At 38.4% G+C, this 72089-nt stretch overlaps 1 long non-coding RNA gene across 1 annotated transcript; it reads right to left on the reverse strand.

The window, feature by feature from the left end:
- Positions 1–5052: 5052 nt before the first annotated feature.
- On the reverse strand, positions 5053–44647 carry LOC133093736 (uncharacterized). The gene is made up of 3 exons (XR_009701303.1): positions 44562–44647; positions 43496–43539; positions 5053–5148 (listed from the first exon to the last, which is right to left on the reverse strand). It is a non-coding gene; the product is annotated as an uncharacterized LOC133093736 (long non-coding RNA).
- Positions 44648–72089: the final 27442 nt, after the last annotated feature.

The following is a 72089-nucleotide window of genomic DNA, read 5'->3' on the forward strand; positions in this document are numbered from 1 at the left end:
TGGGGCTCCTGGGCACAAAAGCCTTTCTGTGTCCCCCATTTCTTTGATTAGAGGAAATAGACTTCATCCAGCCTCCATGACCTTCCCTGAGCTCCAACCGGCAGGTTCAAACAGTTGTTAATAAGGGAAGGAAGAAACATTCAAAAGAAACAATAGTGCAGCCTTGGGGCAGGGTCCTAGTTCCCCCTCAAGGGATACATGTAACAATATCTTTGAGCTGTTTTGCAGGTACTGAAACCCCCACTAGGTGGAAGAAGTTAACAATATGCTGCCCACAAAAGCATAGACCCCAGACTGGTTAGAACCAGAAGGTTGATGATGCTGACTCCCAATTACCTCACCACCAGCCAATCAGAAGAATGTCCACGAGCTGACCACACCCTCTTTGAACCATTCCTATAAAACTCCTCACTACCCCCTCCAGGTTGGGACACACAGTTTTGAGGGCATTAGCCCACTCTGGCCCCCTGTGCCTGGCAAAGCAATGAAGCTATTCTTTTCTCCTTCACCAAAAACCCTGTCTCTGAGATTTAGGGATTTCGGTGTTAGGGTACAGAGGCTGGATTCGGCTTCAGGAGTACATGAGTTCACTGTAAAACAAAATCAACATTAATGCAGATGTTTGTGTGAAAATCTCTTTTGTCACCCCTCCAACAGCAATACTGAACTCTAATTCCCTATGCTAAGGAAACCTTTGTAGGTTCAGTGTGTACTGATCTACAATATGCATACAACTCACGCCTACACACCTACACACATTTTACTTTTTTAAACTTTAAATCCATATATGACCATTGAATTGAAATTTCAACATGGATACGTAATTTTTTTTCTAAATCTCCATACAGTGTTCTTTTTAATATGTTACCTGGGAGGCAGTGGTAGTGGTGGTTGCTGTTACTATTGCTGTTTTTAAATTAAGAATGAATAAAAGGCTGACTTGCTTCTTAGTAACCTTCATCCTTAGAACCCTGGTCTTGGGCAGCAAGTAATGGACTCTCATTGGGTAACTGAAAGGGATTTCTGTGTTTGCCCTGTGAACATTTACCCTAGGGATTCTCAGAGACTGGACTCGGTTTTCGTAGCTAAAGAGAACCAAATACGACATGTGATTTGTTCAGTGTCACTCGTCAGTGTTCTTCAAACAGTTCTAATGTTTACATATTCCACTTTGGAAGTCCCAGCCATGCTCCCAACACCTATAATCCCCGAGCTCTCATCATCTCATTTTTTTTGGCCTCTCTTTACAAATTGCATCTCGATGAGAAACCAGAAAAAATTCCTTAAAGCACCTCAGAGGTTGTAGTCTGCACACCCCAGATGCAGAGTTAGCAGAGAGTTGGGCGAATGAGAACGGTGGCATGTATCCAGAACTCACCACATTTACCAAGCACCATTCAGATGATGGCAGAGCGCATGAAACCCCATGGAAGAGCATTTATTGCTGAGGAATCTTCAAAGATATCAACAAAGGCAGTCTTCACTACCAGGGGTCTGGATATGGAGGATTGGCCAAAGCAAGGTGCCAAAGACACTTGAATTGGCTCTCCAAATAGACTTGAGTAAAAGCACACCAAAAGCTCCTTTTTCCTGACTCATGATGAAGAACAGACTAGCCATGCTGTTCTCTGAAGGCAAATGGAACTGGAAATGTCCTCAGATCTTTCTAAACCCCAATTTCTTCAACCAATAAAATGAGAGCAACGAAACTGCCTACTGGTAAAGTCAACGTGCAAATGAAATCATACACATAAAATGTTTACTACAGAGTCTTCAAAATGATGCTTATAACTAGACATTACTGTTGGCATTATCATCTTGATTTTTCTGGAATTCGGGTCTGAAACTTATATTACAATGAGCCCAAATGTCTGGATATAAGGAATAAGATTTTTTCTCCCTGACACCGTTATTTTATCATTCTCTGCTATATGCCCAGCGCCTGAAACAGCAAATGCCAAATGAACAAATGAATGATCAGATGAATATGTTTTAGCACTATTACATTTTTACATTAACTTCTTTCCCATCTACTTTGTGGAATCCTGTATCCTTTATTATGAAACTATGATTTGTTCTCCATTTCTTCACAGCCTGTACCAGAACACTCTAGTCTTCACATACAGTTATAGCTTTTACATCATTTGAAATTTTAAGTGGGCTATTTTCCCTCTACTGCCAATAAGTGTGTTCCTACTCAATCCATTTATCCTCTCTACCATGAGCACAAAGATGACTGGGAAGATCACTAATAATCGCAGGCAAACTGATCTTCCTCAGATTCTCTAAAATTACTAAATGCACTGTGCTTTTCTCCCACGTAAAAGATTGTGAGGTGACAGAACCAGCACATTAAATTTGGAAAGGCGGCTCAGTCACACAGGTGTAGCCAATCGAGTCCACAGTGCAACTTTCCCATAAGCCTACCCTATAATCAATCACATATTTGCTTAAGATCCAAATCACTGCAGAGAGTTGTCTGTTAATCTGAATGGATCATGATCCTTACTTCTATCCATCCAACAGTTTAATGGGGGAAATAAAAGAAATATCCTTTTTAAAATAGACATACCAAGACATTTTCCTACAGTTCTCTTGAATTTCAAACTCTTTTTTAAAAATGTTATTGGAGTATAGTTGATTTACAATGTTGCATTAGTTTCAAGTGTATGGCAAAGTGATTCAGTTATACATATACATGTATTCATTCTTTTTCAGATTCTTTTCTCTTTTGCATCACATGAATTAGAATAAAATTGAATAAGATTGCAATTCAAGGGCACAGCATTCTGAATTCTCCCTTCTCAATCATCTCTCTGTTCTAAACAATTCAAAAGAAAACTGGATATTAATCCAATGTCACAAAGCATTTTCACGTGTGCAACTGAAAATAAGTCATTGCTCCAAATTTATCTTAATCTCTCACATCCTCCTAATTATTTCTGTTAAGAAACTACTATTTATATTTGAGAATATTTGTTCCTGCCAGCATCTTGATAAAACACAAACAACAAAAATATAAGAAAAGCAAGCAGAGGTAGAGTTGAAACCTAGTCTGAGAAACGATGCTTTTCATATTTAGCAGGAGAATGGAGTTGAAAGCAGTTAACAGAGAATAGAATGGGATGGCTGACTCTTCCTGAGATGCGAATTTAGAGTGTGTCTGTCTCATTACTTTTGAAGTGAGGTGATCATCAGACATTCTCCTATGGCATTGAAGCATGTTTCTAGGTCAAAAACAAAAACTAATTTAATTCCACCTAGCTAGGATTTTTCAAACTACTCCTCTGGCAGGTAGATAATAATAGAAAATGAGTCAATGAGCATCAATGCCCTTTGTAATAGCCGCTAAATATTTTTAAACCACTCTCTAATTGCTAATTGTGCCACAGAAACAGAGGCTTACTACGCAACCATGAAAATGCACCTCTCAGCTCTCTTGCTCCAAGGAGCACAATTGGCAATGGCTCAGGCGGCTGCATCTAACATCCTCACTGTGTGTGTGAGGGCTACACTTGCCACGACTGCTCCCAGCCGAGGACTGAACTCCTGTAAGATGCAGCTGTCCGCTGATGGGAGGACTTCTGCTGGAGGACTCCCTGCCAGCCTTGCTGAAACGGTCTTAAGACAGGATGCCATCTAAGACCTTGCTTCTTCCTTCCTCCCGTCCTCCCTTCCTTCCTTCCCTCTCACCATCAGAAGGGCAGAGAGTTCTCCCTCTCTTCCATCTCTCTCCCCATGTTACCTTACTAGCATTTCTCCCAATAAATCTAACCCTCCTTTGGTGCCCGCTGCTCAGACAACTCTGACCTACACCTGTACTTCACACAAAAGAAAACTGGGGCAGATCTATTTTTCATAAACAATCCCATTCTAAAGTCACTGGATAAATATATAAAACAAGCAAGAGAATCTCTCTCTATTTTTTCATTTATAATTATTACCTGATTTATGTTTCGTCAATTCTGATTTCTGTTTATTAGCTTTTATTCAAGTTCGATACCACTGTACTAGTCTCCCTGATCCCTCACAGACACATTGCCCCTATTACACTCAAAAAAAAAAAAAAAAAAAAGCACGTTCCTTTGATTTTTAAATTCCAATGAAAGAACAAGTTTCTCAGGTGGGTTTGAAGAAACCAGTGCAGAGGTGGCTATGACTGCTCTCAAAAGGAAGTTTTGTTGTTTTTCTTTCTTTTTTGGGGGGTGGGGGCGGGTGGGATGGGGCAGCAGTTTGTGGCAGAGAGTGCTAGCTAACCACCAACCCCCTTCCCTCTTCTGCTGGACACATAGCCACCAGAGTACAAGTCTCAGCCTCCTCTGTGTGGCTGGGTGTGGCCGGGTGACTGAGGTCTAGCCGGTGACATGTGAGTAGAAATGAAGGACACTGTTTCCAACCCTGGCCCATTAAACCTTTCCTGTGTGATTCTCCATGCTCTTTACTTTCTCATATAGCACTGCCTATGAGCACAGCAAACCTGGAAACCACATGCTGAAGACAAAAAAGTGACAAGACAGAAGGAGCCTGAACCTCCGAATTACCAATAGAACAAGAGCTGCTTGGACCAGGAACCCCTGGACTGCTATGTAAACAAGAAATTAACTTTATCGTGTTAAGCCTTTAAGATCTGGTGCTGTGCTCCCTACAACACCAAGCATTACTTTAACGATGGTATAGTTGGATACCATGATTCTACCTAACAGGAGTCATCAGAATGATGGCCCCTGCAAGGCAGTGATGACAGGCAGGGTGTGACAAATGGCTGGGAAGATGGCCACTGATGGTTCTTCCCCCACTCCTTGAATCTAAAGGGCCCTCTGACCTGTTTTGACCAACAGAATACAATGGGGACCAACCATGAGCCAGTTCCAAGTCTAACCTTTAAGAGCACAGACAGCTTTCACTTTCAGCATGGACCCAGTGACCATGCTGCAACGAAGTCCAAGCTGTCCTGCTGGGGGCAGAACTCACCTGGAGAGGCCGTGGAGGATGAGATTCCAGGGAGGAAGGGCCACATGGACAAGACTTAAGGCACCACAGCCAGCTGCCAGCTCCAAGTCTCCAGCCCTTGGTGAGGCAGCCATGTCTTCTTTCCAACCCAGCCCATGAGCCAGCGGAACGCAGCCATGCGGGTGACCCCAGCTGATACTGTGTGGAGCGGAATGGTCCAGTCAACTCACAGAACCATGAAAAATAATAAACTATTGCTGTTTTAAGCCAATAGGTATTTTTTTAGGGGGTGGGAGTTGTAGTTACACTAGAAAAGATAAACGATGCATTCAAATTTTAAATAGAGTTTAGAGTAGGAGACAGCTTGAGATGTGATATTTTCTATATTGTGTTTTCAGCTTTGAAATTCAAAAATAGAAATAATTATATCCTTTCACCCTTTTAAAATATGACTGTATTCTCCTGTGAATTAAATGACAAATAGACATCTTTACCTAGTAAAAAATATACCCTGATTTCGACACAAACAAAAGTAGCAATACACGGAACATTCTTGTTATTTTAAAATAAAATAATATATTTACATCAAAAAAGGTCGAATTATACAGGAGAGTGAAAAGTGAAAATTCCCCTTCCTGCTTCTCTCATGACTCCAATGTCACTTCCTCTTCCAGAGGCAACTACTGAGGACATTTCAATTTAGCATGTTTTATTCTTCCAGGTTTTTTCTATGCAATGTCTACGTGTTTGTGCATTGTGTAGTTTTCTGTATTTGAATATTATTAGATCAGACTGGATGTGTTAGTTTGCCTCCCACAGAATTCATTTTTGAGAGAACAAATATGCTATAACAGACTCTATCAAGGGACTTACTTTTTCCACATGTGCTTTTCTTTTTTGTTAAGTTCACATTTAGAAGCTTTCTCTTCTAGGACCAAGAATCTGCCACCAACTGCTTCTCTCCTTTGGTGAAAGCATACTACATCACAACAAGAGTTTCTGAAATATGGACTATCTTTCCCACAGAACAGTTTTTGATCTCTTTGATTTTCAGGCATTTTCATTGTCTGAATACTTATTTTTCATGTTTCCATTTTAACTATTTCCCAATAGTCTTCAATTAAGAAAAAATAATGGTGGAGGATAAGGCTGTGATGTTCAGTCATCAACAACTACTGGTAACAAGGATTGTGAGGGCAGGATAAACCTTTACTGGCTCAAAATCGTAACACTTGTCTCAAGCTCAGATAAAGGAGAATTAGATCGAAAGACATGAAAATAGAGAGAGGCTTTTCTCCTTAGACATCCCCGCACTCAGTGTTCTTGAATAATGTAAGATTCTCAGATTCTTGAGTCAACATTGGAAAAACTAATAACTCCACAGAGAGATTTCTTGGGTCAAAACTGCTAGGTTTCTTGAGTATCAGGCATCTTTAGAAATGGATAGTTTGGGTTCTTTAATCCTAGAAGACAATGCATTTCCTTCTTCTTTGCAGATGAATGCAATGTCTAAAGGCATTTCCAGGACACACAAGAGAAGGTTATTCTCTTTTCAAACAATAACTCCAATTAGACTCCTTTATTGGATATATCCCCTTGGATATATCCCCTTGAGGTATGTGACAGTGTCAAGAAGGCACTAGACAATAATAATAGCTGTGGATTGTGTCTTCTAAAGATAGCCTAGATAATATCTCCCAACCCACGTATTCCTCTTACAAAGCAACTCCATCCATTAAAAAAAAATGAAATCTACATTCCCACCCCTTGAAACCAGCTGGGCTTTTATGACAGGTTCAACGAGTAGAGTACAGTGGAAGTGATCTTGCATGACTTCTGAGGCTATGTCATAAAAGATAATTTAGTTTCCACCTTGCTGTTGAACACTCACACATTGAGCCCTGAGCCTCTCTGCATCCAAGCTAACTGCGGTGAAGCAGCCATGCTGTGAGGAAGCCCAAATAGCCTACATGTGAGAATGGATGGGAAAGTGCAGAGAACTCTTCAAGAGAGATGTACAGGCAGCCCTCAGCTACTCCAGGCCCCCATCATTTCAGCTATAGCCCCTCAAACCAAAACCAATCAGACAAGCCCTTCCCAAGTTGCTGACCTACAGAGAATATGAGAGAGAGTAAAATGGTGGGTTTGTTCTATGTCACTAAGTTTTGCACAACAGTAGACAACTAGAATAATAGCTGATATATATTGAGCCATAATTGTGTGCCAGGCAGTGCTTTAAAAAAAATTACATGTATTAATTCATTTAATCCTTTCGAAAACCCTGTGAGATAAGTATAATTATTCTGTTTCAAGACAAAAAACTGGAGCAAAGAGTGTTTTTGTAACTTCCTTAAAGTCACCGTAGTAGGTGGAAAACACAGGGTTTAACCCTGAGAGTCTAGCTCCTGAGCTAACACTTCTATTTTATTATTTTATTATATTATAGATATATAGTATACGTAATAACTATAATTGAACATAAGCATCAATCACTGTCGATGAAATATATACATCAACCACAGTTACATTATTGGATAGAACAAAAATATTCAAAACTTTTTAAGATCACACACAAAACTTCAGAGAAATATCTGTTTGAAGCTGTTCATCCAGACTCTCTGGAAAGCAAGACTTTTATCAAAGCATTTCCTGAAAACTTGTTTTCATTTTGTTCTGTTTTATCATCATGTACTTGGCCTTTCACTGAGGGTCATTCTAAGAAATAGTGATATGAAAATTGTTTCTACCTAATCAGTAAGAAGCAATATCATAGACAGACACCATTGCATGAGTAAAGACCTGTTAGAATTTCATGTAAGGTACAAGATATTTAAACATGGAAATATTGTTGTGCCTTGTTGAGGCACTTTTCTGCAATGAACTTAATTATCTGGTTTCTCTTACTTTAGGATTTAAATTATTAACTTAAATAACCAGGTGGGATCCAAAAGTATCAAAATATAAGAATACCTGAAGGGTCTTTATCTTGGGAATTTATATAAGAAAAAAGCTTTGAGAAGTATTTATTTCATATTGAGGACAATAGAGAGTTTAACATACTGATTATTTATAACAAATTCTAAAGAATATGCAGCAGTATCCAAATCTTCACTTCCTCATTACCTTGGAGTTGGTGGTAAACCTTAACTCCTATGGCTAGAAGAATGACCTCAGAAGTGGTCCCATCTGTATCTTCTTTGGTGGGGCTTTGTTCTCCAACCGGCCTACATCTACCTTTTGTGGAGCCCCAGGCAAGGGTACAAGTGGGAGCCTGCGTACCATATGTCTAAATATTTAAAAGTTATAATCTATGCTGCACCCACCGACTGGCCTGCATTCCCACCCAAGGGTCTTAAAGCCACACATGAGACATCACCATGGGGACCCAAGGGCTAAGGGAGTTGCACTGAGCATGAGAAGCTGGGCAGAGTAGGGTGGATATTTGCCTGCTGATTACACTTGCTCACCAACTTAAGGAAATTCTCTGTTGTTAGGCAATATATGTTGGGTTTACACATGTCTGCAAGTTCTTTGGTATTTCTCCTGTCTTACTCCATCCAGGCTGCTGTAACAGAATACCATATAAACAACAGAAATGTTCACAGTTCTGAAGGCTGGGAAGTCTAAGATCAAGGCACCAGCAGATTTAGTGTCTAGTGAGAGCCGGCTCCTGGGTCACAGATGGTGTCTTTTCACTGTGTCCTCACATGGCAGAGAGGCCAGAGAGCACTCTGGGGTCTCCTTTGTAAGAGCACTCCACCCTCCTGACCTAATTACCCCCCCCCCAAAGTCCCCATTCCAAATACCACTGCATTGGGAGTTAGGATCTTAACATATGAATTTTGGGGAAGACACAAAATTTCAGTCCAGAATACCTCCCATCCATAGGTGGAATCTAATTGCTCTCCTCTTGAATATGGTCCAATCACAGTGACTCGGATCTAATACAAAAAAAGTCATACAAGTGATTCTGTGTGAGTTTCAAAGCTAGCTGAAGAGGAAAGGTGATAGAACCTCCTTCCAGGTAGGGACATTTTCTCTCTCTCTCTCTATCTTTCTGTGTGTGTACGTGTGTGTGTGTGTGTCCCTACGGACTCTGCGGAGTCATAGTCTGAGATGTCATGCGTAGGCATTGCGGGTGACAGCCCCAGCTGAGGCGCCAGCCAGTGGCCTGCACCAACCACCAGATATTTGCATGAATGACCCTTCAGATGACTGCAGCCCAACTGATGCTGAGGGCAGTAGAAACAAGCTATGTCCACCAAGCTAACTCTGTCCAAATTGCAGAATGAAGAGCAAAACTGCTGCTGTTGTTTTAAGCCACTAAGTTTTAGGGTGGTTATACAGCCAAAGATAACCAGAACACAGTGTTAAATACTAGTTTTTCCAGTGGACACATTATAATGTTAAATATCCTGGATTTCTATGTCAGAAGATCTAAGAACTTGAATGGAAGCACCATCACTTCTTACTATGCAGATAATAAGTCATGTACTATAGATTAGCCTCCGTTTCCACGTGTATATGATAGGGTAATAACCCATATCCTCAGAGACATCAAGAGTTTCCACAGGAAAATGTATATGGAAGCATATGATACAGGGCACTTCACTTTTTAAGAAGAAACTGGCAGGCTTTCATTTTGGAATGCACTGCAGACTCCAGAAAAAAAAATGGTACAAATGAACTTATTTACAAAACAGAAATAGAGTCACAGATGTAGAAAACAAACTTATGGTTCCCAGTGGGGAAAGGGTTGGGGGGAAGGGTAAATGGGGAGATTGGGATTGACATATACACACTACTCTATATAAAATAGATAACTGATAAGGACCTACCGTATAGCACAGGGACCTCTACTCAATACTCTGTAATGACCTATATGGGAAAAGAATCTAAAAAAGACTGGATATATGTATACGTATAATTGAATCACTTTGCTGGACAGCAGAAACTAACACGACATTGTAAACCAACTATACTCCAAAAAAGTTTTTAAAAAAAGAACAATGCTATGTGTTCCACTGGTAGCTTACGGACGGATTCATCTCCTGGATTTGCTTTCTCACTGAACTGAGGTTCTGGGAAGGCAAAATGCTCCCCACTCATACCCCTTACAGCTCAACTCTGTCATCTGCTCCAGCTACACCATTAGAAGGCTCTGCAGCCTAAAGAATGACTCAAAAACAGATTCTGACTTAAAAAGTTGACTTTTCTAGGGGCTAAATTTCAGTGATACTGTCTTTTCTTTTTTAATTTTCTTTTAATGTTCTCTAAATGGCATCAGAAGATGAATTTCAAAGAGGTAAAATGTATTTAAGATTTCATTTACCAAACAAACGCAGTAAAAGATGATATCAAACATCTGCGGTTTTTCAATCACACAGCTAGCAAATAAGCACAAAACGGTTTTCGTGAAGCGCATAATTTGGCATCCTTGCCATCAAAGGCAATTTTAAACACATAATTCAGATGCCCATTGACAGCAGCACTTTCTTGTTGGGTATTAATCTGCCAGGATGAATCTGGAAAAACAGCAATGTCTCTCAATTAGAAGCATAAACTTTAAAAATGAGAAATAAAATCATGGTGGCGTGAACAGGACACAGGTGGGTAATTGACAAGCTTGCATAATGTGGAAAAAATCATAGGTTAGAGGAAAAGTCATAACAATAATATAAAGCTTTGAGTTTGCACAGCCACTTCCCCCAAAGAGATCAAAGCCCTTTACATATATTATCTCCTTAATCCCCCTGTTACCTGCTGCAGAGGCAGGGTTAGGGCAGATACCCTTTGGTGTGATTCCGTCGCCATGGGCATCCTATGTGGCAGCCTTTTGTGAACCCTATTACTTCCGTTCTCTTTTCTGTAATAAAGTGTGAGATCAGCTTTCTAGTCACAGCTGGAGATATAACGCAGCATCAGTTCTTCAACAAATTTGTCCCTTTCCCCAACTTGTCACACTACACAGATAACTACGTAAAATATTTCCAGCTACAGGTACATTAATGGGCTGTAACTGTGTCTCTGAAAGGGAGTTCAAAGACATCAAAAACATCTGTAACGACTAATTAAAGACTTGCTTAACTACGTGAGATTATTTCAGAAAGCAGGTTGGCTGTGGGACTCATGTGTTGCCCAACACCCCAGACATTTCAGACATTGGATTTTTTTTAGCCAGGCTCCTCCGACCTCCTACCAGAAAGATTATATACACGTTATAGAGCATGTATGCGTAGATCCATGAAAAATATTGAAAATAAAACACTATTTTGATATCATGCATACTAATGTCTCTGAAAGTCAGATTATCAAAATCTTATTTCACATCTCTTTATTCATTGTATTTCAGGAAAAGATAAGCCTCTATGAAATATAACTATGTTTCGAATGTTATTCATTCACAGGATGTCAATCAAAGTTATCAAACTACAGCTCAACTTCCTTGAGGGAGAAAAAATTACGCTGGTTCAGAACCCTGTTTCTATGATCTACGAACCTTTATATATGCTAATAATTTTACTATATTAGAAGATTCTATTGGGTAAATGTTTCTTTGATAATCCATCCCAGGATTATATCTGCCACCTCAAATTCTCTTTGAAAATAAAATGTCAAAACTATGTGGCACTGAAATTTTAAATCAGTGACTCCACTTCCAAAATATAATTAGTTAGGAAGAAGCACAACCAGTTTTTTTAATTGCCTTGGAAATATGCACCTTGATTCTGGGATATATAGCTAAAGGAGAAGAGTCACAGGCAAACTTTCAGTTTGTGTCTGCATGGAGCTACTGCCTTGAATTTTTGTATAGAATAAAATACAAAAATTTTGGTACCCCCCTGAGCTATAACAACACCCAGATCTTCAGAAGAAATGTCATTTTCAGATTTTTTTTTTTTTTTGGCCACACGACATGGCTTGAGGGATCTTATTTCCCCGACCAGGGATTGAACCCGGGCCCACAGCAGTGAAAGTGCCAAGTCCTAATCACTGGACCACCAGGGAATTCCCCAGAAATGTCATTTTTCACAAGTGGATCCCTTACAAGAAAGTTGCAGAGGCACTTAGGGACTGAGTACTAAATTTAAGTACTCACTGATTTGAGTGATTTAAGCACTATGTGCAGGTTTTGCATTTACACTGAAATGCAACTTTTTTTATGAAAGGCTGAGTTAAGGCTGCCACATCCGGCTGCCAGTTTCTGCAACTAGTTATAGACACACTTGCTACTCTAAGTGTGGTCCTGGGCGTCATCTTGGGATCACTGGAAATGCAGAATCTTAGGCCCCACTGAACTAAGGCCCCAACCTACTGAGTCCGAATCTGCATTTTAACATGATCCAAAGAAGACTGTTATGCACATAAAACTTGGGAAGCACTGAGTTAAAATACTCTCAGAAAACTAAAACACAGAATTAAAGAGGCTGTCTCAACAGAACTAAAGGTGGCATATTTGGTCCAATGCATCTTTCATCCATCAGATCACCAACACCATCCCATGTACCCTCTCCTCCATTTTCAAAATATGCCTTGGTCTGTTAGACAAATGTAAAAAAAAAAAACAAACAAAAAAACAGCCACAAGGTCCACTGTTGGTTTCCTTCTGGATTTTCAGCAATGATATTTTCTGCCTCAATAACTGAGAAGGAAGATTTTATGTCATACCAAGGGGGAAAGGAAAGCAAGAGAAGAGTTTTGGGTTCCCAAGAGGAATCTACAGTTTTGCCTTGCTTCAGACACTGTCTAGTTTTTGCTCTTCTTGATTTTAATTAATTGGCTTACCATCCTCCGGTGTGACATACAAGTGTCATCAATGGAAATGAAATGTGTTTGAACTTTTTCTGCTTCTATAATGTTTTATTGGCCTCATGTCATTTTACTATGAAAATGTCACTGAACTCTTCTAAATCTTAAGTTCTAAGCAGAAGCTATAAATAAAGTGTCATTTTTCTGAATGTGAATGGATTTGTAGAGAAATTCGACAGAATACTCCTATTGACACTGAAACATGAAGTTAATAACAAAGTGGAAAGTTCCACTAGAATAAGAAGAGTCCTCAAAAATACCCAAAACTACCTATGCAGAATTGTGCCTTCTAAAACCTCAGATCACAGGATGTAATTTTAAATGTTGAGCTTTCCCATCAAAGGTCTTTTAGAATCATACTATATTTCCAGGGAATGTTTAGTATTAACAATCAACATTTTGAAATATTTGGAATCTGTCTCCCAGGTCACATAGGTTATGATGAACTCACAAAAGGCCACAATTAGCCCTATTTTTCTCATGGTTGCCAGATATCATAAGCAGTTTTCAGGGTAGCAATTTCCAGAATTCCATAGGTCCTTTACTTCAGCCTAAGAAAGTCCAATATAATCTCTATAATTTTGCTCTGGTCATATACTGCAGCTTAACTAACTCACTCCAAAATTCAACATAATTTTTTAAAAAACCCACCAATTTTACTATGCTCACAGATTCTGTGAGTCTTAGGAATCCAGACAGGGTGTAGCAGGGATGGCATGTCTCTTGTCTATGATGTTTGGGGCCTCAGCCATGAAGACTCGCATGGCTGGGGGTGACTCATGGATGGGGGATGGGATCCCAGAGCCTGGACCAGGACTTCTGATGGAGACTATGAACCAGCATCTCTATAACAGCCTCTGCATGTGGCTTGGACTTCCACACAGTATGGTGGCTTCAGGGTAGTAAGATTTCTTACCCTGGTAAGGTCACAGCCTCCAGAGCAAGTGTCCCAGAGAACAAGGCAGAAGCTGCATGGACTTTATGACTTGGCTTCAGAAGTTACATCGTGTCTCTTCTACCATACTCTACTGGTTGAAGCTATCACAAACCGGCTCAAATTCAAGGGAAGGGGACAGAGACCTTAATCTCAATGAAAATATTGTCAAAGAATGTGAGGCAATATTTTAAAACTGCCACATAGCCATTAAGTTTATAAATTTTATTTATTTATTTATTTATTTATTTAGGCTGCCTTGGGTCTTCTTTGCTGCGCACGGGCTTCCTCTAGTTGCTGCAAGCGGGGGCTACTCTTTGTTGCGGTGCACGGGCTTCTCATTGTGATGGCTTCTCCTGTTGTGGAGCATGGGCTCTAGGCACACGGGCTTCAATGGTTATGGCACGTGGGCTCAGTAGATGTGGCTCGTGGGTTCTAGAGCGCAGGCTCGGTCGTTGTGGTGCACGGGCTTCGTTGCTCCGTGGCATGTGGGATCTTCCCAGATCAGGGCTCAAACCCATGTCCCCTGCATTGGCAGGGGGATTCTTAACCACTGCGCCACCAGGGAAGCCCAGCCATTAAGTTTAAGAGCAATATTTCCATTTAACAAATGGTCCCAAAGTTTTATTAAAAAGTTAAAGAAAAAAATACCAAACAATTGGTCAAATCCAACCCTGCTATTTTGCAGGTGAAGAAAGAGGTCTTGATTGAAGGACAATCGTACGCAACATATTTCTTTTCCTCTTGTCATTTGAACTAGGTTGTATGCGTTTCTCTCAAATTTAATCTCAATATTCTTAGCACTCTATGGAAGAGGACTTTCCTTGTTAATGATGAGAATAATTCATCCTATGTCCCACTTGGAAGCTCTACGAAAGGTACAAAGACATACCGTCTTTAACAGAATATTTATCTACCAAAGTCACTGTGTACTCCCCAAAAGGCAAATCTTCTGAATCAAATAGTTTATCTATGTCCATTTAAAACGTTCTTTGCCCACACATAGTAAGATAGATTCTCTCCACACCCTGCATCCATTAGTGTCCCCAGTCACTCTTACACAGTGAAACAGCTGAAATGTATTCAACCAGGTAGAGACAGGATGGAAACGACGGCGGTCGGCAAAATCACATAGGAAGTCAGTGACATTTCTCAAGGTCAAAGTGAGTAGTAAAGACGTTTCCTCTATAAGGAGATAGGGATTGCACTGCTGGAAAGAACCATAATAAACATTACAGGGGAAAGTTGTAAATCATTCCAAGACTGAGAGAATACAGTAAGAAGAGCTAAAATAAGAAGTTGAAGCATTAACTGAGACAATCCGGGGGGAGATTGAGGGAAGAGGGCTGGCTGTTCCTGCTACTTCCCCAGTCCTGGGAGCACACAGAGCTGAGTGGGGGGGGGGCAGCAGTAAGGGCTCCCGGGGTGAGACGCACCAAAGGGGGGTTCTTGGGGCTGGCTGCACCAGCCAGGGGGCTTGTGAAATAGTGCGTTACTTATTTATCACAATTGTAGAAGTTGGAACTGCTAGTACTTGTGCATTTGAATTTCTAACACTAGGAAAAGATGTTGTCCTTGAATTTGGGGATGATGCAGCAAGAGGGTGGTATCAGAATTCCACATGGGACTTCCCTAGTGGCACAGTGGTAAAGAATCCACCTGTCAATGCAGGGGACGTGGGTTTGATCCCTGGTGCGGGAAGACCCCACATGCCGCGGAGCAACTAAGCCCGTGCGCCATAACTACTGAGGCTGTGCACCTAGAGCCCATGTTCCACAACAAGAGAAGCCACCGAATGAGAAGCTGGTGCACCGCAACGAAGAGTAGCCCTCACGCAGCGATGAAGACCCAAAGCAGCCAAAAATAAATTAAAAAAAAAAAGAATTCCGTAAGAAGATGGACTAAGAAATGCTGTTTCTCAGATGAAGATGAAAAAGAAATCTGCTTAGGAGTAGGAGGAGTTCATGTAATTCTTAGCATGGCAGTTAAATGTACACACATACACACACATGTTCAAAATCTCCATTCTCACTGCAGTGTTCCAAGTACCTGTTTCAATCTAACATAAAACAAAAGTTTTCATTATTCTCTTATAAATGGCACATGCCTTTCATAGTGTGCGTGTGTGTGTGTGTGTGCGTGTAAGATAGGTAATAAGTTATTTAATTATTTTTAAACGAATGCCTTAGAAAACGTCTTTTTAAAATTAAACTATTCCATCAGTTGTTAAAAAAAAATACCGGTATTTCACGGTCAGTTATTTCTGATTAGGCTTCAGCCCCCACCATCAGAAGCCATGATGGGCAGAATAAGAATCTTTCAGGAGACATTTATTCCATGAGAAAATTTTCCAATTAAAAAATAAAGAAACTTTGATGAAACTAGAATTGAAGTGAGGTAGTTAATGATCCATAATTAAACTAGTTGCCATAGAAATCAATGCAAAAAAAAAAAACAGATTTAAAAACTTTTAATTTTCTTCCAAAAGCTCAAATAACATGGAATCAGAGTCCATAAAGCCTGAATTCATTATGGAGCCATTGACCAAGTTCATTAATGACAAACCAAGTATTTTTTCACAGAAAAGAAAAATCACACATTAGTTCCATAGCTTTGCTTCATGTACTAGAATAATCAACAATGAGTAAAGGAAATGAATTAGGTACCAAGGGTATAAGCACAGGGCACCCATCTGCCCCACAGCAACACCTGTTCATGCCAGGTCAGCTTGTTGAGTGGTGAAAAATAGAGCAGGAGGAATGTCTTGATGATAAACAATTTGGTCAAATGGATTAAATCAACCACTTATTTAAAATCCCAAGTGAACTGACTTTAAAAAAGAAATACTTTTGAGGGGCAATATACTGAAATAGTCTCTTCAAGTTATGCACTTCCTAGCCATCATATTTTTAATAACTATCTTGTCAGATTTTCTAACAAGATTAATCATTTTATCTTGGTCCGAATCTTCCCTCCTGCTTTGTCATACACAGGGTGCCCATTGCAGTAAGAGCCACTGGGGTCAAAGAAATGAACTAGATCCCAAGGGGTAGAAGAGGCCACAGAACCTGCCTGATGGCTCAGAGGAAGACTAGACTATTAAGTCCATGAGGCTGGAGAGTAAATTGTTTCTTCTTTTGTTTGTGTTTGTTGTTTTCACCGATTTGTGAAGGGAAAGCTGGAAGTAAAGCCTTAGTAGTCAAATTCTAGGACTGGCCTCCATTCGCTGTTGGTGATTCTTTTTCAGTCATGTGGATACTCCAGTTTCCCCAGCAGTCGACTAAACTGGATGCTTGTCATGGTCCATCGGAGGGTACTAGGAAGGCAGGTTAGTAGCAGATAACTGGCTCCTCTGAGTCTTCCAATCCACAGCTACTCAGGCTCAACCTCTGACCCCAAGTTCCTAATGACTTCCAACTCACTCAGGACTTCAAGACAAATACCCTTCTTACTTCAAACTCACTTCCAGAACCTTGACTCTTTCAGTCCCTCTGGCCATCAGCATTGTCATCACTTCTTTTCCATTCATAGCCAGTATTGGTCTCAAGGTGAATCACCTGAACCGATCTCTCATCAGCATCCTTTGTTCTCCTGTCCCAGTACCTTCTGAGAACCTGACCAGGTGAAGTCCAACACCTGCGTAATGTTAAATCCCTCCGACTCCAATGAAGGCAGGGGTGAACTAGATATTCACAGTAATGTGTCAAATAGCACCTTGCTAAATTCCCATTCCACAACCTCCCCTGGGACATGAGAACCATCAAATAGTCCTGAATGGTAGAGTAACTCCAAATCCTCACTCCAAAAGGCAATGATAAAATTGGACGAAATTGTCAAAAACAAAAATTTCAGGACTCTGAAAATAGAACAAAGGCACAAGATAAATTGAGGTGTGTCTACACAAGAAAAGCTTGTGTGGTAGTAGTAGTAGTTTTTTCAATGTGTGTGTTGAAGCAATTCAGGTAAGAATTTCACCGTGGTGTTTTATCCCAGCGTTGCTATGATTCCAATGTGGCCACCCACCCCAGCTCTGTATTTGTGCCCAGCTATGTTCTAGGCTGGTGTAAGCCATGAAAACCAGCACCTTCTCAGCCAGGAAGGCTAAGGGCTAACTTGATATTCATCAGAATATGGAAAAATCCCCACACACATTGTCAGAAACAGTAGCTATTTTAGTGACAAACAAGAAAGACCAATATCAGCTAGCCTGAGGTTGTGGCAATCAGACTAGGCATAAATTTATCAGGAAGTGAGACAGCCAGAGTAGGCCTTGATAGGTCTCCACATAGCCCTGGTGGTTCCAAAGGCAGTGTGCATGTACAAGGCTGCACACGTTCTTAGGAGAGACTGGAAAAGGCAGCTATCTGTTTGTCCCTGGATGAATGTGAGGACTTGTGCTAGCAGAAGGTAAAAGCCAGGAACAACAAGTAAACTGTCTGAAGTTTACATGTGTCTCCCAACTTACACACAGATCCATGAACAAGGGCAGAAACTTAATAGCTCAAAGTAGATGAGAACACTTTTAATTATTCAGTTACCCCTAAACAATTCTGACATGGGAGCAACCCCTATGAAGTCAGGCTTGAAAATAAAAGTAATAAGGAAAAAGAAACACTTTACAGAGACATCAAAGGTCACAAACAGTGGGGGAAGATAGACTCCACAGAATTAGCCCAAACAAATCATTAACAATAAACAGAAACAATATCAGAGAAGAATCAAACTCACATTTGCTATGATATATATTACCTAAAATGTCCAGTTTTCAAATAAAAACTTAAAGTATATGCAAAAAACCACAAAAGTGTTTCCCCTTCACAAGGAAAAAAGCAGTCAAAAGAAATGGTCTACTAGGGGACCTAGATGTCGCATTAGCACAAAAAGACACCAAAGCGGATATCACAAACAGGTTCAAGGAACAAAAAAAAAAATCACTTCTATAAATTAAAGGGAAATATGATAAAGTGGCTCATCAAATAGAGACTACCAATAAAGAAATAAATACTGTTTTTAAAAAAGGAAATTCTGGAGTTGTAACGTATAATAACAATAACTGGCATTTCCAGTGTCCATTCCAACATGTGAAGAGATTGTAAGTTGTAACTCCCATCCTCATAACAAGAAGAAAGCTAAGAAACTAAAAATCAACAACTCTCCTTAGATTTATCAGAGAATTGAGGTCACAGGGCAAACTACTGCCCTGAAAACTGGAGAAACAGAACAAAGAGAATAACAGCTTACCAGGAGCAGAAGCTGCTAGAACCAGAAGCTGGCAGGAACACTAAAAACTGTAAATGACACATTTCTAGAGGTTGAGTGTTGACTAGCTTTAGAGTTAAAACTCCTGAGGGCTCAGTCTTCAGGGAGCCTCTGTACATCCATAAGTTTTACCTCCAAAAACCTCACCAGATTCCCACTTGTGAAAACTGGGGGGAAAATGTCCATGTACTTTGGGGAAGATAAGAGAAAAAAATAACCATGTTAAGATACAACCAGCGGGTTCTGTTCTCCAAAACGAAGTCCTGCCCTCAAGGAAAACTAATTCACTAGAACTTTATCTCCAGAAGAGCAATGAGCCAACTCTAATCCCCACAGCCTTCCTGTCTCACACAGAGATCTAGGGGAAAAAAAAAATGAAAAAAATAAAAAACTTCTTCTGAAGGTCACAGTGCAGGAATTCTGGCCCTTTTTATAAATGGAGATTTAATCATGAGAGTACAGAATGCTTCCCCTCCCTAATACCTTACTACTACATCAATAGGGATGCAGTATAATAACAGTAAATTATAACCGAGTGAGCTGCAAGACATAGACTCTATGTAAGAAGGAGTTTCTAGGGAAACCCGAAGATAACAGGGGAGACAAAAACAAGGATACCAGAGTAAATTGAAGCATCTTACACTATAGCTACAGCAAACATTAAACACAGCCTAACTCCTAGCCAGATAAATACAAAACATCACACTAAAGACCTATTTACCTCAGTTTCTAATACATTATGTCCGGATTTCAATAAAAAATTACAAGGCATACTAAAAGGCAAGGAAAGATCAGCCTGAAGACACAAAGCAAGCATCAGAAACTAACTCAGCTAGGGCAGAGAAATTTTAATTATCAGACCAAGAATTTAAAATAACTACAATTAATATGGTAAGGACTGTAATGGAAAAATTGGACAGCGTGCAAGAAAAGATGCGTAATGTAGGCAGAAAGATAAAAGTTCTAAGAAAGAATCAAGAGAAAATACTAGAAAATGAAAACACTGTCAGAGAAATGAAGAATGTCTTTGATGGACTCATCAAAGGTTGAATGTGAATGGAACATGGCTGAGGAAAGAAATCAGTGAGTTTGAAAATAGGTCAGTAGAAGTTTCCAAAATTGAAGTTCAAAAAGGAAAGAAAACAAAACAAACAAACCAAACCATTATGAAACAAGATATCCAAGAACAGTGGGACAATTAGAAAAGCTGTACTAAATGTGTAATGGGAATACCAGAGGAGAAGAAAGACAGAAACAAGCAGAAGAAATATTTGAATGATGACTGGGAACTTTCCAAAGTTAATGACAGACATCAAACCAAGATGATCAAACACAGATCCAAGAAACTCAAAGAATACCCAGCAAGATAAATACAGGAGGGGGGGAAAAAAACCCAAACACTACGCCTAGACATATCATATCAAAATGCAGAAAACCTAAAAGAAAATCTTGAAAGAAGCAAAAGCCAAAAGGAAAAGAACACCTTATCAATAGAGGAAAAGGATAAGAATTATACTGAACATCTCTTCAGAAACTATGTTAGCAAAGAGAGTGGACTGAAGTATTTAACATGTTGGAAGAAATAAAATCACAAACCTACAATTCTGTATCCAGCCAAATTATCATTCAAAAGAGGAGGTGAATTAAAGACTTCCTCAGACAAACAAAAACTGAGGGAATTTATCTTCAGTAGAACTGCATCACAAAAAAAGTTAAAGGAAGTTCTTCAGAGGAAATAAACATCATATAAATAGGAAACTCAGATCTCCATAAAGAAAGAAGAACATTAGAGAAGAAATAAATGAATTAAATATTTTATTTTCTTTACTCTTAATTGATCTAACAGATAAGTGTTCAAAATAATAGCAACAATTAATTGGGTGGTTAAAACTAGTTAATTGGGTGGTTATGAACTAGTGAAATGAATGATTGCAATGTTGTAAAAAATAGAAGGGAGAAATTGGGAATACTTTGTTATAAGATACAGACTACCCACAGAGTTGTATGGGTTATTTGAAAGTGGACTTTAGATTAGTTGTAAATGTATATTTTAAACCCTAGAGTGACTATTAAACTTTTTTTTAAAAGAAGTGGAATTGGTATGCTAAGCAATTGACATTTCTCCTGAGAAGACATACAGATGACCAACAAACAAATGAAAAGATGCTCAACATCAGTAATTATTAGAGAAATGCAAATCAAAACTACAATGAGATATCACCTCACACTGGTCAGAATGATCATCATCAAAATGTCTACAAATAATAAATGCTGGAGAGGGTGTGGAGAAAAGGGAACCCTCCTGCGCTGTTGGTGGGAATGTAAATTAATACAGCCACTATGGAGAACAGTATGGAAGTTCCTTAAAAAACTAAAAATAGAATTACCATATTACCCAACAATCCCACTCCTGGGCATATACCTGGAGAAAACCATAATTCAAAAAGATACATGCACCCCAATATTCATTGCAGCACTATTTACAATAGCCAGGACATGGAAGCAACCTAAATGTCCATCAACAGAGGAATGGATAAAAAAGATGTGGTACATATATACAATGGAATATTACTCAGCCATAAAAAAGAATGTGCCATTTCCAGAGATGTGGATGGACCTAGAGACTGTCATACAGAATGAAGTAAGTCAGAAAGAAAAAAACAAATATCATATATTAACACATATATGTGGAATCTAGAAAAATGGTATAGATGAACTTATTTGCAAAACAGAAATAGAGACACAGGTGTAGAGACAAACATATGGATACCCACAGGGAAAGGTGGGGTGGGATGAATTGGGAGATTGGGATTGACATATATACACTACTATGTATAAAATAGATAACTAATGAGAACAGACTGTATAGCACAGGGAACTATACTCAATGCTCTGTGGTGACCTAAATGGGAAGGAAATCCAAGGAAGAGGGGATATATGTATATGTATAGCTGATTGACCTTGCTGTACAGCAGAAACTAACAGGACACTGTAAAGCAACTATACTCCTCTAAAAACAATATTACAAAACAAACACAAAGATACAAAGAATAAATTATTGGTTGCCAAAAGAGAGAGAAGTAGGGATGGGGGGAAAGTAATGAAATAAGAGAAAGGGATTAAAAAGTACAAACTACCAGTTATAAAATAAATAATTCATAGGGATGTGATGTATACTGTCAATATTTTATAATAACTTTGCATGGTGTGTAACCTCTAAAAATATTGAATCCAATGTCACACACCTGAAACTAATATAATATTGTAAGTCAACTGTATTTCAATGAATAAAAAAATAGAGAAGAAGAAATGCAATTGCATAAAATGTTCAATTAAAACCAGAGAAGGCAAGATAAAGAAAGGTGGATAAGAAAGAAACAAAGAATAAGTGGAATAAACAGAATTTTAACAGGAAACAGTTACAAATAAATGCACCAATTTAAAGACAGAGATTGACAGAGTAAATTTAGAGCAGAAAAAAAAACCCCACAAATGTACACTGTCTACAAAAAATCCACTTTAAATATAAAGACAAGATAGATTAAAAGTAAAGAAATGGAAAAAGATATATCATACTAACACTGATCAAAAGAACACCTGCGTAACAATATTGTTTCAGAAAAAGCAGACTTCAAGAAAAGGAAAATTATAAGTGATAAAGAGTCAATTCTGTATGATAAAGAATGATAAAGTCAATTCTCCAAGAAGACATAGTAATCCTTAATGTTTATGTGCTTAACAACAGAGCGTAAAATATGTGAAACAAAATCAGATAGAACTACAAGGAGAAAGGATTAAGTCCACTATTACTTTTGAGACTTCCCACATATCTCAATCAACAATTGACAGAACCAGCAGACAGAAAGTCAGTAAAAATATAGTTGAACAGAACAGCACCATCAATCAACTTGACTTAATTGACATTTACAGAATACTTCATCCAACAACAGCAGAATGCATATACTTCTCAAGCTCACATGGGACATTCATCAAGACAGACCACATTCCAGACCATAAAACACAGTTAAAATTTTTTAAAAGAGAAATCATAAAAAATATGCTCTCAACCCACAAAGGAATTGAACTAGAAATCAGTAACAGAAAGATAACTGGAAAATCTCAAAATATTTAGAGACTAAACAACATACTTCTAACTAAGTCAAAGTAGAAGACTCAATTTTTAAAATACAGTTTGAACTAAATGAAAATATAGATACAACTTATCCAAATGTGTGAGGCACTGCAAAAGCAGGCCTAGAGGGAAATTATAATATTGAATGCATATATTAGATAAGAAGAAAGATATAAAATCAATAATCTAAGCTGCCACCATGTAGAGGAATAATAGTGACATAAACTTAAACCAAATAGGTGAAAAGAAATAATAAAAAGAAGCACAGAAATTAATGGAATTGAAAACCAGAAAACAAAAGAGAAAATTAATGATACCAAAAACTTATTCTTTGAAAAGATGAATGAAATTGATAGTGTCAGTCAGGCAAACCAAGAAATAAAGAAAAAAGACACAAATCACTAATATCAGAAACGAAAGACAGACCATCATTTCTGACCCCACAGACATTAAAAGGGTAATAAAAGAATATTCTGAACAACTCTATGCTCAGAAATGTGATGACTTAGACAAAATAAACCAATTTCTTAAAAGACACAACCTACTGAAACCCACAAAAGTAGATATAGATAATCTGAGGAGGCCTATATCTACTAAAGAAATTGAATCAATAATTAATAACCTTCCAAAAAAAGAACACACCAGGCCCACATCATTTCTCAGGTCAATTCTATCAAATTTAAAGAAGAAACTATGCCAATTCTCCACATTTTCTTCCCCAAAATAGAAACAGCGTGAATACTTCCTAACTCATTCTATGAGGTCGTCATTACCCTAAAAGCAAAATCAGATAAAGACATGACAAGAAAGAGAAATTATACCAATGTCTCTCATGAAACAGATGTAAAAATTCTCAAAAAAATATTAGCAAATCAAATTCAACAATGTATAAAAATAATTAAACACCACAACTAGGTGAGATTTATCCCAGGTATGCAAGGCTGATTCAACATTTGAAAATTAATTAATGTAATTCATTGTGTCAACAGGTTGAAGATGAAAAATTACATGATCATATCAATAGATGCAGAAAAAGCATTTAACAAAATCCAATACCCATTCATGATAACAACTCTCAGTAAACTAGGAATAAAAGGGAATTTCCTCAATTTGATAAAGAATACCTACAAAAACCTACAGCTAACATTATACTTAATGGTGAAAGTGAAGAAAATAAATGCTTTTCTCCTAAGATCAGGGATAAGGCAAAGATGTTCCTTCCCACTACTATCTTTCAACATCATATTGTAAGTCCTAGCTAATGCAATAAGATAAAGAAATAAAATATATGGAGATTGGGAAGAAAGACATAAAGTTTTCTCTGTTCCTGGATGACATGATCATCTATGTATAATATCTGAAAGAAGAGGCAAACTCCTGGAATTAATAAGTGATTATAGCAAGTTTTCAGGATACAAGGTTAATATACGAAATTCATTGACTTTTTGTATACCAGCAAAAAACAAGTTGAATTTTAAAAAGACCATACCATTTACATTATCACCCCCAAGAATGAAATACTTAGGTATAAATTTAACAAAATATGTACAAGATCTGTATGAGGAAAACTATAAAACTCTGATGAATGAAATCAAAGAACTAAAAAAATGAAGAGATAATTCATGCTCATGGGTAGGAAGACTCAGTATTGTCAAGATGTCAGTTCTTCCCAACTTGATCTATAGATTCAATACAACACCAATCAAAATTCCAGCAAGTTATTTTGTGGATATTGACAAACTGATTCTAAAGTTTATATGGAGAGGCAAAAGACCCAGAATAGCCAAGAAAATGTTGAAAACATCGGAGAATGAACACTACGCAACTTCAAGACCTACTGTAAAGCTGCAGTAATCAAGGCAGTGTTGTATTGAAAAAAGAATAGACAAAATGATGGATCAGAACAGAGAGCTCAGAAATAGACTCACATAAATAAAGTCAGCTGATCTTCGACAAAGGAGCAAAGGCAATCCAAAGGCAATACAATAGAGAATAGATAGTCTTTTCAACAAATGATGCTGGAACAACTTGATACCACATGCAAAAAAAAATATGAATCTAGGCACAGATTTACAACTTCCACAAAAAAATAACTCAAATGAATGATAGACTTAAATGTAAAATGCAAAACTATAAAATTTCTAGAGAACACAGGAGAAAATCTAGGTGACTTTGGGTTTGACAATGGCTTTTTAGATACAACACCAAAGCATAATCTGTGAAAGAAAATATTAATAAGTTAGATTTCATTAATATTAAAAACTCCTGCTCTGTGAAAAGTACTGTTAAAATAATGAAAAGACAAGTCACAGACTGGGAAAAAATATTTTCAAAATACATGTCTTGTAAGGACTTGTATCCAAAATATAAAGAACTCTTAAAACTCAACCCTTTATTCTGTTAAGATGGTGTATTTTATTTGAATATACATTTCTCCAAAAATGATGTATGAATGGCTCACAAACAGATGAAAAATGCTCATCATTAGTTATTAGGGAAATACAAATTAAAACTACAGTAAGTTATCATTTACACCCATTATAAGGACCATAATCAAAGGCAAACAACAACAAGTCTTAACATGGCTGTGGAGAAACTAGAGCACTCATATACTGCTGACAGGAATATAAAATTGTACAGTCCTTTTGGAAAGCAGTTTGGAAGTTACTTTAAAAGTTAAACCTAAATTTATCACATGACCTAGGAATTCCACCCAGGTATCTACCCAGGAGAAATGAAGATGTATGTCTATATAAACATTTATATTCAATGTTCATAGACACATTATTTAGAATAGCCTAAAATTGGAAATGTTCTGCATATCCATGAACTAGAAAATGGCTAAACACAATGCGATACATCCACACAATGGAATACTATTCAGCAATAACAAAGTAGTGATACATGCTACAACATGGATAACTCCAAAAACAGTATGTCAAGTGAAAAAATTTTAAAAACCAGATGCAAAACACTACATATGTTATATCCAGAAATCAAAAGCAAATCAGTGGTTACCTGGGGCCAGGAGTAGAATGAGAATTAAAAGGTGGATTCTGGCAATGTTTGCACAACTCAACTGTATAAACTTACTAAGAATTATTGAATTGTACACTTAAAATGGGTGAATTTTATGGTATGTGAATTATACTTCAATAAACCTCTTACAGAATAAGAATACAAAGTATAATAATATGTGACCTGCCAGAACACTGACTCATCATCACATACACAAAATGTCTCCACATTCATTCAATTCTTGCTTTTTCCCTCCAAATATAGATAGTGTGTTCTACCGCCTCATTTATGATAATCTCCCCACCTCTACCCACGACAAACCTCCTTCCACCCTATCTGAGATTTCTCACTTCATTTATTTGCCTGATTTTCTTATACCTTCAACTTTTCTTGGTTGATACCTTTTCCATTAACTTTTTTAAAATATTTATTTATTTATTTATTTATTTATTTTGGCTGCACCGGGTCTTAGTTGCAGCATATTTAGTTGCGGCATGCAGACCTCTTAGTTGCGGCATGTGAACTCTTAGTTGTGGCATGCATGTGGGATCTAGTTCCCCAACCAGGGATCGAACCTGGGCCCCCTGCATTGGGAGCGCGAAGTCATACCCACTGGACCACCAAGGAAGTCCCTCCATTAATTTTTATCAAGTTCATTTCTCTTATAATTTAAGAAAAATAAATAAATAAAATTCTCCCCCCTTTTTAAAATATGTCTCTCCAGCCTGTCTCCTCCCCATCTTCTCTCTCAACTCAATTATTCAGGTCAACCTTCTCTCACAAAGGTCACTGATTACCTTGTACTATCTAATTCCATTGTATTTGTTAATCCTGACCTTGTTGGAGTCTCTCATGCACTTGACCTTGTTCATCATTACCTGCTTGAATTTCTCTACCTCCTAGATTCTAGATTGCATATTTTTTGGTTTCTTTTGAACCTGTCTGACCACTCATCTTTTTTTCTTTCTTTTTTTATTTAAGTATAGTTAATTTACAATGTTTTGTTAGTTTCAAGTGTACAGCAAAGTGATTCAGTTTTATATATACACATATATATATTCTTTTTCAGATTCTTTTCCATTATAGGTTATACAAGATATTGAATATAGTTCCCTGTGCTATACAGTAGGTCCTTGTTGTTTACCTATTTTATTTATAGTAGTGTGTATATGTTAAACCCAAACTCCTAGTTTATCAAAGAAGACATACAGATGGCCAAGGGGCACATGAAAAGATTCGCAACATTGATAATTATTAGAGAAATTCAAATCAAAACTACAGTGAGGTATCACCTCACATCAGTCAGAATGGCCATCGTTAAAAAGTCTACAAATAATAAATGCTGGAGAGGGTGTGGAGAAAAGGGAACCTTCCTACACTGTTGGTGGGAATGTAAATTGGTGCAGCCACTATGGAAAACAGTATGGGGGTTCCTTAAAAAACTAAAAACAGAGTTGCCATATGATCCAGGGATCCCACTCTTGAGCATATATCTGGAGAAAACTCTGGATTCGAAAAGATACATGCACCCCAATGTCCATAGCATCACTATTTACGATAGCCAAGACATGGAAGCAACCTAAATGTCCATCAGCAGAGGAATGGATAAAGAAGATGTGGTTTATATACAATGGAATATTATTTAGCCATAAAAAAGAATGAAATAATGCCATTTGCAGCAACATGGATAAACCTAGAGATGATCATACTAAGTGAAGTAAGTCAGACAGAGAAAGACAAATATCATATGATATCACTTATATGTGGAATCTAAAAAAATGATACAAATGAATTTATTTACAAAACAGAAATAGACTCACTGACCATTCATCTTCAATTACACTTTTCTATACTTACAGCTCAATTATTAGTTTCCTTTAGAGTTCTATTCCTGGTCACTTTCATGCTAATTTTATAGTCTTTTTAGATAATTCCATGCACTCTTGTTTCTAACAACCATGTTGTGGTAGGTTGGTTGCATTAACAGTCCCAATTCTTCACCCCTCCCTATGTTTGCACCCTTTGTCGTGTAACATTGTAATATCCTACCACTCTGACACAGGGGCTGGCTATGCAACTTGTCAATGGGATGTTAGCAAATGCAATGGGCATGGAAGCTTGAAAGCATTTATATGCGTGGACTTGCAAGCTCTTGCTCCTCTCCCATTGCCCTGGGAATAAGCACACAGCAGCTGTTAGAGAAGGAGCGTGGAGTACAGAGCTAACACTCCCTAGTCGTCTCAGCCAAAAGCATTCTAAAGCAGCAGTCAGACAGGGAATTGCACACAAAGAATGAGGCCAACCCAGACAAGTTTCATAGTGTAAATTAATGTTCATAATTGTATGCCACTGAAGTTTTGTTATGTGTTGCGCAGCATCATAATGGCAATGGATAATTGATATACACCTCTATGGTGGAAACCAGCAGATCTGTGTTTGCTTATAGTCTCTGAGCTTCACACTGGTAAATACCTCTAGCCAAATGTCCCACAGGCCTCTCACACCAGTACCAATCAAACTGAGTTCATACTCTTTCCCATCTAATAAGACTAATTCTACCTCAGGTTTTGACACTACTATCCAATCCAGTCAGCCAACCTAGAATCCAGGAATCAACCACACTTTGCTTTCTCTCCCCTGATCCTCCATCTCTAATGGTGCCACATGTGGTCCAGGGAAGAGAAGTTAGCAGTTGTGGGGAAAGGTGTATGGTGTGTAGTGTGTGCATGTGGGGTGTGTGTGTGTTTGTGTGGGGGGTGTGTGTGTATGTGTGTCCTGGCATTAGCTGGAGTTTTCCTTTCATCTCTAAAAGCTAAAAAATATGTTGTATTTCCTATACTTATTTGAGTGAAGGATAATTTGAAATAAAAAATACTGCAAAGGAATACATTTTTTATGAATATTCCTCCCACATATTAGCTATAGAGTTGAAGGAGGTAAATTTTCTTAGCCCTAATGCTTGTTTCTATAGTTTAAAAAAATAAAAGAAAAATTGACAAATTTCATGATGCAATGTTTTCGAAGACTAAAGTTTAGGGAGAATTCTTTGATGGTTTTAAAAGTCTTTTTTTACCCTTGGATACACTTGGAGAAAATTAAGTTTGAAAAAGATTAATGAAATGGCTACCAAGGTTGCATAAGGCTGAAGGTAACAGTGACAAAATAATGTGTTTTTCAAACAATATAACACATGTATAGAAAAGCAATAAGGCAGAGCAAAATGAATTAAAATGTGCTATACCCTCATTTGAAAATGTTCAAAGAATGACAGCAGAAGATTTAAAGCCTTCTCACAGAACCTGGCAGAAAGTATCAACAGTCCAGAAGATGATAGAAGAAAAGTAAGAGGAAAAACTATTTGCAAAGCTGGAAAAAAAAAAAAAAAAAAAAAAACCCTACCAAATCCTTCTGAAAGAAAAAAATGTTGAATGTTCATTTTCTAAAAAGGCAAATTCATCTAATTAAAGCTTTGAGATAAATGTAGACGTAGCATAAAGGCTATTAGGATAGGTCTTTCAGCACAGTCTTAATGAGGCAAATGATTTGGTCTAATAAACCATATGTTTTATTGGAGTTCTTGTTTTTTAAAGAAACTTCTAAGCAAATTATTAGAAATATTGCCTTAATAAAAAAGGAATGAGTTAAGGAGGCAACACACCATAGGCGTTGGAATTGAGCAGACCTAGCTTTGAAGCCTGTGTCCACCAGTTACTAATTGACTTTGATGAATTTCTTAATCTCCCTGAGCTTTGGGTCTCTACCTTTTTCTTTTTTTAATACTAGTGTTATTATTTTTTTAGAGAATTTTTTAAAATACTTATTTATTTATTTTTTGGCTGCAGCACGCGGGATCTGTTTTTGCGGTGCGTGGGTTTCTGTCGAGTTGTGGGGCACAGCCTTACTTGCCCCGTGGCGTGTGGGATCCTAGCTCCCCGACCAGGCATCGAACCCGCATCCCCTGCATTGGAAGGCGGATTCTTTACCACTGTACCACCAGGGAAGTCCCTGAGTCGCTCCCTTTTAAAACGAATTTGAAAACATTCTTAATGTTCTTGTGAGTATAAAATCAGTTAAAGTTTGTATAGCATTTACCACAGTGCCTAAAACAAAACAAATGCTTAATAAATGCTAACTACTACTACTAGTTGTTACTTTTATTTATATTATTATTACTTAGATTCCCCCAATTAAGATAAGATCACTTGTGATCTGTAGCAGACATCTTTTATTCATGGTCACCTATTATTATTTGAACTCCCTCTCCAAACTGGGATAGCACCCACATTCCAAATCCTGCCTCCTTTATTTGGGTATCCAAAATACTACATTTCCCGAGACTCCTTGCATTTATGGTGCAGACAAGCAGCTACTTTCCACCAATCAGAGGTACCCATGTGAGACTGAGATTCAGAAGTGAGTTATATGAAAGGAACACTGAGAGCAAAACACACATTTTGATGATACAGAATACAATTTTGAAATCAGCAGAAAGAGCCAAAGATTCTGGCATTGACAGCTGCTGTAGGATAGTTCCCAATGCCTGGCAGACACAGCATGTGGGGTAGAGGCAGCAGCTCCCTTGTCTCGGGGCTGTTGGTTTGGAAGCTGCTCCTGGAAGCTTACATCACAGGGTTATTAGAGAGGTGGAGAAAATCCTACTGGCTAACTGATATCTGTTAATAATCCCTGTTGGGTTAAACTAGCTAGAGTGGATGCTGTTGTCAGTCACAAAGAATCCTGAGTCATGGAAGTCCCAACTTGGGACTAATTTTATATAAAATTCTATCTTGTTTGGCATCTATGGATGGCAGTGAGGAAAGCTCAGTAGGTGACTATTTGCATGAAGATCCCATTCTAAGAAAGAATACAGCCTCAGGGAATGAAGTTAATGCAGATTCACGGGTATGATACTCCTCAATGGTACAGGGAATGAAAATCTATGAATAAAGGCAAATAAAGGCAAAGTGCAGAATGCCAGTCATTTGGAGGATCTCCCAGCCTGGCCTCTGCTTTCATGCATGAGTCCTAGCAGAGGAGTTTTGAGAAAATACTGAAATGTCCTTGTACAAATTCTATTTAAGATATTGAGGACAAAAGCCCATACAGCTCAGTAGTCTGTATGACAGAGGTCAGGACTACTGGAAAAGGAGGCACTTTTCCTCACTTCCTCACTTGGGGATTTCTCTGGAGAAAAAGCAGCTACAGCAGATTTAAAGGCCAGAACAGGCTGCTCATGGACCAGCAAAGGAAGAGAAGAGGATATCGCGATGATGGTTGAGCATCATCAGATGATGTTGTAGAGTTTCAGCTGCTGCTTCACATCAGCTGTGTGGCTGCAGGCATCAGAGCACTTCCTAAAAATTATTTTTTTTCAGGGGACCCAAGTAGGATTGTAAAACGGATGCCTCGCTGTGTAGTCAATAGAATTGATCATAAGCACACATCCTTTGAGAAACAAGTCTGAGTGGTGGGACAGGGAAAAATAGGTAGCATTGCTTTAATCTTGTTAGAATTCCATTCTCTTCCCTTCCCAGGGCTCAGTTTTGTTCTTTGGCTGGTGGGTCATGAGGAAACATGGGCTGTATTTACAGAGTTTGTTTTAATCAAGCTCTTTAAAGCAAACAGTGAGCGAAGATCACATGGCTCTCAGAAATGGAGTTTGTCATGGTTTAGTAGAGGATACTGTCTCCTCATCCATAGAGTTACTTGGGGTTCTAGGCTGGGAGGTACAGAGGCTCCATGAAGAATTGAAATAACAGCTCAGAGTCTGCTGGAATCCACCATGACGTGTAGGGAGCTGCCTGCTCTTTTCTTACCTCACATTTACACATCCCAGTGGAAGACTGGGTTGATTCATCTCCAATATGCAAGACCATTACCGGACAGAGTTTGAACAAAGTCAGTTCAGAGGTACTTGGTCTGATCACATGACCCACCTTTGGCTTAGTGTCTAACCTTTTTCTAATCAATACTGGCCAGGGTAGCTGTATTCGTTTTCAACCAAGTGGCATGAGTGATAGCAATTTATACAAGAGAGAAGAGATTAGGAACACAAAGCAATAAGGATACGGCAGCAATTGGAACTGCTGTCTCCTTCATGGTCTCCAAGTGAGACACTCATCCAGGAGAACTTAAAATCCTGGGGCAGCAGCCATCTATTCTGTGGACTAATTCCTACTTCTTGACATTTTTCTAATTTCCATTTTTCCACTTCCCTGGCCTAAATCTTGTGTTCTCCCCACCCACTGGTATAAACATACATTGTTAGAGATCATTTAAGAATGTACCAATGAACTGTAATATCTTCAAGCAGAAATCTCCAACTTCCAAAGAACATTAATCCCACATATATTATTCTCAAAAAGGGCTCCCTACTCGACTAACCCCTAACATGAAATGCTGAGGTCTAAAGAGATTGACCCTCTGTCTAGAAGAAGAGGAGGCCGTAACCTAATGTGGCTGATTACTGAAGTGTGCCATGACTTCGGAAGACCTAAGCCTGGGATTGCAATGTGAGAAGAGAATCATTACTCTGGGAGAGAGGGCAGAAAAAAAAGAGCATCAGCTGTCTTGTGGAAACAAAACTCTAAATACCACAGTACACTGTGCCAACTCCTGCAAATAAACTTTTGAATTTTGGCTGAAACATACCACTGACATGCTGAATGAGTTTCTAGTAGCTAAGAGAGAAAAGAACAGGAGGCCAATCAAACCCTTTTTGCCTGTCATCTGTATGTTCTGGTTGACATACTTAAGGAGACTTCAACAGATGGTGACATGAGTCAATCTTCTCAAGACTCATCCAAAGGAGAGGAAGAAAGTATTGCCTATTTATTAGGAAAAGGCGAGTTGTTAAAACACAAAAAATATAATGAATCAAATACAGCAGTTGTTATTAATTTCTTTCTTACAAGTCCAAAATGAGAAGGATTGTAATAGGGGAAAGATGAAATGCATCAAAAAATCCAAGTGAGAATCCCCAATTCCCAGCCCCTTGGGGCTATTTCACCATACTGACTTTGCCCTGCAAAGCCACTATAGCCTGAGCAAACTCTTGTCAAAGCATGAAGTGGTAAGTGCTACCATTGTTATTTTATTTTGATTACAACCACAATATTCTGACATACAGCAATGATTTTTAAAATAATAATCCAGTAAGAGCACTCAATCTCAAAAGAGGTCAAGAGCAATTCTGGATCAGGCATGATAATCCAAATATTTCACAATTGGTCCAACATGGGCAATGAATGCCATACAGATGCCAAATAATTAGAAAGGAGGCTAGCCACAGTCCTGAACCATTCATACCAGATGACATCAACCTGCTGTCTGTTCATGCCGGCGGGAGGAGCACAGCAAATCCTCCACGTACCTGTGACCTCAGGCTACAGGAGCACATGTGGGATCTGAGCATGGTTTCTGAGCTAAGGTAGGGAACCAGTCATACCAGCCAGGCTCAATTGTATGCATTGTGCAGCTCCTCTAAACCAAAAGCTCCACCAGCCCCCAGCACCTGAAGGGTTTGAATGGGAATGTCGCTGAATCTGGGAGTTCCTTTTTCAGGGAATATGGACCTGTTCTTCAAGAACCTCTGTGGATTTTGAAGAGGAGAGTGATGATGATGATACTGCAGCTCTTCTTGCAGAGTTGGAAAAACTTTAAAAAGAAAGACCTGAAGAGCAGGCCAGGAAGGAACAAGAACAAAAGGTTCACGAAGAAAGGATTCCTATGGAAAACATTCTGAGTGGAAACCTCCTTAATCTCACTGGCCCATCCCAGCTTCAGGCCAACTTCAAAGTCAAAATAAGGTGGGATAATGATGTTGTTTTCAAGAACTGTGTAAAAGGTGTAGATAATCAGAAGAAAGACAAAAGACTTGTAAATGATACACTGCGATCTGAATTTCATAGGAAGTTCATGGAGAAATATATTAAGTAGTACGGTTTTCTGTGCTTAATTAAAGGCTATAAAATGTAAACGATCTGACTTTATTTTGGTTTGTTTTTCTCTTTCCCTCCCATCTAAATTGTGTATAGGCTTCCCTAATTTTAAGTTCCAAAATATCTTTTCCTTTATTGATTCCTTACTTGATAAGGACTTGAGAATTTGTTTAACCCAGTTTCCATCTCTGAATATTTCCAGTCATGTGTTTTCTTTGAAGTATGGGAAAAGGAATCTGCTTGTAATAAATATTTTTAATAATCAAAAAAATAGGGAAGAAAAGGGAGCTTATTCTATGTAGCAGAAGTTCATGAACACGATTGGGTTCAGGACTGACTTACTTCATACCAGGAATACAGGAAAATAAACTCCCACACAGGCCCACCTTGTTTAGCAGATGGAAATCAGGACCACAGGAAGCCAAGACCAGGAAAAGTATCTGAGCATCCCACTGAAATGTTTCTGTCCTTTTTCTGTCCCTCCAAGATGGGACTTCTCTGAGATAACAAAAATTGGTTGGGATCATGTGTTGGAGGACACACCTCAAGCCCCAGGTTGTGTTATCCTGGAGTAGTAGACAACATCAGTGCTCCACTCAGATCCCCTTGCATCTATATTATGCCATTTTCTTGCACCCCACCCCAGATTTGGGGTATTTTCAATAAGCAGGACCTGCAGCACCTCTTTGCAGGAGGAGGACTGCCCTCAGGCCACTGGAACCACTTTGCCTGGAGATGCAGAGAAGGACTTGGGTACCCATGTTCACCTGGACCAGACTTGAGCCAGTGACAAACACGTGTGAGAGTTATTCCCTTGCCCAGCTCCCTTGCCTTGGTTTGTGGATCTTATACCCCAGCGTTCCACCAAAGGGTAGAGGCAAAGCTGTCGTCTGTGGCCTGAGACCTTGCCCTTCCTTAGCTTCTTCCTCTTTCTGTCCCAAGCCTATCCTTTTCTAGTTTCCCTCAGACACTTCTGCAATACATCACTTGCACATGAAATCTCATCTCAGGATCCGCTTTGGGAAAACCTGACTTAAGATGCTTGGGATTCAAAAGGTGGCCTGATCATAAGGGAGGTCGCTCACATTTGTAGACTGAGGAGAAGCCTCGGGGATTCGTGGCAGCTTTGAGGAGTCATCAGTGGCTACTCCTATTTTGTCCCATAGAAACATATTGAAAACTACTTAGAATTCTGTATAAAGAAAGATAAATGATCTGTCTGTTCTATATAAAGAAAAGATAAATGATCTGTCTACTTTTAAGTCAAAAGAATCATCTTCTTTTGGTCTAGATTCCTCTACCCTATGCTCTCCCCCCTGAAGTATCCAGTAAATAAGTAATCTTCCATTTGCAGACAAAACCAAGATAACAATGACTAAAGGAGACTAAAGATGTCTCCTTTAGTTTCTAATGAATAGAACTGAGAAGCTGCACAAGAGAAATATAAGATCCGAGAAGGCCTTCGAGCAAGTACATTAATTAGCTGGGCTAACAGAGGGAAGGAAAGCCATATATAATACAAACCAACAGATTATCCAAAAGTAATTTATATTTGCTTTAGTCTCATTTTCCTATTTGTCTTTGCTTTAGGCAAATATCCAGGTGAGATTTACTTCCCTGAGCACACATCAGCTAGAACCAGGAAGAGCACAGCTAGAAACACGCTAAGTAGTAAAGGTCTGAGGACACCAAGTTGCCCCAGTGAGTGCAGAAAGCAGGCTTGCTTCACGTGGGTGAGCAAGACTTGAATCCAAATAATTTAAGTACTAGAAGTAAAGACATTTCTCACTAGACTAGAATTTGGTTAGGATTACTCCACAACTCCAGGAACAGAGAAATGACTTAGTGACTGTAGCTACCCAATAAATCCCCTCCAATCAGGAACTGCTAAGAAGAGGAATGGAAATTTCCAGAGAGCAGCTTCATTTTTTACTCCACAAGAAAAAATTTAAAAGATAATAGTAGACTACAAACGGAATATCTGACCTACGTATTTCTTGGGTGTAAAATGGGCAGCAACTTTTAAAAAGTTAATAATGAGAAAATATTTTGGGTGATTAACTGTGGTCAAGTGATTTTATTTATTTAGATGGCATTTTGGCTTATGATGGAACACTGAAATGGAAATTAGATTCTCTGTATTGGATACTGTTAAGGCTGTCATTTTTAAACTCAATTACAAGAGTAGAAAACAGCTTCAGAAAATAATTGATTTAGCATGCTTAATTAGTAATAAGAGAGCCTTTGGATGAAAGTAGGCTACCAGAAGGGCAGAGTTGACTTGAGTCTTATTAATTCTGAGAAATTTAGACATCCACATATTGCTTTCTTTTGTAGTCAGAAAAAAAACTCGAGACAAACTTTGAAAAGCTAAAAACCTTTGGGGAAAAAAAGGCAAGGGAAGATTTTAAGGGAGAAGAATTATTGAGTAAATACATCACTTTCTATTTACAATAATATTTAATAACATAGGCATCTGTATCTTTATCTTATAACCTTTATTTGATAGGGCATTCCAGTGAGTATTAAAGAGAATATATTTGCATTTCATCAATAGGTAATTATTTTTACTATACTTACATCTTTGTGGAAAGTCTAATACCCTTGACCTTGACACAAAGAAACCATCCTTGAGGAGGGCACAATCGCACAAGAGGATACGTAGGGTAACCCGGGGAGATTTCTCAACTTATCTTTCCCGACCCCAGGGATCCCAGGATTCTGAATCATCACCTGCCTCAGAGTGGAATCATTGCCTTAGTGGCTGACCATTACTGAGAGAAGTGTGGTATATTTCTTTGATATACTGAATGGATAAAAAGTTGAGAAACACAGAAAAAAAATCAATACATTAAGAATTGTTAGTCCTTGAGATTGTTTTATCCTGGAATTCAGTTCAAGTCTTGAGCACCTACTATGCGCTAAACACTCTTCAGGGTGCTGTGACACAGGGGCTGAACAAAAGAGGAAAGATCCCTGATCTCCTGAAAAGCTTTACAGCCCATTATTTTTGTTATATTTTTATTTATCAAATTCATATACGCTGCTTATATGTGCCAGGCATTGATCTATAAAACAATACTTCCTTTAGTCTTCATAAAAACTTTATCAGGTAGATATTATAAATAGTCCCATTTTACAGATGAGGGAACTAAATCATAGCTAGTAAGTGGTCAAGCCAGGATTAACTACAATCACTTTTCTTCAGAATTTGTGCTTTTAACCACCATGTTATATTTCTTCTAGTGGAAGAAGCAGCCAATAAATAAGTTAATAAACTAACATGCTATTTATATGAGCTACGAAAGAAATGAAAAATCTTCTCTATCTCAGTAAGGGCTCGACCAGAGAAGGAGAACCAGTAGGAGATACATACACTGTCATCACGTCTGAGGCTGGAGTTTGAAATCACATGCAGGCCGGCAGGAAGGGAAGATCACGAGCAGGCTGGAATCCTACAAGGACAGAGTGAAACCCATGTCCATTCTTGTTTCCTCTGACCTTGATGACAAGAACATACTGTAAAAGCCAGGACTCTTAGAGGCTGAGCCACATGTATCTGGCCCAGCTACTGCTTTACACCAAGGAGGCAAGTCAGCAATCAGCAGCAACGAGATGTGTATACGACATGCAACACGGCTGCAACCTCCTTTCCAGTCTGGAGAGAGAATTTCCTTAATAGCTCTCCTTAGTGAGAAATACACAAGAATGGGAATTCCAGGAAACATGGTCCAATCTAGCCAAGTTGGTACATCACAAAGCCATTGCCAATGTTCTGAAATGGAAGAGTGAGATAGGGCTGGGCACATACAGTGGTAAACCATTCCCTGACCTTAAAGAATCCAGAATCGAGTGGGGAAAACACACACTGAAGAAGTAATAAATGTGACGAATGTCAAAACAAGGGTCATAAGATCTGCTGGGAAGACTTGCAACTAGAAGAATTAGAAGGTCAGCAGAGGACGCACTGAAGAAATGACCTTTAAAACAAGAACTTCAGAAACGATTTGGAATTACCTGTTTAGGAGAGAGGCTGGGAGAGGAAAATGAGGAAATTTCAGGACTAGGAAATGTGCAGAGGCCAGGAAAGAATAAAAGCATGGCTGGAAGTAGAGATTAAGAGCAAGATCAGATTTGAAAAGCATGTTGGTGCCAACATGACACAAACGTATAATACTTAATCTCCTTTCCGTCATTATCATTAGATGGTCTGATCACTAGGAGGATTTTAAAGGCAGGAACTCTGTCCCCCATCTCTGAATCACCAGACATTTAACATTAGGATAGATGATAAGCGTTTAAAAAATGGTAAATGAATAAATCAACCACTCAGTGGTTCCCGCCTTAAGACTTATCGTATATGTCCAGCATGCTCCAAAATAACTTTTATTTTGGTTTGGTTGAAATACTATCGCTGCAATTTATTTTATTATAGCTCTACGCAAGACATTTCTATTACAGGTCAATAAAAAAGTTTAAATCATGAGAATATATTTGCAAATCATATATCTGATAAGGGGTTAATATCCAGAATATGTAAAGAACTTCTATAACTCAACAACAAAAAAATTAAAGAACCCAATTTCAAAATGGGCAAAAGACTTGAATACACATTTCTCTAAAGAAGATAACGAATGGTCAATAAGTACATAAAAAGATGCTCAATATCACTAATCATTAGGGAAATGCACATCATCAAAATTACCATGAGATACCACTCCATATTCATTAGGATGGCTACTACTAAACACAGAGAGAGAGAGAGAGAGAGAGAAAATAACAAGCATTGGCAAGGATGTGGAGAAACTGGAACTCTTATGCATTGCTGATGAAAATGTAAAATAGTGCAGCTTCTGTGGAAAATATTATGACAAATCTTAAAAAAAATTAAACACAGAATTACCACATGATCCAGCAATTCCACTTCTGGACATATACTCCAGAATTGGAAAGCAGAGTCTCAAAGAGATATTTGTACATCCATGTTCATAGCAGTATTATTTCTAGTAGCCAAAAGGTGGAGCCAACCCATATGTCCACTGATGAATGAATGGATGAAAAAATGGTATATACAAACACCAGAATATGAAATGGAGAACGAAATTTTGACACATGCCACAACATGAATGGACCTTGAAGATATTAATGCTAAATGAAATATGCCAGACACTAAAAGACAACTATTGTGTAATTCCGTTTATATAAGGTACTTAGAATAGTCAAATTCATAGAGACAGAAATGAGAATGGTGGTTGCCAGGGGCTAGGAGAAAGGGGGCTAGGGAGTTATTGTTTAATGGGTACAGAGTTTCACTCTGGGAAAATGAAAGAGATTATGGTGGTGATGGTTGCACAACAATATAAATGAACTTACTGACACAGAAGTGTACACATAAAAATGACTAAAATGATATGCGTATTTTACCACAATTTTTAAAACATTTTAAAGATTTGTGTTCTTGAGGGCATTTGCTTCAAAACAATTAAAAATTATTAGACTGTATTGTTTTCTATAATATCTTTAAAGTGCAGAAAGAAAAATAACTGTCAGTTTTCTTCTAAGTGACCCTATCATTCAGGAGAGGTAAAATAAACACACTGAGAGTTGTCAACAAAGGATTACACCAGATAGAGTTAAACAGACAAGGCAGACTTCATTCAAGACTGTTGCAATATGGAGAACAGTATGGAGGTTCCTTTAAAAACTAAAAATAAAACTACCATATGATCCAGGAATCCCACTCCTGGGCATATACCTGGAAGAGACAAAAACTCTAATTCGAAAAGATACATGCACCCCAGTGTTCACAGCAACACTATTTACAATAGCCAAGACATGAAAGCAACCTAAATGTCAATCAACAGATGAATGGATAAAGAAAATGTGGTACATATATACAATGGAATACTACTCAGCCATAAAAATAGAATGAAATAATGCCATTTGCAGCAACATGGATGGACCTAGAGATTATCATGCTAAGTGAAGTAACTCAGACAAAGACATATATATGATATGATTTATAGTGGAATAAAAAAATGGTACGAATGAACTTTACAAAACAGAAATAGACTCACAGGCATAGAAAACAAACTTATGGTTACCAAAGGGGAGGGGAGGGAGAGATAAAGTGGGAGTGTGGGTTTAACATATACACACCACTATATACAAAATAGATAAACAACAAGGACCTACTGTATAGCACAGGGAACTATGATAACCTGTAATGGAAAAGAATAGAAAAAAAAGAATACAGATATATACATATCTAACTGAATTACTTTGCCATATACCTGAAACTAACACAATATTGTAAGTCAACTGTACTTCAAAAAGAAAAAGACAATTGCAATAGAGAAGAAAGACTGAACTCAATCACCACTGAGACAAAGGCGAGAGGGTTTCTGAGTGCCAGGGTGAGTAGCGGAAAAGTATGGGGCAATGTGAGTGGAGAGGCTGTCACTGTGATGAGGATTCTGCTCATTGCTTATGGAAGTTAGGCTCCCGCCCTCCCACAGAAACTGGGAGATTGCGTCACTATCTTTCTCGATGACATGTCAAGTGGGATGGCTCTCATTCCTGGGTGTAAAACTGGAGCGAAGATGGGAGAAGATCCCCATCTCAAAGGAGCAGGGAAGGAATTTGAACTGACAACTTTTCTAAAGTAAATGCTCTTTAAAACGAGAGGTGGAGGGGCTCAGGGTCTGGGAGAAGTCTGTCCAAAGTTTAGCCAAGCTGGCATACACACCCTACTTTATATAAAACAGATAGCCAGCAAGGACCTACTGTATAGCACAGGGAATTCTACTCAGTACTCTGTAATGACCTATATATTGGAAAAGAATCTGAAAAAGAATGGATATATGCATGTGTATAACTGAATCACTTTGCTGGACACCTGAAACTAACACAACATTGTAAATCAACTATACTCCAATAAAAAATATTTTTAAAAAGTTTAGTCAAGCTGAGAGGAACGTTAAGGCTGTCTTGGTTACAGTAAAGAAAACAGACTGTCACCATTTACTCTCAATGAAAAAGCCATTAAGTGTGTATTTTAGTAAGAATGTAATTGAACCAGAAAGGGAGGAATGGGAACCAAGAAAAAATGCTGAATAAAGAAACTGGTTATTTGGGGTGGAGAAAAGGGAACCCTCCTACACTATTGGTGGGAATGTAAATTGATACAGCCACTATGGAGAACAGTATGGAGGTTCCTTAAGAAACTAAAAATAGAACTACCATACGACCCAGCAATCCCACTACTGGGCATATACCCTGAGAAAACCATAATTCGAAAAGAGTCATGTACCACAATATTCATTGCAGCTCTATTTACAATAGCCAGGACATGGAAGCAACCTAAGTGTCCATCGACAGATGAATGGATAAAGAAGATGTGGCACATATATGCAATGGAATATTACTCAGCCATAAAAAGAAATGAAATTGAGTTATTTGTAGTGAGGTGGATGGACCTAGAGTCTGTCATACAGAGGGAAGTAAGTCAGAAAGAGAAAAACAAATACCGTATGCTAACACATATATATAGAATCAAAAAAAAAAAATGGTCATGAAGAACCTAGGAGCAAGATGGGAATAAAGATGCAGACCTACCAGAGAATGGACTTGAGGACATGGGGAGGGGGAAGGGTAAGCTGGGACGAAGTGAGAGAGTGGCATGGACATATATACACTACCAAATGCAAAATAGATAGGTAGTGGGAAGCAGCCGCATAGTACAGGGATATCAGCTCGGTGCTTTGTGACTACCTAGAGGGGTGGGATAGGGAGGATGGGAGGAAGGGAGACGCAAGAGGGAAGAGATGTGGGGATATATGTATATGTATAGCTGATTCACTTTGTTATAAAGCAGAAACTAACACACCATTGTAAAGTAATTATACTCCAATAAAAATGTTAAAAAAACAAAACTGGTAAACATACTAGTAAGTTAAAATAAGTATTGAGTGTAAACAGGGCTTGTAATAAAAATTAAAATTTGGGAGAATTTACCAATGAGATGGAACTAAAATAAAAGACCATGATAATGGGCAAGAAATTGGATGGAGGATGTTAAAGTTGGAACATTCTAAGATCTCTGGTAGGCTATAGAAGTACTGATATATTTTAGAATTAGGCACTTGAGGGTTACTGCTGATATACAAGAAGGAAAATAAACTATTTCCAATTTTCAGTGAGAAAGGGAGCGAAATAGAGCTCAAGCAATCAGAAGCCTGCAACCAAATATGCCAACAGAAACCAATGGACAGACCAAAAAGCTCTAAAAAAAAGCCTGCCCTCCCTAAAGGCTCAGGCAAAGGGCAACCTAGCAAAAGAGAAAACTGTTCAGCGATCACCTTCCCATTAGACCTGAACACCGTGGAGGTAAAGCGTGGTCCTCCACCCACTGTGTCAGTCAAGGCCTGGCTGGGGGCCGGACTGCCCGGACTGTGCCGCTCTCTCGCCCAGGCTGCTGTCAGAGAGAGGGATAGGGAGCCCGGACTTGCAGCCCAGTTTAGGGAGCTTGTGTGCACGTTGTAGACACGCGTGCAGGGTCATCGGGGGCCACGTGGGAAGCCGGGACTTCTGCCTCCATCCCGTGTTACTGAGCTCTCCCTCCTCCCCGCCCCCCATCCTGGTAGTGTTAGAGGAGCTGAGGGGGAAAACCAAACGTTCCCCACCTCCCAGCCCTAACGAGGCCCCTGGCCACCCGCAGCCCCCGGGGGTGTCAGGAGCAGTGACGATACCTGATACCACCATCCAGGGTGAGGAACCTGAGTGTCCACCCCCTGCCCAAACAAACTGTGGAATATCTATACCTTGGAATACCACTCAGCAACAAAAGGGACAAACTACTGATACAGGCGACAACCTGGATGAATCAAGGGCGGTACGTTGGATGAAAAAAAAAAGGCAGCCTTAAAAGGTCTGGTGTATGATTCCATTTATACAACGTCACTGAAATGACAGAATTATAGAGGTAGAGAGCAGATTCATACTGCCAGGGGGTAGAGACGAGGAGGGATACGTGTGACCATACAGAGGGAGCATGAGGGAGACCCCGGTGGTGATGGAGCAGTCCTGTATCTTGACTGGGGGTGGTGGTTACACACTGACGCATGGAATGAAACAGCACAGAGGTTCACACATTCATCATACCACCACCGATCTCCCGGTTTCGAAATTGTTCTGTAACCATGTAAGACATGAACACTGGGGAAAACTGGGTGAAGGGTACATGAGAATTGTTTGTATTAATTTTGCAACTTTCTTTTAATCTATGATTATTCCAAAACAAAAAATAAAATAAAAAACTTGATCTCATGAAAGGCAAGAAAGGGAGAGAAAAAGCAAAGTCATTGCTAAAAGAAAACACAAGTCAGATAGTGGAAATATGCAATCACAGTGAATTAAAATAAATTGTTTCCCCTTTTAAAAGATGGAAATTACCTGATTGAATTTAAAAAAAAAGGTGCTGTTTACAATAGATACACCTAAAATATAAAAACAAAGAAAATTTGAAATTAAAAAGATGAAATATTAATGAGATAAAATACCACTTAAAAAAATATCAAGATAAAAGAGAGTCACGACCTAATGATAAAAAGAAACTCACTAGAGATATTTAACAATTCTAGGTCTATATGCATTCTTGATTTTTTTTGTTTGTTTTTTGGCCGTGCCCCGAGGCATGTGGGATCTTAGTTCCCTGACCAGGAATTGAATCCGCACCCCTTGCAGTGGAAGCGTGGAGTCTTAACCACTGGACCACCAGGGAAGCCCCTCTCTATGCATTCTAATAGCATAGCTTCAAAATAATGACAAAACTGGTGAGTATGAGAAAAAATTGGCAAACAACAATCATAATGGAAAATGATTTAAAACTGCTCTGAAATTCACAGAAATTTTTAAATACCTCCCTGAGAAAATAATAAGGCACACAGATAAAAACAGTCCTAAGTACAGCTCTGCCTACCTTAAAACTGGGTTATATCCCCAAAAGCCCATTCTAAGTTGAAAATATCACAAGTCAAAAATGCATTTACTACAGCTAACCTCCTGAACACCACAGAAGTGCTCAGAGCACTTACATTAGCCCACTGTTGGGCAAAATCATCCAACACAAAGCTTATTTTACAATAAAGTGTTGAATGTTTCATGTAATTTATTGAACACTGTGCTGCAAGTGAAAAGCAGAATGGTGTGTGGGTCCAGCATGGTTGTGAGTGCATCACTGTTCACCCTCATGACCGCCTGGCTGACTAGGAGCTGCAGTCAGTGCCCAGCACCATGAGAGAGAATCGTACCACGTATCACTAGCGGGGAAAAGATCAACACTCAAAATTACAAGTATGGCTTCTACCGAATGGGTACAGATTTCACACCATCGTAGAGTCACAAAATCATTAAGTCGAACCATCACAAGCTGGGGACTGTCTGCATTTAGAATACTTCAGCAATGTAAAACCACAGACGCAGAAAGTAAAGACATGTCAACAGTGTAACTTCAACTTACATGTAAGTAGGTAAATGAACATCCTAAACCAACTGGTTCAACTTGTGCCAGGGATGTAGAAATCTGGGAAGAGCATTGCCCCAAACTACAAAAACAAAAAAATAGAGTAGTGGTTAGTGGTGGAGAAGGGGGGGTGGAGAGTGGCACGAGGAATCATCTTGGGTGTAAACTCTATGGTATGAAAAATATGCCTCTTAAAAGTAATTTTAAAACAAGAGTGATGCCCCTGTTTTAACAATCAGAAAAGTCTGAATAAACTACAAAACCGTAACTGTTCTTGAATATCTCAAAGAACTGAGGTTGCCAGGAAACCAAGTACCCAGTGGTGTACTTTGGGTAATGATTTCAACAACGCAACACAAACCCAGCTCAACTCCTTATTTCGGAGGGAAAAAAAAATGTAGCTGCAAAGAGTATACATCAAACATCATGTAAAATCATGTAACTCTGAAATATTTCCTTACAATATTAGGAATAACTTTTGACATTGCTCAATCCTAGTCAGCAAAGTTAGGCAAGAAAAAAATTAAAATATATAAAAATGATAAAGGAAGAAGCATATCTGTTGTTATGTGCACATAATATAATTATGTCCTTGGAACATCCATAAAGATCTACAGACAATAAAAGAATTTATCAAGGTGAGGGGAATATACATCAATAAACAAAAATCTATTGTATTCTTATACATCAACTTAGAAATTAAATTTTTAAAATATGTTTTAATAGATCACTTGCAATAATCACTAATTTTTAAAAAAATAGTAAATACCTAAGAATAATCCTACTAGATAAAAGCAGAACGTACTATGTTCATAATATGGAAGATTCACTAATGTGACAATTTCAATTCTTTCTAAAATGGTTTAGAAATTCAAGAGAATCTCCATCAAATTCCAATTTGTTTTTTGTGGAACCAAACAAGCTGACTCTAAAATTTATATGGAAGTGAAAAGGGCCAAGACTAATCAACACTTTTAAAAAAGCTAGACAAGAGGTCTTGTTCTTCAAGATATCAAGGGTTGTTCTAAAAAGCTACAGTAATTAAGCCAGTATGTACGATACAGTGATAGTCAGTAGACCAGTGGAACACAACAGCCCACTGCAAAGTAGACCTATATTTATGTGGACTTTTGTAATATTGTAGGGACGGCTTTGGAGATTGTTAGGAAAAGAATCATCTTTTCAATAAATATGAAAAACTGAACTAAAACCCTTTAAGAAGACATTATGGGAAAATGCTGTACTTTCTTTTGGATAGGGAATGATTTATTAAATAAGACACAAAGAACACTGACCATAAAGGAAAATACAAATTTACTTACATTGAAATGAACAACTTCTGGCTCCCCAAAGACACCATACAAGGAGTAAAAAGTCAAGGACACAGCATGAGAATGTTTGTAGCACATATAGCTGAAGAACTTACACTTAGACTACATGAAGAATTCCTAAAAATCAATAGGAAAAGACAGAAAACTAAATTTTAAAATGAGCAAAACACTAGAATAGTCATTTTACACACACACACACACACGAAACACAAATGACCAATAAGTTTATTTAAAGCGTGCATTTCCTAATTAGTAATCAGGAAAATACAAATTTAAGAAAAATAAGATACTGTTACTTACATAGTATTAAAAAGAGAGACAAGCCCAATGGTGGGAATGATGGAGAACAAGGCAAACTTATAAACTTATAAATTGGCACAAGCACTTGGGAAAACAGTATGACATTATCTAGAAAAACTGAGGATACAAATATCCTATGACTCTGCAATTCCACTCATCCCTATATATACATAGTAGAGAAACTCAAACATATGTGCCAGGACACATATATGCAAATGCACGTAGAAACGTTGTTTTTAGTAACCAAAAGTTGAAAAAACCCAAATACCCAGCATCCACAGAATGGATTTACAAGAGTAAAATATTTATACAGAGGAAAGTTTCGGGAAGCTGAAAGACAGGGAAAACAGAATCAGACTACATAGTACCTTCTCAACAGGGGGGAGAATTGATTCTTGAGAGGTAAGACTATCTTACTCTTTTACGTATTGCAAACATACAATACAATTAAGAGATGTATAATATGTCTGCAGGCATTAAAATTTCATGGGTCGGGGGGGTGTTAAGAAAAACAATGTCCAATCTGTCTCCTTGGGGAAGTAGTAACAGAATATGGTTGGCAGATATTGGACAAGGCAGTGAACAGAGCAGGGTGGGGCTAAGGGTCTCCATGGTATGGATTAACAAAGGACAAGATTAACAAGAGTAACTGAGACAAAGCAGGATGTAAGGCAGAAGCTATGTGTTATAGCAGGCATTCTGAACCAGACTGGTGATTAGCTCAGGTTGTAGGCCCAAGTTTTTAAATGGAAGTTTTAGGATCTCCCCAGAGGACAGTTTCTCCAGCAGCTTACTGCACGGGGGTGGGAAGGTGATAGGACAATCTTAGGGTGACTGGTATCTCCAGGGTGAGGCAAGTTTGACTTACAGGATAATCACTGGTGCTCTGACCCAGTACTGGATCCAACAGGAAAGGTTCATTTTATAAAGAATTCTAGGGGTTATCATGAGTGCAGGATTGCATGCTCCAACTGGTATTCTCGAAAATGAAGAAGAATAGAGCAACTAAAGTTGGTTAAAGATTTAATTACTTGGTCAAAATAATAATTGTGGAACAGACAACCAGAGCAGAGATGACAGCAAAAGTCAGTGGGAAGTGTAATTTAAAGGAGGGCTCAGAGTGGGAAAATGTTGGGTAAAGCTCACAGTAAAAGAGAAATGTGAGCTGAAATAGACAGTGAATGAAAGAATAGACTTACATCTGCAGCAGCATGGATGGACTTGGAGGGCATTATGCTAAGTGAAATAAGTCAGAGAAAGACAAATATTGTTATGATACCACTTATATGTGGAATCTAAAAACTACAACAAACTTGGGAGTATAATGAAAAAGAAACAGACTCACAGATGTAGAGAACAAATTAATGGTTACCAGTGGGGAGAGGGAAGCGGGGAGGGGTAATATACAGGTAGGGGAGTAAGAGGTACAAACTATTTGGTATAAAATAAGCTATATTGTACAACACAAGGAATATAGCCAGTATTCTGTAACTATGAATGGAATGTAACCTCGAAAAATTGTGGATCACCATACTGTACACCTGTAACTTATATATTGTACCTCAACTATACTTCAGTTAAAAAAAATCAAAAAATGAATAGACTTACAAAACAGCCCAACTAGAAGGACTTTTGGTGATAATGAAGCCCTGAGCAGTTCAGTAACTTGGTTTGGTCCTGAAGCAAGTGGCCAATGTGGGGCTGAACCTCTTAGGTCATCTCGTTAGAGCTTCTCCCAGTAAATGGTGTAACCTCTCAGAGCACATCAATTGTCAATTTTGCCTTAGAGTGATTAGTAAAAAAATCTGTTTTCCTTATTCATTTTTCAATTTTTACATTAAACTTTTGTCTACAAGTTAATTCAAATAAACTACTTTAAAATAACCTTTCAAAGAATAACTGAGAATTATATTCACATAATAAGCATATCAAGATACTGGGAGCTTTGAAACCATGACCACAATTCTCAATAAGAAATAAAAATATGTATATTACACTGGACGAATAGTTACTGTAAAACTATTCATAACAGAATATTTTATATCTCATTCTATTTCCTCAAAATTTGAAAAACTCAGGAAAATAACTTGTTAAAGAGAGTTTAGAATGACTGAAGAGTGTGTGATTATTCTCTCAAATAATTTACATAGATTTGACAAGAGTGTATTAAGTTATTTGTTAGACAAAGAGGAAGGAATATTAAGTGGCATTGATCTTTAAAATATAAACCAAGCAGGCCACAGTATCTGTGGATTAGAAACCCAAATCAGAGTTCATAAAATGCTTATGCCTAAATTTGATGACCCCAAGAAACGCAAGTAAAGGATACAGATCTAAAATGCATTATTGAATGGAAATGGAAAGAAGGAAATTTTTTCGAGTTGTTCTTTCCAGTTGGCACTGCTGTTACAGCATTTTGTGGATGGAATGTAAAGCAAAAATGGTACATAACAGCAGATGGAACATTTCTATTTATCATGGACAGACTCATGAATTTATTGTGCTGTTTCACAGGAAAAGAAAGTGTTGTTCTTGGCAGTCAACTCTGAAGAAAATCCTCAAGACATAGAATCAAAGGGTCCACTGGGATAGACCAGGCTCCAGCTTTTAGGCAGGTGTGGTCTTCATGATTCCTTTTATCAGTGAGATAGATTCCATCCGTGGCTTATCCAAGATGCCACAAGTAACAGGAAGCATCCTATCTTCAAGCGAAATGGAAGCTTAATAGTTACGCTGTTACCTGTTGACTTGTCCTGGGTAGATTATTGAACCTCATAAAATTTGCTGCATTAAGGACTTTTGTCTGCAACAGAAAAGCTATCAAGAATTTACTAGATCAACACTTGCCCTCAGAGCATATCCATACCGCTTGTTATCTGTGAACATGTTACAGGTAGAAAAATAAAACAGAATGCCAAGAAGAGATAACTGATTAAATGCGTCCTCAAGCATCTATCATTGTAACAGTTCTTTTCGGACAGTAAGTTAAAAGTGAATCCTTAAAAAGTCAGGATTGCTCCAAGTGGTGTATAAAAAAAGGAATGCTAATAATAAAATAACTAAATATCCAATTTTTGTTCTTTCTTTATTTGAGGAAATTCCCAAGATGGATTACCTTAAAATATTTGCAAGCACTAGGATAAAAAAAAAAAAAAAAAAAAGACTAGTGACCAAGCTTCATTGCCTTTTGTGAACTCCTAGTAATGAATAAATTTCTTTGAGTAAAACCTGCACACAAGAACCAAAAGACCTCAATAACTGGACTGTCTCGGTCAGGGAGTGTTCTGTTTTATTAAATTTCTGATGGTCTTAAGTTTGAATATAAACCCCTTCCCGGTACTGGCTTATTATATATAGCCCTTTTGAGTGAAAATATATTTGAAGTCACCACTTGAATGTCAATTATCATTGTGTTATTTCCCAGGCATAAAACAATCCCACTCCTCTCCTGGAATATACTTTATAGTTACTAAATCTCTGATCTCAGTTTTGTTTTTTTTTTCTATTTGCCTCTCCCAGTTAAAAATCACATGTAAAAATGGTTGCCACTGTGAGGGTTCCAGTTAGTTGAACTTTTTCTATACTCTGTTCAATTTTAAATGTTAAAATGTGACTTAGAAATCAAAAGACAGTACAACTTCCCCCCCAAATTTGGGAAGTTGCTTTTTACCAAGTGTTTATGCTTGCATACTTATTTGTCACAATAACATTATGGAATAAAGAAAGGTGTTCATTATCTCTCCCCTGGATTCTTATACCAGCCTCCAAAGGGGTCCCTTTTTCGAGTTACTTCTCAAATCAGCAACCAGAGCAGTCATTTTAAAACATGAGCCAGATGGTGCTTCCTTCTGCCCAAAACCTTGCTAAGGGTCCCACCAGTCGTGTCCTCTGTTATGGCTCCCACCTCACCTCCTACTATTTCCCCCTGCTCACCTGGCTATCACCATCCTAGTCTGCACACTATTCTTCAAACACACCAGGCCTGTCCCTGCTTTGGCCCCTCTGAACTGGACCCTCTGCTGGAACACTCCTGTCTCCAAGGCCCACACGGCTTCTTCCCTCACCTACTTGGAATCTGCTTCATTCTCACCTTTTTGAGGAGACCCACCCTGACCACCTGATTCTCCTCCCACTCCACATCCCCATCTTGATTCCCTTTGCTTGTTTTAAACCGTAACACTTATGACTTGTCTGTTCTCAAATCCCCCACCCTTGACCCCCTGTTAGAATGAAAATTCACGAAGGTAAGGATCTTTTATCATCAATACAGCCCAAGTGCCTCAAACAGCTCCTGAAGCACATCAAGCTCTCAATAAAAATCTGCTAAATCAATACATGAAATGGAAAGATACATGCGAGGTGCTCAGCTGCATTCTTTGTTGTTGTTGTTGCTATTGCTTCTTTGTTTTCTTGGCTAATTGGCTTAGAACAGCACTATTATGATCTAGAAGCTTCCTTATTTGGGATTATTGATAACACCTGGTGAGCCAAGACATGACCAAGGAAAGTGAAAGACAGACAGTTCCCTGAAGCGGTCTGTAAAATCTAGACAAATTAGGATTTACAATGTGTGAAGTATAGTGCTGAGTTTAGTCATGGCCCTTGGACCAGAGAGTGTCAGGAAAAAGTCTCTCTCTCTGCCAGACTGTAATGTGAGAAGGACTGAGTGAAATGCAAATTGGGAGGAGATTTGGGGATTTCATTCAATTTAGGAGTCAGGTAGAGACAGGAAATTGCCTGATGCCCAAAACACACTGCTCATCACATACCAAGAATACACACAGAGATACTTCTGGTTTCTCCTGTGTTAACGTAGAGTCTCAGGGTCACATCTGTGGGAGGGTGGCCCCTGGGAGCCAGAATAAAAGAATTAGGGGGGCTTCCCTGGTGGCGCAGTGGTTGAGAATCCGCCTGCCAATGCAGGGGACACGGGTTCGAGCCCTGGTCTGGGAAGATCCCACATGCCGCGGAGCAGCTGGGCCCGTGAGCCACAACTACTGAGCCTGCGCGTCTGGAGCCTGTGCTCCGCAACAAGAGAGGCCGCGATAGTGAGAGGCCCGCGCACCGCGATGAAGAGTGGCCCCCGCTTGCCGCAACTAGAGAAACCCCTCGCACAGAAACGAAGACCCAACACAGCCAAAAATAAATAAATTAATTAATTAATTTTTTTAAAAAGTTAAAAAAAAAAAGAATTAGGGAACGTGGGGCAATTATATCCACTGCCATTCAAAATTGACAATGCACTCCCCTTATTACAAAGCCCCCAAACAAAAACAAAACCAAAAAAAAAACTAAAAGAAAAGAAGGAAATATAGGATTGGATACCTATAAAGGACTAAGGACACCCTGCATTCTAATTAACATGGGGAACCACATTTATAGTCTCACCAAACCCTGTCTCCTGGAATCATTTAAACAGAATTTTACAATGGCTTCCCTGTATTGATTTTTTTCCTTGAAGCTTATAAAGAAAAGTGATCATGTGGCTGATGGAAAGATGTTCAATTGGCTTTCTTACTTAAATAATACTTATAATCAAAAGGATGCCTTTTAACATCTAGAAAATACTGTAAAATGGATTTTCGTGCTAGCAATAGGTAATCCTTCAAGATATACTGTCCCAAAAGAATTGACTCTATTTTAGTACCAACATCTTGATTTAAGCAGACAAATCATTTTAGAAACCTTATTTTTAAAGGAATAAGTAGGAATAAAATCATTTAAGCACTCACTTGATTTTAGCCAACTACATAAAGATTTACCTCAGAACTTGAGCTTGTCTTAAAGAGGTACAGCCTTTGAAATTTCATTTGTGCAAAATATTGTCTGGTCTTCAAATCTAGCTAATGCAATCCGTAATTAGAAAATGTGCCTGACTATTGGAAAAATGTAACTCATCTGACTGACTCAGTCAATTTTTTTACTCCATATTCTTTAAGCAAAGAATATTTTCAAGTTCTTTCACAAAATAATATTTTTAGGCAAAGCTGCAATATACTTTGTTCACAGAAAGTCAACTTTCTGTAGTAGAAGCATGTGGATTTTTATGTTAGGTACACATGGGTTCAGACCCTGGCTCTATCATTTACCTGCCATGTGATATTAGGTATATTACCTACTTAACTGAGTCTCAGTTTTCTTATCTGTAATATGGGAATAATAGTGACTTACCTCAATGGGTTGTTTATGGTGATTATAAAATATAAGTAAATCACCTTACACATGGAACATATTAAAATAAATAAGACGTATTCATATTCTAGAAAGAAAGAATGCTGATATGCTAGAATACCTTGGTAGCCTAGAAGAAAAGGATGTACCTGACAAAAGGGTTATAGTTTCTTTGAAAGTTACCCTCATTTGATCTTTCTTTTCTCACTGTTATCAGCCCTCTGTAGATTGATCTCTCTCATCTGATCATGGAAACGCCGTCCTAATACTCCTCCTCATCCTCTCCATCCTAACTCCAATACACCTGGCGAATTAGCCTCCAGATGAATCTACCTAGTAACACACCCTTTTGATAATATAATGCTCCCTACCTAACATCCAGTTGTACACCAAATAAAATCGAGACTTCTGAATCTGATATTTAAGGCTCTTCACAACTTTGCACAAATTACTTTTTCTGTCTGATAGCCCCCGATTCATCTACACATATCTTATATTTCAGTCAATCTGATCTACTCACCATTCCAACCATATGGGGGGTGCTTATAAAGGGTAGAACACAAATACAGTTCTATTCTGGGTGCCCAGCTTATAAGGCAGATGTCTAAATTTCGTAACTACTTACCACTAATTCTCTCTCCAGAAAGAAAGTCCATTTTCTCTAACAGTCTGATTTCCTTTTTGTTTTAGAGAACTGTGTAGTGTCCATCAAGATCGGCTTCTACTAGGTGGTCTGAGCTGCGATGCTTAGGACTGAAGTGATCTTGGCGTTACAGGAAACAGAAAGGACACACAGGGATCTAAGTGAGGGCCTTTGGCCCAGGGTGAGAGTAGGAGCTACATCCACCTGTTCGTGGGAAGGTTCTGTACATCAGAAAATGCCAGACGCCACCAGGGGATGATAAAGTCCTTAATGAGAGCAAAGGGCAAACATTTCCAGATCGTGGCCAAGGTGACAACAGTAGGCTTTCACCTCCTATCTTTCATAATACCACTTTCGATTACCCTTATTATTAAATATGAGCTTCATTATGTCATTTTATGAGAAAGTCTGATGCAAAAACATGGGGTGCTCATCCACCAAAACCTTAGTATGTTCTCTGAGGAGGCAGCCCTTGCTACCATGGTGATGGCAGCTCCCACAAAGCCTCAAAACTCTGAGAAACAGGTCAGGCAGCCTCTTGATTCTCTGTGTTCCCTCGGGAACCAGGGAAAGTTCCAGCTGCTGACAGCCTCAGTGTGGTACTAATAACATACAGTCTGAACCTTCTGGCCTCTGCAAGTCTGTCAGGTCACACCTTCTCCCTATGACTTGCCCTGTTAAAACCCATCCCAGCCTCTAGAGCCAGCTCAGTGGTACACCCAGCACGAAGCACCTCCCATTCCCTACTCCTTTTTCCTGGTAGAAAGTTTCTCCTCCTTCAGTTCTTCATCTACGTTATAGCACAATCCTGTAGTTATTTGTTCTCACGTTGCAGTTCATTTTATACTTGAAGCAAAAAAGGGGGGTTGATTTGGGTTTGGGTTTGTAATTTTATTATTCCTCTGCAGTTCCTCATATGGGGCCTTCTATACCGGCGGGACTCACTAAACACTGGCTACAAAAACGATTCAAAATCAAGTATGTGTCAGCACCCTAAGTCTTATGTCAGAATTAAGGGAGATAATTTGAAGTGCGGAAGAAAGGAGAATGGGCAAAGGGAAGGAGAAGATATAGTAGAAGAGTATTCTCTAGACAGAAAGTTCCACGTGCTAAGGCAGGGAGGTCAGCATCAGCACGGCATGGTGGGGAAACTACAATGAATTCAGCAGGACTGGAGGGCAGCGATATTTGCTCATGTTTCAGAGGACACCAAAGGGTCAGTCTGATGTGCTAAGAGAAATCGCGGAGAACGTTTCTCACGTGAGGAGGTGCTGGGGCTACGATCCGCCTCACATCCCCTTCTGAGCTAAAATTATTTCAATAAAGCAGTTTACCGAAAATAACTCCCATTGTGGCTACAGACACTGTGTTTCCTGCTTCTTTTTATTCTCCTTCAAATAAACAAGAACTGATAAGGAAACCGCACTTCTCGGATGAGACTGGAACCCAGCCGCACTTCAGACTGGGACTTGAATCCACAGTCTCTGACTTAGGAGGGCACCGCCCACCCCCTCACTGTCTTCCAATTGAAACTGCTTACCTTGTCTCAGGACTTACTGAAGTTCAGGTTCTCTTGTCTCCATGCAGAAGGAATTCAGAGACAGGCCCAGTGACAGGGAAAGAGTGACTTTATTAGCATAGGACGCTTGTGAAAGATACAAGCGGGCAGGCAGGGGAGCGCAGCCCCGAGAACAAAGAGGGCTACACTTTTATAATCAAAGAAAGAGTGGGGAGGGGAGAAGACCACCTTCATCCTCATTTTTGGGTAGACATCAAGGCTTACATCATTAGCTCCTCCTTTGGCCCTATATGGTCTAACCAGGACTGTCATGGCACTATTTAAATCATATGTATATTAGCAGAACGGTGGTAACATACACCAAAATGCGGTAATTCATCTCAGGTTTTTGTATAATATCCCCTTTCACCTAGTTTCTTTCCCCTTTCTTTCTTGTCTTGGCTACATGCAAGAATGCAGTTTTTCAGGGTCTGTTACCCTATAGACCTCCCAAGGCCAAATGCAAGTCTTGGATCCATTTTTTGGTGGTAGTGGCCCAAGTAAGTCTGTTTACTTTCAAAATGTTCTGATTGTTGCTTAGCTGCCAGATGTTCTAGGCATTTTCTGGTTGGTGTCTAGCTTATGGTGATCTCCTCAAGTCTCTATCTTTCCCTAGTGGGATTTCTAGCTGTGTAACTATCTTGTTCTACCCCTAGCAATAACACTTCCAAATATATTCACTTCCAAACCACTAGTCAGAAACCTGAAAGTTTTCTTGAATAGCTGTACCACTTCTAAAATCCATCATAATTCTAATACCAGCCTTCTCCAATAAGCAAATAGGTTTGAGCTTCCAAATGTCTTTATAAGACAGTTGTCTGGAACTCAGAACACAGACACCATGGAAAAAGTGGCAGGTAATCTCCAATGCTCACTCATGGTCTTCGGGCTTCAGGCTCAGTGATTTACTCCATTGCTCTGTACTATCTCCCATTTTTCTTTCCTTTTCTATTTCAGCTTTCACTGAAGTCCCATACTCTTCACTGAGTGTGCATTTGTCAAAAACATCATTTTATACAAGTAATATTTGGAAGTACTCACTTCTAGAACTCCGTCTTTTCAATATACCCAATGTACACAATCAAAGGTCTTTCCACAGAGACTGTTATAAATCTGTGATAACATAAAAGTACATCTAACTTTTTCACATTCATAAATTATTTGCACAATAAGGTCAAAGTACCTGAAGGGTGTGACCCGTGGATGTCAGTCAAATATAACCGAGATTGGCAGGAAGATTTTTTTTTTTTTTTAATTTATTTTTGGCTGCGTTGGGTCTTTGTTGCTGCGCTTGGGCTTTCTCTAGTTGCAGCGAGCGGGGGCTACTCTTTGTTGCGGTGCGTGGGCTTCTCATTGAGGTAGCTTCTCTTGTTGTGAAGCACAGGCTCTAGGCATGCGGGCTTCTGTAGTTGTGGCATGCGGGCTCAGTAGTTGTGGCTCTTGGGCTCTAGAGCGCAGGCTCAGTAGTTGTGGCGCATGGGCTTACTTGCTCCGTGGCATGTGGGATCTTCCCGGACCAGGGCTCGAACCCGTCTCCCCCTGCATTGGCAGGCAGATTCTTAACCACTGTGCCACCAGGGAAGTCCTGGCAGGAAGATTATAGTTGTGTTTAGATTGGCCTCATGATACCGTAAGCTCTTTAAGCTCCCTACTTAAATTAAAGAAGGGCACAGTTTCCATTCATCACTCTATGCCTCACTGTCGAATAACAACTAACAGTTATTGAGCCACGCCCTCTACTAGCCATTTTCCATGTATCTTTTCAACCCTGATACGGTAAACTGTATCAACATCATCTTCATTTTACACCTGGGCAGATGAACTAAACTTCCCTTGGCCATCTAGCATGTTCAATGACTTATTGAATAAAGAAAACCAGTTGATACATATCAGATAAAATTCTTTATTTCATATGTCAGCAGAGGGGTCACAGAATTCCAAAACTGTCATCGTAGGCCACATGGTAGCCAGATTTCATCCCTCTGTTTAAAGGAAATTGACTTTGGAATCATGTTGTTAAATTATTTCACTCTCAGTAATTCTTAACACTTTTTTTAAAAACCTCCACAAGGAGTCAGTTCTTGACAAATTGATCTATAAACTCAATGTAATTTCAATGAAAATCCCAACAAGTTATTTTGTGGCTACCAGTACAATGAATCTAAAGTTTATACGAAGAGTTAAAAGACCCAGGATAGCCAACACAATATTGAAAGAGAAGAACAAAGTTAGAAGACTAACACTACCTGACTTCAAGACTTATTATAAAGCTTTCTTTCTTTCACCAGTACTACAAGATAATGTGGTATTGGTTAAAAAATAGACAAATATTAGTGACACAGAATGGAAAGCCCAGAAATAGACCCACATAAATATGGTCAACTGATGTTTGACAAAATACAATGGAACAAAGCTAGTCTTTTCAACAAATGGTGCTACAATAATTGGACATCCACATGCAAAAAAAAAAAATGAATTTAGACACAGACCTTGCACGCTTTACAAAAAATAACTTAATGGGTCATAACCTAAATGTAAAATGCAAAACTATTACATTTCTAGAAGATAAGATAGAGAAAAATCTACATAACCTTGGGTATGGTGATGACTTTTTAGATACAACATCAAAGGCACAGCCTATGAAAGAAATAATTGGTGAGCTAGACTTCCTTAAAATTAAAAATTTCTGTTCTGCAAAAGACAATGTCAAGATAATGAGAAGGCAAGCCACAGATTGGGAGAAAATATTTGCAAAAGACACATATGACAAAGGACTGTTATCCAAAATAGCATAGAACTCTTAAGACTTAACAATAAGAAAAAAAATTTAAATGAGCCAAAGACATTAACAGACCCCTCACTAAAGAAGATATACAGATGAAAACAAAAATATCAATAGATGCTTCACATCATATGTCATCAAGAAAATGCAAATTAAAACTACACAGTGCAATACTACTACACATCTTCTAGAATAGCTAAAATTCAGAACACTGGTAACACCAAATGCTGGCAAAGATGTGGAGCAATAGGAATTCTGATTCATTGCTGGTAGGAACTCAAGAAGGTGCAGCCACTTTGGAAGACAGTTTTGCAGTTTCTTACAAAACTAAACATAAACTAAATATATGCTTACCATACAATCCAGCAGTCATACTCCTTGGTATTTACTCAAATGAACTGAAAAATTATGTCCACACAAAAACCTGCACACAGATGTTTACAGCAGCTCTATTCATAACTGCCAAACTTGGAAGCAACCAAGATATCCTTCAGTAGGTGGAAAGATAAATAAACTATAGAATATCCACACAACAGACCGTTACTCAGTGCTGAAAAGAAATGAGCTATCAATCCATGAAAAGTCATGGAAAAACCTTAAATGCATATTGTTAAGTGAAAGAAGCCAATATGAGAAGGCTACAATATGGTGATCACATGGTGTGATTCCAACTATATGACATTCCGGAAAAGGCCAAACTATAGAGATAGTACAAACATCAGTGGCTTCCAGGGGTTGGCGAGGAGAAGAACGAATAGGCAGAGCACAGAGGACTTGTACGGCGGTGAAACTACTCTGTACAACACTACAATGGTGGATACATGTCATTATACATTTGTCCAAACCCACAGAATAAGAGTAAACCCTAATGTATACTATGGACTTTGGGTGATTATGATGTGTCAGTGTAGGTTTATCAATTATAACAAATGTACTACTCTGGTGAGAGATGTTGATAATGGGGGTGTCTGTGCATGTGTGGAGTCAGGGAGTACATGGGAACTCTCTGTCCCTTCTGCTCAATTTTGCTGTGAACCTAAAACTGGTCTAAAAAAATCTTTTAAAAAAACCCACATAGGGCTTCCCTGGTGGCGCAGTGGTTGAGAATCTGCCTGCCAATGCAGGGGACACGGGTTCGAGCCCTGGTCTGGGAAGATCCCACATGCCGCAGAGCGACTAGGCCCGTGAGCCACAACTACTGAGCCTGCGCATCTGGAGCCTGTGCTCCGCAACAAGAGAGGCCGCGATGGTGAGAGGCCCACGCACCGCAATGAAGAGTGGACCCCGCTCGCCGCAACTAGAGAAAGCCCTCGCACAGAAACGAAGACCCAACACAGCCATAAATAAATAAATAAATAAATAAATAAATAAATAAATAAATAAATAAATAAAACTAAAGCAGTAATATATTTTTTAAAAAACCCACATAATATTAAATTTTAGAACTAGTCTTTATAAGACATTCCTATTATCCACACCTAAGTTTTTAAATCAGTTTCTTAGTACTTCATTCAACTATCATTTTTTGCTTGTAAAAGTCTACTTTCAAGATTATATGTATTTTCTTTAAAAAATTTTTAACTTTCCACCTGGCAAAGCAACTCATTTTCATTCAGGGAGGAAATAGCCCTTTATATATTTCATCTGTCAGCCAATCTTGCATCAGTTTTAAAAATCACCATTATTTGAGCTAAAGAAGTCTTCTTTGATAGGCTTAGAATTTGCAAACAATTAATTTTACAGCTAGAGATGGCACCTCGCATTAGCATTATGCACAGCTGACAATGCAAACACACCTATTTACACACTTGGCCTCAGATTTCCAAAAAAATCCTTATTAGAGGCAGTTTTAGGAAAAAACATAACCTCTCTGGGATTTAAGTGGTTAAACATTAAATGTGTTCAGTAATGCTTCTTTATTAGTCTCGATTCGACCTCAGCCACATAATCAAAACATGCAAAATTATTACTGGAAGTTTATGTAGAGTACTTAGTTGAATATTACAGAATCTTTGGTTCTCAGACCTCCTTCCACATCATTATTAAAAGCTTGGATAAACTGTTATCTTCCAAATCATATTTTTTACTTATTAATTTAATTTACATTAATATATTAAATTAAATGTTAAATAAAATCATATTTATTCCTTGAGACTCTACCTCCACAGACATGTCTTAAAGAGGAAATTGAGAATCGTTCACATAATTACATTTATTGCCTTTATTCAGGGTTTGTACTTTTGACAAAGTTTCAAAGATATTTTAAAGGAATTCATATTTTGTCTATTTCAGGATAGGCATGGGTCTAAATGAGCAGTCAAACCCCTGGCACTAGCTAAAATGAAAGGACAAATAGCAGCTCACATATGCTTTTTCTATTCTGACCCAACTGCATGTCTTTTGTCTTCCTTCCTTATCTATATAGCCATTCTAGGCAGGGGTAGCCAATGATGGTCTTCCAACAAGTGTTATCCTACCAAAGAGGCTTCACCAGTCAAATGAAGTGATAACAGCTACCTAATCTTTATCACACATATCTAACGGTTTCTAAATTCCAAGTATGAAAATGTGAAACAAAGAAATCTTTACCAAATCATCTATATATCCAACTATTTTACTTTAATATGTAAACCTTAATATATAATAGTTCAAAGAAAGCAACTGCAATTATTTCAATATCATGCCAGTAAGGTATTTGATAAAACTCAGCTTCCACTTCTAAATTTTCTCAATTTTTAGAAGATGAAAACAAGGTTACTTTCTTAAATGACTGTATAAAATACAACTCTCAAATTTTAAGAAATAATATGCTTCATGATGAATGCCTAGAAATTAAAATCAGGAACAAGATAAGCATGCTCATTACCATCACTGGCATTAAATACTATTTTGTAAAGCTACCCGACACAATTACATAAGAAACTGAAAATAAGAATATAAATTTTGAGATAGAAGAAACATTTAAAATTATTTATAGATGATATGACTGTTTAATTGGAAGACCCAAGATAATCTATTTTAAAATCATTAAAATAGGAAGGCATATCTTTAAGGAAGTTGTTTACAAAGTTAATATGCAAAATCAATACCTTTCCTTCACAGATATCTCCCTACTTTTTTTTTTTAATTTTTGAATTTCATTTTATTTATTTTTTATACAGCAGGTTCTTATTAGGTATCTATTTTATACATTTTAGTATATATATGTCAATCAAAATCTCCCAATTCATCCCACCACCACCATGCCCCCACCATTTTCCCCCCTTGGTGCCCATACATTTGTTCTCTACATCTGTGTCTCTATTTCTGCCCTGCAAACAGATTCACCTGTACCAGTTTTCTAGGTTCCACATACATGTGTTAATATACGATATTTGTTTTTCTCTTTCTGACTTACTTCACTCTGTAGGACAGTCTCTAGATCCATCCACTTCTCTACAAATGACCAAATTTCATTCGTTTTTATGGCTGAGTAATATTCCATTGTATATACATACCACATCTTCTTTATCCATTCGTCTGTCAATGGACATTTAGGTTGCTTCCATGACCTGGCTATTGTAAATAGTGCTGCAATGAACATTGGGGTGCATGTGTCTTTTTCAATTATGGTTTTCTCTGAGTATATGCCCAGTAGTGGGATTGCTGGGTCATATGGTAATTCTATTTTTAGTTTTTTAAGGAACCTCCATACTGTTCTCCATAGTGGCTGTATCAATTTACATTCCCACCAACAGTGCAAGAGGGTTCCCTTTTCTCCACACCCTCTCCAGCATTTATTGTGTGTAGACTTTCTGATGATGCCCATTCTAACTGGTGTGAGGTGATACCTCATTGTAGTTTTGATTTGCATTTCTCTAATAATTAGTGATGTTGAGCAGCTTTTCATGTGCTTCCTGGCCATCTGTATGTCTTCTTTGGAGAAATGTCTATTCAGGTCTTCTGCCCATTTTTTGATTGGGTTGTTTGTTTTTTTAATATTGAGCTGCATGAGCTGTTTATATATTTTGCAGATTAATCCTTTGTCCATTGCTTCATTTCCAAATATTTTCTCCCATTCTGAGGGTTGTCTTTTCGTCTTGTTTGTAGTTTCCTTTGCTTTGCAAAAGCTTTTAAGTTTCATTAGGTCCCACTGGTTTATTTTTGTTTTTATTTCCATTACTGTAGGATGTGGATCAAAAAAAATCTTGCTGTGATTTATGTCAAAGAGTGTCCTTCCTATGTTTTCCTCTAAGAGTTTTATAGTGTCCATTCTTACATTTAGGTCTCTAATCCATTTTGAGCTTATTTTTGTGTATGGTGTTAGGGAGTGTTCTAATTTTATTCTTTTACATATAGCTGTCCAGTTTTCCCAGCACCACTTATTGAAGAGACTGTCTTTTCTCCCTTGTAATCCTTGTCTCCTTTGTCAAAGATAAGGTGACCATATGTGCGTGGGTTTATCTCTGGGCTTTCTATCCTGTTCCATTGATCTATATTTCTGTTTTTGTGCCAGTACCATATTGTCTTAATTACTGTAGCTTTGTAGTATAGTCTGAAATCAGGGAGTCTGATTCCTCCAGCTCTGTTTTTTTACCTCAAGATTGCTTTGGCTATTAGGGGTCTTTTGTGTCTCCATACAAATTTTAAGATTTTTTGTTCTAGTTCTGTAAAAAAAAAAATGCCATTGGTAATTTGAGAGGGATTGCATTGAATCTGTAGATTGCTTTGGGTAGTACGGTTATTTTCACAATATTGATTCTTCCAATCCAAGAACATGGTATATCTCTCTGTCTGTGTCATCTTTGGTTTCTTTCATCATTGTCTTACAGTTTTCTGAGTCTTTTACCTCCTTAAGTAGCTTTATTCTTCAGTATTTTACTCTTTTTCTTGCAGTGGTGAATGGGATTGTTTCCTTAATTTGTCTTTCTGATCTTTCGTTGTTAGTGTATAGGAATGCAAGAGATTTCTGTGCATTAATTTTGTATCCTGCTACTTTACCAAATTCATTGATTAGCTAGTAGTTTTCTGGTGGCATCTTTAGGATTCTCTATGTATAGCATCATGTCATCTGCAAACAGTGACAGTTTTACTTCTTCTTTCCAATTTGTATTCGTTTTATTTCTTTTTCTCTTCTGATTGCCATTGCTAGGACTTCCAAAACTATGTTGAATAATAGTGGTGAGAGTGGACATCCTTGTTCTGTTCCTGATCTTAGAGGAAATGCTTTCAGTTTTTCACCATTGAGAATGATGTTTGCTGTGGGTTTGTTGTATATGGCCTTTATTATGTTGAGGTAGGTTCCCTCTGTGTCCACTTTCTGGAGAGTTTTTATCATAAATGGGTGTTGAATTTTGTCAAAAGCTTTTTCTGCATCTATTGAGATGATCATACGGTTTTTATTCTTCAATTTGTTAATATGGTGTATCACATTGATTGATTTGCGTATATTGAAGAATCCTTGCATCCCAGGGATAAATCCCACTTGATCATGGTGTATGATCCTTTTAATATGTTGTTGGATTCTGTTTGCTAGTATTTTGTTGAGGATTTTTGCATCTATATTCATCAGTGATATTGGTCTGTAATTTTCTTTTTCTGTAGTATCTGTGTCTGGATTTGGTATCAGGGTGATGGTGGCCTCATAGAATGAGTTTGGGAGTGTTCCTTCCTCTGCAATTTCTTGGAAGAGTTTGAGAAGGATAGGTGTTAGCTCTTCTCTAAATGTTTGATAGAATTCACCTGTGAAGCCATCTGGTCCTGGACTTTTGTTTGTTGGAACATTTTTAACCACAGTTTCAATTTCATTACTTGTGACTGGTCTGTTCATATTTTCTATTTCTTCCTGTTTCAGTCTTGGAAGGTTATACCTTTCTAAGAATTTGTCCATTTCTTCCAGGTTGTCCATTTTATTGGCATAGTGTTACTTGTAGTAGTCTCTTAGGATGCTTTGTATTTCTGTGGTGTCAGTTGTAACTTCTCCTTTTTCATTTCTAATTTTGTTGATTTGAGTTCTCTCCCTCTTCTTCTCAAAGAACCAACTTTTAGTTTTATTGATCTTTGCTATTGTTTTCTTTGTTTCTATTTCATTTGTTTCTGCTCTGATCTTTATGATTTCTTTCCTTCTACTAACTTTGGAGGTTTTTTGTTCTTCTTTCTCTAGTTCCTTTAGGTGTAAGGTTAGATTGTTTATTTGAGATTTTTCTTGGTTCCTGAGGTAGGCTTGTACTGCTATAAACTTCCCTCTTAGAACTGGTTTTGCTGCATCCCTTAGGTTTTGGATCATCGTGTTTTCTTTGTAATTTGTCTCTAGGTAGTTTTTCATTCCCTCTTAGATTTCTTCAGTGATCTCTTTGTTATTTAATAATGTATTGTTTAGCATCCATGTGTTTGTGTTTTTTAGGTTTTTTTCCCTGTAATTGATTTCTAATCTCATAGTGTTGTGGTCAGAAAAGATGCTTGACATGATTTCAATTTTCTTAAATTTAGCAAGGCTTGATTTGTAACCCAAGATGTGATCTACCCTGGAGAATGTTCCATGTGTACTTGAGAAGAAAGTGTAATATGCTGCTTTGGGATGGAATGTCCTATGAATAGCAATTAAATCCATCTGGTCTATTGTGTCATTTAAAGCTTGTGTTTCCTTATTCATTTTCTGTCTGGATGATCTGTCCATTGGTGTGAGTGAGGTGTTAAAATTCCCCCCTATTATCGTGTTACTGTCAATTTCCTCTTTTATAGCTGTTAGCATTTGCCTTATGTATTGAGGTGCTCCTATATTGAGTGCATATATATTTATAATTGTTATATCTTTTTCATGGATTGATCCCTTGATCATTATGTAGTGTCCTTCCTTGTCTCTTGTATTCTTTATTTTAAAGTCTATTTTAATCGATATGACTATTGCTGCTCCAGCTTTCTTTTGATTTCCATTTGCATGGAATATCTTTTTCCATCCCCTCACTTTCAGTCTGTATGTGTCCTTAGGTCTGAAGTGGGTCTCTTGTAGACAGCATATATATGGGTCTTGTTTTTGTATCCATTCAGCCATCCAGTGTCTTTTGGTTGGAGCATTTAATCCATTCACGTTTAAGGTAATTATCAATATGTATGTTCCTATTACCGTTTTCTTAATTGTTATGGGTTTGTTTTTGTAGGTCCTTTACTTCTCTTGTGTTTCCCACTTAGAGAAGTTCCTTTAGCATTTGCTGTAGAGCTGGTTTGGTGGTGCTGCATTCTCTTAGCTTTTGCTTGTCTGTAAAGCTTTTGATTTCTCCATCAAATCTGAATGAGATCCTTGCCGAGTAGAGTAATCTTGGTTTCAGGTTCTTCCCTTTCATCACTTTAAATATATTGTGCCACTCCCTTCTGGCTTGTAGAGTTTCTGCTGAGGAATCAGCTCAGTTAACCTTACGGGAGTTCCCTTGTATGTTATTCGTCATTTTTCCCTTTGTGTTTTCAATAATTTTTCTTTGTCTTTAATTTTTGTAAATTTGATTACTATGTATCTCAGCATGTTTCTCCTTGGGTTTATCCTGCCTGGGACTCTCTGCACTTTCTGGACTTGGGTGGCTATTTCCTTTCCCATGTTAGGGAAGCCTTCGACTATAATCTCTTCAAATATTTTCTCGGCTCCTTTCTCTCTCTCTTCTCCTTCTGGGACCCCTATAATGCGAATGTTGGTGCATTTAATGTTGTCCCAGAGGTCTCTTAGGCTGTCTTCATTTCTTTTCATTCTGTTTTCTTTATTTTGTTCCGCAGCAGTGAATTCCACCATTCTGTCTTCCAGGTCACTTATCCGTTTTTCTGCCTCAGTTATTCTGCTATTGATTCCTTCTAGTGTATTTTTCATTTCAGTTATTGTATTGTTTATCTCTGTTTGTTTGTTCTTTAATTCTTCTAGTTGTTTGTTCTTTAATTCTTCTAGGTCTTTGTTAAACATTTTTTGCATCCTCTCAATTTTTGTCTCCATTCTTTTTCCGAGGTCCTGGATCATCTTCACTATCATTATTCTGAATTCTTTTTCTGGAAGGTTGCCTATCTCCACTTCATTTAGTTGTTTTTCTGTGGTTTTATCTTGTTCCTTCATCTCGTACAAAGTCCTCTGCCTTTCATTTTGTCTATCTTTCTGTGAATGTGGTTTTCTTTCCACAGGCTGCAGAATTGTAGTTCTTCTTGCTTCTGCTGTCTGTCCTCTCTCCCTATTTTTATAAATAATGTGTTTCTGAAAAACACTATCAAAGTCAAACAATGATGCCACACTAGGGTAGAGAGAATGAGGGATGGAACATAAAAAGTTTTATGAACATATTAAGAAATGTTTCATTAGTAAATCAGGTAATGAGTAAAGTAATTAAAATGAAGCACTTATGTGCATTTTCACACTGACGCCTAAAAGCTAACATGCTCCTTCCTCTGGATCCTGGATTCCTTTTCTCACAGCAGAATGAAGAGGGAAATCTTGGCTCCTGTATGGTACATCAAGGTCAAACTCATTAGTGCCTTTCATACAGCAGTTTCTCTCACTGTTGTGTCATTATCTCAGGTGAGGGTCTTCTCTCCATAGGGATTCAGATGCATATTTATTTCATAAAATCTTTAAGAAACCATCACCTAGTACTGGAGCTAGTTAGAACTGTATAGAATCATGGCTCTACTGAGCTGAGAGTCATAAGATAATTATAAAATCCCCAATTATAACTCACCTTTTAAACACAACTTTTAAGGCCATTTTCCCAACATTTCATATATGTGCTTTCATTTATTCACTTCTTTTACAACTGAACACAGTTGCATATGGACAATGAGTACTTAGTTGAGGCTGGTTTGAGCTTTTTGGCATGTCTGAATATTTCCTTTTCTTTGATTGTAACAGAAGACCTATGCTTCTTATCACTTGTATTAGTGCTTTCATTTTTCAATTTTTCTGTTCATTTTTTCAAAATGATAAGAAAAATTCAATTCATATTCAAATATAGATGCCAAGAAAATATCCAAACCCCCATAACTCAACTAGTAATTGCCAAGAGGCAAGTCACTGTAAAACATAGCTTAAATTGTATGTTCATCAGTTGAGAGATGAAAACCCAAATTTAGCAAATGAAAAGCAGTTTAGAGGTATCAACACACTATATAATGTACAAATGCACATGTTGCATGAGACACAAAATTACAAAAGGCATGGATGATTACAGAAACAAAAACAAACAGAAGTTTAACATTAAAAATATTTTTACAGTAGCAATTTAAAAAGTTAAGAATTCACGAAAAAATTTGTTCTAGTTATCTATTGCTATATAATAAATCACCATGAAATGTACTGGTCCCACAAAAACAACAACTACCATTTTATTATCTCTCCTAATGCCTTAGGGTCAGGCATTCATAAAGGCCTCAGATGAGAGGTTTTAGCTCAGGATCTCTCTTCATGCTGCAGTCAGATAGTGACTGGAGCTGAAACAGCAAGTTTCAGCTGAGGGACCAGCTGAGGGCTGACGTCTTTTTCTTTCTCTTCATTCTAGTCTCAGAGCTTCTACAGGCAGTCTCTCCATATGCTACTTTGGGCTTCCTTACAAAATGGCAGCCTCAAGGCAGCTGAAGTCCCTTAGAGTGAGTATTCTAGCTTAAAATAGCTGCACCATGGCCTCGTCTTTTATGAAAAGGAAAAGCCTTTCATGCCCTATCATCAGAAGTCATGCAGCATCACTTCCAGGGCATTCTATTGGTAACAAGTAAGTCACAAACCCAGCCAGATTGACAGGGAAGAGGATTAGACTTTACCTCTTGATGGGGGCATGGCAAGATTCTACAAAAGCTTATGGTATGGTATATAATATTGCAACCATCTTTGGGGAAAACAATCGGCCACAAAATGTAATAGGAGCTATGCAGAACATGGAAAGAGCTACGTAATCTTAACAAAAGTAATTAAAAAGAGAAGACTTAAAAGCATATGAAAAGATACTCCACATTATATGTCATTCAGGGACTGCAAGATAAAACAACAATGAGATACCAACACACATCTATAAGAATAGCCAAAATCCAAAACACTGCCAACACGAAATTCTGGTGAAGATATGGAACAAGAGGAACTCTAGTTCATTGCTGGAAAGAACTCAAGATAGTATGGCCACTTTGGAAGACAGTTTTGCAGTTTCTCACAAAACTAAACACACTCTTACCATACAATCCATCAGTCACACACCTTGGTATTTATTTACTCAAAAGAGTTGAAAAATTATGTCCACAGAGAAACCTACACACGGAGGTTCACAGCAGCTCTATTCATAATTGCCAAATTTGGAAGCAACTAAAATGTCCGTCAGTAGGTGAATGGATAAATAAAGTGTGGTACATCCAGACAATGGAACATTATGCAGTGCTGAAAAGAAATGAGTTATTTATCCATGAAAAGTCATGGAGGAACCTTAAGTGCATATTACTAAGTGAAAGAAGCCAATCTGAAAATGCTACATACTCCATGATTCTAACTATATTACATTCTGGAAAAGGTCAAACTACAGAGACAGTAAAAATAGCAGTGGCTGCCCGGGTTTGGTGTGGGGAAGGATGAATAGGCAGAGCACAGAGGACTTGTCAGGCAGTGAAACTACTCTGTATGATACTACAATGGTGAGTACATGTCATTATACATTTGTCAAAACCCACAGGATAAAAGCACCAAGAGTGAACCCTCATGTAAACTATGAACTTTGGGTGATAATGATGTGCCAGTATAGGTTCATCACGTCTAACAGAGGTGCCCTCTAGTGTGGGCAGTAGGAGAGGCAGTGTGTGTGGGGGGGAGGGGGCATATGGGGACTTTCTGCACCTTCCTCTCAATTTTGCTGCAAACTTAAAACTGGACTAAAAATAAAGTCTGTTTTTTTTTTTTTAAAGAGGAGATTTAAGTTAATAGATATTCTTGGGTGGTAAGACGTGATATCATAAAGATGTCATTGCCCCCAACATAAATTTATCCAGTTTCGTGCAACTGTGATCTAAGCTCCAATGAGATATTATTTTGAATCTTGACAAGATGATTTGAAGTTGATGTTGAAGAGTAAACTGTTAACCTGAGGTCTTAATCAAAGAGTCAAAGGCCAGGGCTTCCCTGGTGACACGGTGGTTAAGAATCCGCCTGCCAATGCAGGGGACATGGGTTGGAGCCCTGGTCCGGGAAGATCCCACATGCCACGGAACAGCTAAGCCCGTGTGCCACAACTACTGAGCCTGCGCTCTAGAGCCTACGAGCCACAGTTGCTGAGCCCAAGTGCCACAACTACTAAAGTCTGCGCCTAGAGCCCGTGCTCCACAACAAGAGAAGCCACGGCAATGAGAAGCCCACGCACCGCAACTAGAGAAAGCCCACGCGCAGCAACGAAGACCCAACGCAGCCAAAATAAATAAATAAATAAATAAATAAATAAATAAATAAAAGAGTCAAAGGCCAAAGGAAATGGTCAATTTTCATAGGAGTAATGTGAGGATTGAAGGAAGGCCAGAGGAAGACACTCAGAAAGTGTCTGAACCACAAGAAGCACTCAATCAATGTTAGCTATTCTTGCCATCATTAGACGTAAATAGAACATTAATTACTACTCTCGATGTGATTCTCATCCAGGTAGAAAAAGAGAATCAAAATGGTCTAAGGTGAAATATCTGGGACTAACGTATTCTGGTAGTAAAGGAAAGGAAAGAAGTGGTTTGCTAACCAGAGAGACTGTTTTGTTTTAAGATAAAAGAAATAAAAGCTCATATTTGGGAGCTGTGTGTATGAGTCTGTGGAGGGGCAGAATGATGGTAGGTGAGAGTTAGAGGGGGATTTCTGAAGCCCTTTCCTTGAGAAGATAATAGGAGCTGGAGGATACAAAGCATCATGCATAAGGGGCAGATTTGGTCCTGCACTAAAAGAGGGGGCAGCCCTCAGGCTCAGTAGTTGTGGTGCACGGGCTTAGTTGCTCCGCGGCATGTGGGATCTTCCTGGACCAGGGCTCGAACCCGTGTCCCCTGCATTGGCAGGTGGATTCTTAACCACTGCACCACCAAGGAAGCCCTGGTCATCCATTTTAAATATAGCAGTGTGTAAATGTCGATCGCATACCCCCTAACTATCCCTTTCCCCCACCCTTCCCCCCTGACGACCTATCTCTCTATTAAAAAAAAAAAGTTCTGCTATGTCATTTATTAAAACTTGCTCATTGGTTTAGGATAGAATTGCATAGCTATGTACTAAAACACTTTTCCTGAAATGTAGATTAAATTAGTGGCTTTCATTATCTTACCAGTTCCAAATTAAGTTCACTCAGAATTACCCCTTCAACACAGATTCAACACATGCGTGCTTAACAACACATTTTCAATGAAGAATCTTCTTAAATGTATGGCATGTAAAGCCCTTTCATAACTAATATTTTTCTAGTTAGAAATTTGGAATATATTCTGCCACACACCACCACCTTCTCAAAAGGATCACAGAGAAAAGTGAACAATGTCAATATTGAGAGGAAAGAGTAGAAAGACCCATACAGTAAAGCCAAGGTAGCTGAAGACACTTAGTATAAGCTATCTGGGAACAAAGCTTGCCATTCACTGGGCTGCAAAGTCAGCCTGTAGATGTGAGAATTGATTCCCGTGTGTGTGTGTTTGTGTGTGTATGTGTGTATTTTGGTTAGCGATGAAATAGCCAAACGTTATATAATGGAAAGCTATCTTCCACTATTTAAAAAAAAATAAAAAATAAAACCATAAAAACCACCTAACCGTTCTGGGATCAATTACTAACATAATTCACATTTCACCACAAGCTGTAAGTATATGAAGATTTTTAACAGAGAATTCTTTGTTGGTTTCAACCCTATGTTATATGAAAAACCTAGCCCTGAGCTATGCAAATTCATTTTATCCCTTTCGTGACTGAAAGTGTGTTTAAAATAATTACTGATGACCTTGTTAGCAAAGTTGAGTCAAGTTGGTCAGTACTGTAGAATAAAGAATAGAATCCAGGAAGCATTCAGGAAAAAAAAGCCAGCTTTTTTTTTGACAGTTCAGAAGTCATGAACAAGCAGAAAACAGCCAGCAGTATAGTAGAAAGATGAAGCGGAGACAACCAGCAGAGTTATACTTTTTTCCCCACTGTCAAAGTATTAAAGGATTGCTCTCAGCAGAAGAGGAGGGGCCTTGTCCAGATGGGTATGCAAATCTCATTCCTAGGGGAAGCGCAGGCCTAAGAATAACATGGGAATACAAAGGAGCAGCCCACTGACTTGAGGTGGGACTAGCTCTGTGGTGCAGTGAGCTCCCCGCGGGATGAGGCTGAAGTTCATCTCCAGCTGAGTGCTTGCTCCCCTCCTTCCCTCACTCCCCTTCTCCAGAGAGCACTCCTTCAAAATTCAACTGCATAAGAATCCCCACTCCAGCTCTGCTGCTGGGGCATCTAACCTAAGATACCTACTGAGTTCCAGACCAGGCACCAGGTACTGGGAATGGTGAACAACAGAAGCCCAGCTCTTCCACCTAGAACTTCTAAATTTGGTAGGGGATGGGAGATAGTCAATTTTATAAAAACTTAACCAAAAAAAGCATTTTATTATAATGTCCACTTCTTCGATGAAGGAAAATGACACCCATCAGTGAGAGGTAGCCTTTGGAAAACTACAAAATTCAGAGTCAGCTACAAGATTCCAGGTGGATGATTAAATAGTACATAGTTACCACTGACAATGTCATATAATGACAGTCAAGGAACAAAGAAGCACATTTTGTTCTTCCTTTATTTTAGGTACGATTTATTGAAGATAATCCCAGGTTCCTAACTCAAATTCAGAGTGTCACTGCTTTTCCTTCACCATGCAGACTTTCTTCCTTTTCTATTAATCCAAATAAATATTGTTTCAATGAGAGACTCAGATAATTTCTGCCCAGTGTGTTATATACATGTAGGAATACAATAAATACATGGGAAGAGAGAGCATGTCCATGCATCCTGAGAAAATATGTACTATTAAAGTCACGTTTTCAGTATATCTACAATTCAGTGATGTTACCAAGTCTAAGCTCATACTCCTCACCACACAACGGGCCAATAAATTGAGAGACAAGGTGGTGGGGCAAGGAATAGCAACTTCATTCAGAAAGCCAGCAGACAGAGAAGATGGTGGACTAGTGTCCCAAAGAACCATCTTCCTCAAGTTAGAATTCAGGCTTCTTTTCTACTAAAAGGGCAGGGGGTGTGGCTGATTGTTGCAAACTTCTTGGTGCAGGAATCTTGTTCTTGCAGCTGTCCACATAGGTCAGGTCACGATGTTCCTGTAAATCTTCAACAAATGTTGTTCTCTGTCCTACAACTTTTTATCTCCATATGAATGGAAAAGTGTTATACCTTTAAAGGTCAGAGCCTTGAAAATGGGCTCTCCTGTATATTTCAGGCGATAGGCACCATTCTTAACTTTTAGCAAAAGCAATAGAATACAAAGGTTGAAGTACAAGGAGCAGACCTAATATGGTGTCAGATTTGTTCTTCCCTATTAGAGGGACTCTCATGTAACTTCCACACCCAAAAGAGAGTTTAAGGAATTAAGAACATCTCTGCAAAACTAAAACTCAAAGGACACAAAGTTGTAGTAGTATACTGAGGAAGCTAGTGTTCCCTGGCTAAAAGGGTAAGTAACCATGATGATTAAATAAAAGCATGTCCCTAAGACCTACAAATTCTTTTTAATTAGGTGAGAAAAAGCAGCTCGGCCGCTCCCTTAAAATC

Source organism: Eubalaena glacialis, chromosome 6 (assembly GCF_028564815.1).
Source record: "Eubalaena glacialis isolate mEubGla1 chromosome 6, mEubGla1.1.hap2.+ XY, whole genome shotgun sequence".
Taxonomy (NCBI): Eukaryota; Metazoa; Chordata; class Mammalia; order Artiodactyla; family Balaenidae; genus Eubalaena; species Eubalaena glacialis.